Genomic DNA, 72,089 nt, shown 5'->3' with positions numbered 1-72,089 from the left:
ATGCTCTGGTTAGTGATTACTCTCCTGGAAGGAGCCCCTGATGTCTGTCAATTGTTATGGTAGTAGTCGGATATGACCTTTAATAAATTTAAACCATTTTTTAAAGCTTTAAGAACAAGGTTTGACAATGATAAGTTCTACCCATGTGTATCTAATGCTGATATTTATCCATGCTCCTTACTCATTTTAATATTGTGTGATTGAACTTGGTAACTTGGTATGCTTGGCTGACTGTACTGTATGATCAGAAGTAGTAACTAGATGTTCAAGAATCAGATTCAGATAAGTTTTAGTAATGATACTTAGTTCAACAGATAGAGAGGTCCTATAGGGGAGGACCAAGTCAATGTGAGCTTGAAACTCTGAACAAATAAATACCAAGTCAGGCAGAGTAAAAAGTACATTTAGATTAAAAAGTTACTATTAAAATACAAACCACACAGCTCTTCAAGGTAGAGTTTGAGAAGCTGCATAATATACCCTCCTGCTACTTTGCCTAAATGGTGAGCAAATAGAAATTTTTCTACCTAAAATGGCAGAAAACACACCATTTTGGAGATGGAAAGGACGGCTAGAGGGGAAATGGAGGAGGCCGTAGTTTTTTAATTACATTTTTTTCCTTGGTGTTTTGTTTTTTTCCATTTGCTAACGATTTAGTCAAAGTAGCTCAAAAGTAAATGTCTTTATAATACATGATATTGTAAAGTAATGTAATGGGAAATTTTGGTGCATGCCCGTTTTGAGTAAAAATTTTAGCTTTTTGAGACATTATGCTGTTTTCGCGTCTTTTCAGCTAGTAAGTCGGGACCAGCGGGAGAGCAGATCTCCTGCATGACATATTTAATTTACACCTGCGGATATTATAGCTGACATCTATGCTAACTGGTGTAGATGTCAGTTTGTGCAGCACTGACAACCCAAGTTGCGCCATATTTATTCAGAGCTGTGGGCTTCTTGGAGTATGTTCACATTAATTTTTTTCTTTTCGTCAGAGGTATGCGTTGTTAGAAGTCTCTACGTATACCTCCAACGGAAGGCTGTATAGGCATAGAGTGGGATATATCACCTGAACTCCTCGGGCACAGCGTTACTTTAAGCACTAGGCTCGGAAAGCCCCTGACGTTAGCAACGCTCTGACTGGGGATTCTGCTCCTAGGGAAGCCCCTGACAACACTGTCCATAAATGGACACTGACTTTAGGAGCTGTAAGATGCCAAAATCCTAGGCCAGAACACTGGCATTGCACTGGCTGGGGATTCCACTCCTGGAGGGAGCCCCTGACGTCACTGTCCATATATGGATTCTGCTCCTGGAAGATCCCTTGATGTTACTGTCTGTACATAGACAGTGACATTAGGGGCTTTGTAATGTGAGAATTCCACGTCGGAGCGTTGGCAGCGCTGTGGCCGGGAATTACACTTGTAGAGAAAGCCTCTCACTTTACTGTGCATATATGGCTTTAAATATCCATATTTGGCTTTAAACTCTAGAGTCCCCGGCCAGAGCATCGCAAGCACTCACTGGCCGGGAACTCCTGACTTGGGAAAGCCCTTGATGTCACTTTCACTATATGGACAGTGATGTTAGGAGTTTAAAAACCCAGGAATCCATGGCCAGAGCGTCGGCAATGCTCTGGTTAGTGATTACTCTCCTGGAAGGAGCCCCTGATGTCTGTCAATTGTTATGGTAGTAGTCGGATATGATCTTTAATAAATTTAAACAATTTTTTTAAGCTTTAAGAACAAGGTTTGACAATGATAAGTTCTACCCATGTGTATCTAATGCTGATATGTATCCATGCTCCTTACTCATTTTAATATTGTGTGATTGAACTTGGTAACTTGGTATGCTTGGCTGACTGTACTGTATGATCAGAAGTAGTAACTAGATGTTTAAGAATCAGATTCAGATAAGTTTTAGTAATGATACTTAGTTCAACAGATAGAGAGGTCCTATAGGGGAGGACCAAGTCAATGTGAGCTTGAAACTCTGAACAAATAAATACCAAGTCAGGCAGAGTAAAAAGTAAATTTAGATTAAAAAGTTACTATTAAAATACAAACCACACAGCTCTTCAAGGTAGAGTTTGAGAAGCTGCATAATATACCCTATTGCTACTTTGCCTAAATGGTGAGCAAATATAAATTTTTCTACCTAAAATGGCAGAAAACACACCATTTTGGAGATGGAAAGGACGGCTAGAGGGGAAATGGAGGAGGCCGTAGTTTTTTAATTAAATTTTTTTCCTTGGTGGTTTTTTTTTTCCATTTGCTAACGATTTAGTCAAAGTAGCTCAAAAGTAAATGTCTTTATAATACATGATATTGTAAAGTAATGTAATGGGAAATTTTGGCGCATGCCCGTTTTGAGTAAAAATTTTAGCTTTTTGAGACATTATGCTGTTTTTGCATCTTTTCAGCTAGTAAGTCGGGACCAGCGGGAGAGCAGATCTCCTGCATGACATATTTAATTTACACCTGCGGATATTATAGCTGACTTCTATGCTAACTGGTGTAGATGTCAGTTTGTGCAGCACTGACAACCCAAGTTGCGCCATATTTATTCAGAGCTGTGGGCTTCTTGGAGTATGTTCACATTCAATTTTTTCTTTTTGTCAGAGGTATGCATTGGGAGAAGTCTCTACATATACCTCCAACGGAAGGCTGTATAGGCATAGAGTGGGATATATCACCTGAACTCCCCGGGCACAGCGTTACTTTAAGCACTAGGCTCGGAAAGCCCCTGACGTTAGCAACGCTCTGACTGGGGATTCTGCTCCTAGGGAAGCCCCTGACAACACTGTCCATAAATGGACACTGACGTTAGGAGCTTTAAGATGCCGAAATCCTAGGCCAGAACACTGGCATTGCACTGGCTGGGGATTCCACTCCTGGAGCGAGCCCCTGACGTCACTGTCCATATATGGATTCTGCTCCTGGAGGATCCCTTGATGTTACTGTCTGTACATAGACAGTGACATTAGGGGCTTTGTAATGTGAGAATTCCAAGTCGGAGCGTTGGCAGCGCTGTGGCCGGGAATTACGCTTGTAGAGAAAGCCTCTCACTTTACTGTGCATATATGGCTTTAAATATCCATATTTGGCTTTAAACTCTGGAGTCCCCGGCCAGAGCATCGCAAGCACTCACTGGCCGGGAACTCCTGACTTGGGAAAGCCCTTGATGTCACTTTCACTATATGGACAGTGATGTTAGGAGTTTAAAAACCCAGGAATCCATGGCCAGAGCGTCGGCAATGCTCTGGTTAGTGATTACTCTCCTGGAAGGAGACCCTGATGTCTGTCAATTGTTATGGTAGTAGTCGGATATGATCTTTAATAAATTGAAACCATTTTTTTAAGCTTTAAGAACAAGGTTTGACAATGATAAGTTCTACCCATGTGTATCTAATGCTGATATGTATCCATGCTCCTTACTCATTTTAATATTGTGTGATTGAACTTGGTAACTTGGTATGCTTGGCTGACTGTACTGTATGATCAGAAGTAGTAACTAGATGTTTAAGAATCAGATTCAGATAAGTTTTAGTAATGATACTTAGTTCAACAGATAGAGAGGTCCTATAGGGGAGGACCAAGTCAATGTGAGCTTGAAACTCTGAACAAATAAATACCAAGTCAGGCAGAGTAAAAAGTAAATTTAGATTAAAAAGTTACTATTAAAATACAAACCACACAGCTCTTCAAGGTAGAGTTTGAGAAGCTGCATAATATACCCTATTGCTACTTTGCCTAAATGGTGAGCAAATATAAATTTTTCTACCTAAAATGGCAGAAAACACACCATTTTGGAGATGGAAAGGACGGCTAGAGGGGAAATGGAGGAGGCCGTAGTTTTTTAATTACATTTTTTTCCCTGGTGGTTTTTTTTTTCCATTTGCTAACGATTTAGTCAAAGTAGCTCAAAAGTAAATGTCTTTATAATACATGATATTGTAAAGTAATGTAATGGGAAATTTTGGCGCATGCCCGTTTTGAGTAAAAATTTTAGCTTTTTGAGACATTATGCTGTTTTTGCGTCTTTTCAGCTAGTAAGTCGGGACCAGCGGGAGAGCAGATACTCCTGCATGACATATTTAATTTACACCTGCGCATATTATAGCTGACTTCTATGCTAACTGGTGTAGATGACAATTTGTGCAGCACTGACAACCCAAGTTGCGCCATATTTATTCAGAGCTGTGGGCTTCTTGGAGTATGTTCACATTCAATTTTTTCTTTTTGTCAGAGGTATGCGTTGGGAGAAGTCTCTACATATACCTCCAACGGAAGGCTGTATAGGCATAGAGTGGGATATATCACCTGAACTCCCCGGGCACAGCGTTACTTTAAGCACTAGGCTCGGAAAGCCCCTGACGTTAGCAACGCTCTGACTGGGGATTCTGCTCCTAGGGAAGCCCCTGACAACACTGTCCATAAATGGACACTGACGTTAGGAGCGTTAAGATGCCAAAATCCTAGGCCAGAACACTGGCATTGCACTGGCTGGGGATTCCACTCCTGGAGGGAGCCCCTGACGTCACTGTCCATATATGGATTCTGCTCCTGGAGGATCCCTTGATGTTACTGTCTGTACATAGACAGTGACATTAGGGGCTTTGTAATGTGAGAATTCCAAGTCTTAGCGTTGGCAGCGCTGTGGCCGGGAATTACGCTTGTAGAGAAAGCCTCTCACTTTACTGTGCATATATGGCTTTAAATATCCATATTTGGCTTTAAACTCTGGAGTCCCCGGCCAGAGCATCACAAGCACTCACTGGCCGGGAACTCCTGACTTGAGAAATCCCTTGATGTCACTTTCACTATATGGACAGTGATGTTAGGAGTTTAAAAACCCAGGAATCCATGACCAGAGCGTCGGCAATGCTCTGGTTAGTGATTACTCTACTGGAAGGAGCCCCTGATGTCTGTCAATTGTTATGGTAGTAGTCGGATATGATCTTTAATAAATGTAAACCATTTTTTTAAGCTTTAAGAACAAGGTTTGACAATGATAAGTTCTACCCATGTGTATCTAATGCTGATATGTATCCATGCTCCTTACTCATTTTAATATTGTGTGATTGAACTTGGTAACTTGGTATGCTTGGCTGACTGTACTGTATGATCAGAAGTAGTAACTAGATGTTTAAGAATCAGATTCAGATAAGTTTTAGTAATGATACTTAGTTCAACAGATAGAGAGGTCCTATAGGGGAGGACCAAGTCAATGTGAGCTTGAAACTCTGAACAAATAAATACCAAGTCAGGCACAGTAAAAAGTACATTTAGATTAAAAAGTTACTATTAAAATACAAACCACACAGCTCTTCAAGGTAGAGTTTGAGAAGCTGCATAATATACCCTCCTGCTACTTTGCCTAAATGGTGAGCAAATAGAAATTTTTCTACCTAAAATGGCAGAAAACACACCATTTTGGAGATGGAAAGGACGGCTAGAGGGGAAATGGAGGAGGCCGTAGTTTTTTAATTACATCTTTTTCCTTGGTGTTTTTTTTTTCCATTTGCTAACGATTTAGTCAAAGTAGCTCAAAAGTAAATGTCTTTATAATACATGATATTGTAAAGTAATGTAATGGGAAATTTTGGCGCATGCCCGTTTTGAGTAAAAATTTTAGCTTTTTGAGACATTATGCTGTTTTCGCGTCTTTTCAGCTAGTAAGTCGGGACCAGCGGGAGAGCAGATCTCCTGCATGACATATTTAATTTACACCTGCGGATATTATAGCTGACATCTATGCTAACTGGTGTAGATGTCAGTTCGTGCAGCACTGACAACCCAAGTTGCGCCATATTTATTCAGAGCTGTGGGCTTCTTGGAGTATGTTCACATTCAATTTTTTCTTTTCGTCAGAGGTATGCGTTGGGAGAAGTCTCTACGTATACCTCCAACGGAAGGCTGTATAGGCATAGAGTGGGATATATCACCTGAACTCCCCGGGCACAGCGTTACTTTAAGCACTAGGATCGGAAAGCCCCTGACGTTAGCAACGCTCTGACTGGGGATTCTGCTCCTAGGGAAGCCCCTGACAACACTGTCCATAAATGGACACTGACTTTAGGAGCTTTAAGATGCCAAAATCCTAGGCCAGAACACTGGCATTGCACTGGCTGGGGATTCCACTCCTGGAGGGAGCCCCTGACGTCACTGTCCATATATGGATTCTGCTCCTGGAAGATCCCTTGATGTTACTGTCTGTACATAGAAGGTGACATTAGGGGCTTTGTAATATGAGAATTCCAAGTCGGAGTGTTGGCAGCGCTGTGGTCGGGAATTACGCTTGTAGAGAAAGCCTCTCACTTTACTGTGCATATATGGCTTTAAATATCCATATTTGGCTTTAAACTCTGGAGTCCCCGGACAGAGCATCGCAAGCACTCACTGGCCGGGAACTCCTGACTTGGGAAAGCCCTTGATGTCACTTTCACTATATGGACAGTGATGTTAAGAGTTTAAAAACCCAGGAATCCATGGCCAGAGCGTCGGCAATGCTCTGGTTAGTGATTACTCTCCTGGAAGGAGCCCCTGATGTCTGTCAATTGTTATGGTAGTAGTCGGATATGACCTTTAATAAATTTAAACCATTTTTTAAAGCTTTAAGAACAAGGTTTGACAATGATAAGTTCTACCCATGTGTATCTAATGCTGATATTTATCCATGCTCCTTACTCATTTTAATATTGTGTGATTGAACTTGGTAACTTGGTATGCTTGGCTGACTGTACTGTATGATCAGAAGTAGTAACTAGATGTTCAAGAATCAGATTCAGATAAGTTTTAGTAATGATACTTAGTTCAACAGATAGAGAGGTCCTATAGGGGAGGACCAAGTCAATGTGAGCTTGAAACTCTGAACAAATAAATACCAAGTCAGGCAGAGTAAAAAGTACATTTAGATTAAAAAGTTACTATTAAAATACAAACCACACAGCTCTTCAAGGTAGAGTTTGAGAAGCTGCATAATATACCCTCCTGCTACTTTGCCTAAATGGTGAGCAAATAGAAATTTTTCTACCTAAAATGGCAGAAAACACACCATTTTGGAGATGGAAAGGACGGCTAGAGGGGAAATGGAGGAGGCCGTAGTTTTTTAATTACATTTTTTTCCTTGGTGTTTTGTTTTTTTCCATTTGCTAACGATTTAGTCAAAGTAGCTCAAAAGTAAATGTCTTTATAATACATGATATTGTAAAGTAATGTAATGGGAAATTTTGGCGCATGCCCGTTTTGAGTAAAAATTTTAGCTTTTTGAGACATTATGCTGTTTTCGCGTCTTTTCAGCTAGTAAGTCGGGACCAGCGGGAGAGCAGATCTCCTGCATGACATATTTAATTTACACCTGCGGATATTATAGCTGACATCTATGCTAACTGGTGTAGATGTCAGTTTGTGCAGCACTGACAACCCAAGTTGCGTCATATTTATTCAGAGCTGTGGGCTTCTTGGAGTATGTTCACATTCAATTTTTTCTTTTCGTCAGAGGTATGCGTTGGGAGAAGTCTCTACGTATACCTCCAACGGAAGGCTGTATAGGCATAGAGTGGGATATATCACCTGAACTCCCCGGGCACAGCGTTACTTTAAGCACTAGGCTCGGAAAGCCCCTGACGTTAGCAACGCTCTGACTGGGGATTCTGCTCCTAGGGAAGCCCCTGACAACACTGTCCATAAATGGACACTGACTTTAGGAGCTTTAAGATGCCAAAATCCTAGGCCAGAACACTGGCATTGCACTGGCTGGGGATTCCACTCCTGGAGGGAGCCCCTGACGTCACTGTCCATATATGGATTCTGCTCCTGGAGGATCCCTTGATGTTACTGTCTGTACATAGACAGTGACATTAGGGGCTTTGTAATGTGAGAATTCCAAGTCGGAGCGTTGGCAGCGCTGTGGCCGGGAATTACGCTTGTAGAGAAAGCCTCTCACTTTACTGTGCATATATGGCTTTAAATATCCATATTTGGCTTTAAACTCTGGAGTCCCCGGCCAGAGCATCGCAAGCACTCACTGGCCGGGAACTCCTGACTTGGGAAAGCCCTTGATGTCACTTTCACTATATGGACAGTGATGTTAAGAGTTTAAAAACCCAGGAATCCATGGCCAGAGCGTCGGCAATGCTCTGGTTAGTGATTACTCTCCTGGAAGGAGCCCCTGATGTCTGTCAATTGTTATGGTAGTAGTCGGATATGACCTTTAATACATTTAAACCATTTTTTAAAGCTTTAAGAACAAGGTTTGACAATGATAAGTTCTACCCATGTGTATCTAATGCTGATATGTATCCATGCTCCTTACTCATTTTAATATTGTGTGATTGAACTTGGTAACTTGGTATGCTTGGCTGACTGTACTGTATGATCAGAAGTAGTAACTAGATGTTTAAGAATCAGATTCAGATAAGTTTTAGTAATGATACTTAGTTCAACAGATAGAGAGGTCCTATAGGGGAGGACCAAGTCAATGTGAGCTAGAAACTCTGAACAAATAAATACCAAGTCAGGCAGAGTAAAAAGTAAATTTAGATTAAAAAGTTACTATTAAAATACAAACCACACAGCTCTTCAAGGTAGAGTTTGAGAAGCTGCATAATATACCCTATTGCTACTTTGCCTAAATGGTGAGCAAATAGAAATTTTTCTACCTAAAATAGCAGAAAACACACCATTTTGGAGATGGAAAGGACGGCTAGAGGGGAAATGGAGGAGGCCGTAGTTTTTTAATTACATTTTTTTCCTTGGTGTTTTTTTTTCCCCATTTGCTAACGATTTAGTCAAAGTAGCTCAAAAGTAAATGTCTTTATAATACATGATATTGTAAAGTAATATAATGGGAAATTTTGGCGCATGCCCGTTTTGAGTAAAAATGTTAGCTTTTTGAGACATTATGCTGTTTTCGCGTCTTTTCAGCTAGTAAGTTGGGACCAGCGGGAGAGCAGATCTCCTGCATGACATATTTAATTTACACCTGCGGATATTATAGCTGACATCTATGCTAACTGGTGTAGATGTCAGTTTGTGCAGCACTGACAACCCAAGTTGCGCCATATTTATTCAGAGCTGTGGGCTTCTTGGAGTATGTTCACATTCAATTTTTTCTTTTCGTCAGAGGTATGCGTTGCGAGAAGTCTCTACGTATACCTCCAATGGAAGGCTGTATAGGCATAGAGTGGGATATATCACCTGAACTCCCCGGGCACAGCGTTACTTTAAGCACTAGGCTCAGAAAGCCCCTGACGTTAGCAACGCTCTGACTGGGGATTCTGCTCCTAGGGAAGCCCCTGACAACACTGTCCATAAATGGACACTGACATTAGGAGCTTTAAGATGCCAAAATCCTAGGCCAGAACACTGGCATTGCACTGGCTGGGGATTCCACTCCTGGAGGGAGCCCATGACATCACCGTCCATATATGGATACTGCTCCTGGAGTATCCCTTGATGTTACTGTCTGTACATAGAAGGTGACATTAGGGGCTTTGTAATGTGAGAATTCCAAGTCGGAGCGTTGGCAGCGCTGTGGTCGGGAATTACGCTTGTAGAGAAAGCCTCTCACTTTACTGTGCATATATGGCTTTAAATATCCATATTTGGCTTTAAACTCTGGAGTCCCCGGCCAGAGCATCGCAAGCACTCACTGGCCGGGAACTCCTGACTTGGGAAAGCCCTTGATGTCACTTTCACTATATGGACAGTGATGTTAAGAGTTTAAAAACCCAGGAATCCATGGCCAGAGCGTCGGCAATGCTCTGGTTAGTGATTACTCTCCTGGAAGGAGCCCCTGATGTCTGTCAATTGTTATGGTAGTAGTCGGATATGACCTTTAATACATTTAAACCATTTTTTAAAGCTTTAAGAACAAGGTTTGACAATGATAAGTTCTACCCATGTGTATCTAATGCTGATATGTATCCATGCTCCTTACTCATTTTAATATTGTGTGATTGAACTTGGTAACTTGGTATGCTTGGCTGACTGTACTGTGTGATCATAAGTAGTAACTAGATGTTCAAGAATCAGATTCAGATAAGTTTTAGTAATGATACTTAGTTCAACAGATAGAGAGGTCCTATAGGGGAGGACCAAGTCAATGTGAGCTTGAAACTCTGAACAAATAAATACCAAGTCAGGCAGAGTAAAAAGTAAATTTAGATTAAAAAGTTACTATTAAAATACAAACCACACAGCTCTTCAAGGTAGAGTTTGAGAAGCTGCATAATATACCCTCCTGCTACTTTGCCTAAATGGTGAACAAATAAGAAATGTTTCTACCTAAAATGGCAGAAAACACACCATTTTGGAGATGGAAAGGACGGCTAGAGGGGAAATGGAGGAGGCCGTAGTTTTTTAATTACATTTTTTTCCTTGGTGTTTTTTTTTCCCCATTTGCTAACGATTTAGTCAAAGTAGCTCAAAAGTAAATGTCTTTATAATACATGATATTGTAAAGTAATATAATGGGAAATTTTGGCGCATGCCCGTTTTGAGTAAAAATGTTAGCTTTTTGAGACATTATGCTGTTTTCGCGTCTTTTCAGCTAGTAAGTTGGGACCAGCGGGAGAGCAGATCTCCTGCATGACATATTTAATTTACACCTGCGGATATTATAGCTGACATCTATGCTAACTGGTGTAGATGTCAGTTTGTGCAGCACTGACAACCCAAGTTGCGCCATATTTATTCAGAGCTGTGGGCTTCTTGGAGTATGTTCACATTCAATTTTTTCTTTTCGTCAGAGGTATGCGTTGCGAGAAGTCTCTACGTATACCTCCAATGGAAGGCTGTATAGGCATAGAGTGGGATATATCACCTGAACTCCCCGGGCACAGCGTTACTTTAAGCACTAGGCTCAGAAAGCCCCTGACGTTAGCAACGCTCTGACTGGGGATTCTGCTCCTAGGGAAGCCCCTGACAACACTGTCCATAAATGGACACTGACATTAGGAGCTTTAAGATGCCAAAATCCTAGGCCAGAACACTGGCATTGCACTGGCTGGGGATTCCACTCCTGGAGGGAGCCCATGACATCACCGTCCATATATGGATACTGCTCCTGGAGTATCCCTTGATGTTACTGTCTGTACATAGAAGGTGACATTAGGGGCTTTGTAATGTGAGAATTCCAAGTCGGAGCGTTGGCAGCGCTGTGGTCGGGAATTACGCTTGTAGAGAAAGCCTCTCACTTTACTGTGCATATATGGCTTTAAATATCCATATTTGGCTTTAAACTCTGGAGTCCCCGGCCAGAGCATCGCAAGCACTCACTGGCCGGGAACTCCTGACTTGGGAAAGCCCTTGATGTCACTTTCACTATATGGACAGTGATGTTAAGAGTTTAAAAACCCAGGAATCCATGGCCAGAGCGTCGGCAATGCTCTGGTTAGTGATTACTCTCCTGGAAGGAGCCCCTGATGTCTGTCAATTGTTATGGTAGTAGTCGGATATGACCTTTAATACATTTAAACCATTTTTTAAAGCTTTAAGAACAAGGTTTGACAATGATAAGTTCTACCCATGTGTATCTAATGCTGATATGTATCCATGCTCCTTACTCATTTTAATATTGTGTGATTGAACTTGGTAACTTGGTATGCTTGGCTGACTGTACTGTGTGATCATAAGTAGTAACTAGATGTTCAAGAATCAGATTCAGATAAGTTTTAGTAATGATACTTAGTTCAACAGATAGAGAGGTCCTATAGGGGAGGACCAAGTCAATGTGAGCTTGAAACTCTGAACAAATAAATACCAAGTCAGGCAGAGTAAAAAGTAAATTTAGATTAAAAAGTTACTATTAAAATACAAACCACACAGCTCTTCAAGGTAGAGTTTGAGAAGCTGCATAATATACCCTCCTGCTACTTTGCCTAAATGGTGAACAAATAAGAAATGTTTCTACCTAAAATGGCAGAAAACACACCATTTTGGAGATGGAAAGGACGGCTAGAGGGGAAATGGAGGAGGCCGTAGTTTTTTAATTAAATTTTTTTCCTTGGTGTTTTTTTTTTCCCATTTGCTAACGATTTAGTCAAAGTAGCTCAAAAGTAAATGTCTTTATAATACATGATATTGTAAAGTAATGTAATGGGAAATTTTGGCGCATGCCCGTTTTGAGTAAAAATTTTAGCTTTTTGAGACATTATGCTGTTTTCGCGTCTTTTCAGCTAGTAAGTCGGGACCAGCGGGAGAGCAGATCTCCTGCATGACATATTTAATTTACACCTGCGGATATTATAGCTGACATCTATGCTAACTGGTGTAGATGTCAGTTTGTAGAGCACTGACAACCCAAGTTGCGCCATATTTATTCAGAGCTGTGGGCTTCTTGGAGTATGTTCACATTCAATTTTTTCTTTTCATCAGAGGTATGCGTTGGGAGAAGTCTCTACGTATACCTCCAACGGAAGGCTGTATAGGCATAGAGTGGGATATATCACCTGAACTCCCCGGGCACAGCGTTACTTTAAGCACTAGCCTCGGAAAGCCCCTGACGTTAGCAACGCTCTGACTGGGGATTCTGCTCCTAGGGAAGCCCCTGACAACACTGTCCATAAATGGACACTGACGTTAGGAGCTTTAAGATGCCGAAATCCTAGGCCAGAACACTGGCATTGCACTGGCTGTGGATTCCACTCCTGGAGGGAGCCCCTGACGTCACTGTCCATATATGGATTCTGCTCCTGGAGGATCCCTTGATGTTACTGTCTGTACATAGACAGTGACATTAGGGGCTTTGTAATGTGAGAATTCCAAGTCGGAGCGTTGGCAGCGCTGTGGCCGGGAATTACGCTTGTAGAGAAAGCCTCTCACTTTACTGTGCATATATAGCTTTAAATATCCATATTTGGCTTTAAACTCTGGAGTCCCCGGCCAGAGCATCGCAAGCACTCACTGGCCGGGAACTCCTGACTTGGGAAAGCCCTTGATGTCACTTTCACTATATGGACAGTGATGTTAGGAGTTTAAAAACCCAGGAATCCATGGCCAGAGCGTCGGCAATGCTCTGGTTAGTGATTACTCTCCTGGAAGGAGCCCCTGATGTCTGTCAATTGTTATGGTAGTAGTCGGATATGATCTTTAATAAATTGAAACCATTTTTTTAAGCTTTAAGAACAAGGTTTGACAATGATAAGTTCTACCCATGTGTATCTAATGCTGATATGTATCCATGCTCCTTACTCATTTTAATATTGTGTGATTGAACTTGGTAACTTGGTATGCTTGGCTGACTGTACTGTGATCATAAGTAGTAACTAGATGTTCAAGAATCAGATTCAGATAAGTTTTAGTAATGATACTTAGTTCAACAGATAGAGAGGTCCTATAGTGGAGGACCAAGTCAATGTGAGCTTGAAACTCTGAACAAATAAATACCAAGTCAGGCAGAGTAAAAAGTAAATTTAGATTAAAAAGTTACTATTAAAATACATACCACACAGCTCTTCAAGGTAGAGTTTGAGAAGCTGCATAATATACCCTCCTGCTACTTTGCCTAAATGGTGAGCAAATAGAAATTTTTCTACCTAAAATGGCAGAAAACACACCATTTTGGAGATGGAAAGGACGGCTAGAGGGGAAATGGAGGAGGCCGTAGTTTTTTAATTACATTTTTTTCCTTGGTGTTTTTTTTTTTTCCATTTGCTAACGATTTAGTCAAAGTAGCTCAAAAGTAAATGTCTTTATAATACATGATATTGTAAAGTAATGTAATGGGAAATTTTGGCGCATGCCCGTTTTGAGTAAAAATTTTAGCTTTTTGAGACATTATGCTGTTTTTGCGTCTTTTCAGCTAGTAAGTCGGGACCAGCGGGAGAGCAGATACTCCTGCATGACATATTTAATTTACACCTGCGGATATTATAGCTGACTTCTATGCTAACTGGTGTAGATGTCAGTTTGTGCAGCACTGACAACCCAAGTTGCGCCATATTTATTCAGAGCTGTGGGCTTCTTGGAGTATGTTCACATTCAATTTTTTCTTTTCGTCAGAGGTATGCGTTGGGAGAAGTCTCTACGTATACCTCCAACGGAAGGCTGTATAGGCATAGAGTGGGATATATCACCTGAACTCCCCGTGCACAGCGTTACTTTAAGCACTAGGCTCTGAAAGCCCCTGACGTTAGCAACGCTCTGACTGGGGATTCTGCTCCTAGGGAAGCCCCTGACAACACTGTCCATAAATGGACACTGACGTTAGGAGCTTTAAGATGCCGAAATCCTGGCCAGAACACTAGCATTGCACTGGCTGTGGATTCCACTCCTGGAGGGAGCCCCTGACGTCACTGTCCATATATGGATTCTGCTCCTGGAAGATCCCTTGATGTTACTGTCTGTACATAGACAGTGACATTAGGGGCTTTGTAATGTGAGAATTCCAAGTCGGAGCGTTGGCAGCGCTGTGGCCGGGAATTACGCTTGTAGAGAAAGCCTCTCACTTTACTGTGCATATATAGCTTTAAATATCCATATTTGGCTTTAAACTCTGGAGTCCCCGGCCAGAGCATCGCAAGCACTCACTGGCCGGGAACTCCTGACTTGGGAAAGCCCTTGATGTCACTTTCACTATATGGACAGTGATGTTAGGAGTTTAAAAACCCAGGAATCCATGGCCAGAGCGTCGGCAATGCTCTGGTTAGTGATTACTCTCCTGGAAGGAGCCCCTGATGTCTGTCAATTGTTATGGTAGTAGTCGGATATGACCTTTAATACATTTAAACCATTTTTTAAAGCTTTAAGAACAAGGTTTGACAATGATAAGTTCTACCCATGTGTATCTAATGCTGATATGTATCCATGCTCCTTACTCATTTTAATATTGTGTGATTGAACTTGGTAACTTGGTATGCTTGGCTGACTGTACTGTGATCATAAGTAGTAACTAGATGTTCAAGAATCAGATTCAGATAAGTTTTAGTAATGATACTTAGTTCAACAGATAGAGAGGTCCTATAGTGGAGGACCAAGTCAATGTGAGCTTGAAACTCTGAACAAATAAATACCAAGTCAGGCAGAGTAAAAAGTAAATTTAGATTAAAAAGTTACTATTAAAATACAAACCACACAGCTCTTCAAGGTAGAGTTTGAGAAGCTGCATAATATACCCTATTGCTACTTTGCCTAAATGGTGAGCAAATATAAATTTTTCTACCTAAAATGGCAGAAAACACACCATTTTGGAGATGGAAAGGACGGCTAGAGGGGAAATGGAGGAGGCCGTAGTTTTTTAATTACATTTTTTTCCTTGGTGTTTTTTTTTTTTCCATTTGCTAACGATTTAGTCAAAGTAGCTCAAAAGTAAATGTCTTTATAATACATGATATTGTAAAGTAATGTAATGGGAAATTTTGGCGCATGCCCGTTTTGAGTAAAAATTTTAGCTTTTTGAGACATTATGCTGTTTTTGCGTCTTTTCAGCTAGTAAGTCGGGACCAGCGGGAGAGCAGATACTCCTGCATGACATATTTAATTTACACCTGCGGATATTATAGCTGACTTCTATGCTAACTGGTGTAGATGTCAGTTTGTGCAGCACTGACAACCCAAGTTGCGCCATATTTATTCAGAGCTGTGGGCTTCTTGGAGTATGTTCACATTCAATTTTTTCTTTTCGTCAGAGGTATGCGTTGGGAGAAGTCTCTACGTATACCTCCAACGGAAGGCTGTATAGGCATAGAGTGGGATATATCACCTGAACTCCCCGGGCACAGCGTTACTTTAAGCACTAGGCTCTGAAAGCCCCTGACGTTAGCAACGCTCTGACTGGGGATTCTGCTCCTAGGGAAGCCCCTGACAACACTGTCCATAAATGGACACTGACGTTAGGAGCTTTAAGATGCCGAAATCCTAGGCCAGAACACTGGCATTGCACTGGCTGGGGATTCCACTCCTGGAGGGAGCCCCTGACGTCACTGTCCATATATGGATTCTGCTCCTGGAGGATCCCTTGATGTTACTGTCTGTACATAGACAGTGACATTAGGGGCTTTGTAATGTGAGAATTCCAAGTCGGAGCATTGGCAGCGCTGTGGCCGGGAATTACGCTTGTAGAGAAAGCCTCTCACTTTACTGTGCATATATGGCTTTAAATATCCATATTTGGCTTTAAACTCTGGAGTCCCCGGCCAGAGCATCGCAAGCACTCACTGGCCGGGAACTCCTGACTTGGGAAAGCCCTTGATGTCACTTTCACTATATGGACAGTGATGTTAGGAGTTTAAAAACCCAGGAATCCATGGCCAGAGCGTCGGCAATGCTCTGGTTAGTGATTACTCTCCTGGAAGGAGCCCCTGATGTCTGTCAATTGTTATGGTAGTAGTCGGATATGACCTTTAATACATTTAAACCATTTTTTAAAGCTTTAAGAACAAGGTTTGACAGTGATAAGTTCTACCCATGTGTATCTAATGCTGATATGTATCCATGCTCCTTACTCATTTTAATATTGTGTGATTGAACTTGGTAACTTGGTATGCTTGGCTGACTGTACTGTATGATCAGAAGTAGTAACTAGATGTTTAAGAATCAGATTCAGATAAGTTTTAGTAATGATACTTAGTTCAACAGATAGAGAGGTCCTATAGGGGAGGACCAAGTCAATGTGAGCTTGAAACTCTGAACAAATAAATACCAAGTCAGGCAGAGTAAAAAGTACATTTAGATTAAAAAGTTACTATTAAAATACAAACCACACAGCTCTTCAAGGTAGAGTTTGAGAAGCTGCATAATATACCCTCCTGCTACTTTGCCTAAATGGTGAGCAAATAGAAATTTTTCTACCTAAATTGGCAGAAAACACACCATTTTGGAGATGGAAAGGACGGCTAGAGGGGAAATGGAGGAGGCCGTAGTTTTTTTATTACATTTTTTTCCTTGGTGTTTTTTTTTTTCCATTTGCTAACGATTTAGTCAAAGTAGCTCAAAAGTAAATGTCTTTATAATACATGATATTGTAAAGTAATGTAATGGGAAATTTTGGCGCATTCCCGTTTTGAGTAAAAATTTTAGCTTTTTGAGACATTATGCTGTTTTCGCGTCTTTTCAGCTAGTAAGTCGGGACCAGCGGGAGAGCAGATCTCCTGCATGACATATTTAATTTACACCTGCGGATATTATAGCTGACATCTATGCTAACTGGTGTAGATGTCAGTTTGTGCAGCACTGACAACCCAAGTTGCGCCATATTTATTCAGAGCTGTGGGCTTCTTGGAGTATGTTCACATTCAATTTTTTCTTTTCGTCAGAGGTATGCGTTGGGAGAAGTCTCTACGTATACCTCCAACGGAAGGCTGTATAGGCATAGAGTGGCATATATCACCTGAACTCCCCGGGCACAGCGTTACTTTAAGCACTAGGCTCGGAAAGCCCCTGACGTTAGCAACGCTCTGACTGGGGATTCTGCTCCTAGGGAAGCCCCTGACAACACTGTCCATAAATGGACACTGACGTTAGGAGCTTTAAGATGCCAAAATCCTAGGCCAGAACACTGGCATTGCACTGGCTGGGGATTCCACTCCTGGAGGGAGCCCCTGACGTCACTGTCCATATATGGATTCTGCTCCTGGAGGATCCCTTGATGTTACTGTCTGTACATAGACAGTGACATTAGGGGCTTTGTAATGTGAGAATTCCAAGTCGGAGCGTTGGCAGCGCTGTGGCCGGAATTACGCTTGTAGAGAAAGCCTCTCACTTTACTGTGCATATATGGCTTTAAATATCCATATTTGGCTTTAAACTCTGGAGTCCCCGGCCAGAGCATCGCAAGCACTCACTGGCCGGGAACTCCTGACTTGGGAAAGCCCTTGATGTCACTTTCACTATATGGACAGTGATGTTAGGAGTTTAAAAACCCAGGAATCCATGGCCAGAGTGTCGGCAATGCTCTGGTTAGTGATTACTCTCCTGGAAGGAGCCCCTGATGTCTGTCAATTGTTATGGTAGTAGTTGGATATGATCTTTAATGAATTGAAACCATTTTTTTAAGCTTTAAGAACAAGGTTTGACAATGATAAGTTCTACCCATGTGTATCTAATGCTGATATGTATCCATGCTCCTTACTCATTTTAATATTGTGTGATTGAACTTGGTAACTTGGTATGCTTGGCTGACTGTACTGTATGATCAGAAGTAGTAACTAGATGTTTAAGAATCAGATTCAGATAAGTTTTAGTAATGATACTTAGTTCAACAGATAGAGAGGTCCTATAGTGGAGGACCAAGTCAATGTGAGCTCGAAATTTTGAACCAAAAAAAAATATGTAAATTTAGATTAAAAACTTACTATTAAAATACAAACCAGACAGCTCTCCAAGGTAGAGTTTGAGAAGCTGCATACTATATTCTAATGCTACTTTGCCTAAATGGTAAGCAAATAGATTTTTTTTTTCTACCTAAAATGGCAGAAAACACACCATTTTGGAGATGGAAAGGATGGCTAGAGGGGAAATGGAGGAGGCCATAGTTTTTTAATTGCTTTTTTTTCCTGGGTGTTTTTTTTATTCCACTTGCTAACAATTTAGGCAAAGTAGCTCAAAAGTAAACATTTTTAAAATCCGTAATTTTGTGAAGTATTGTAATTGGAAATTTTGAGTTTTGAGTGACAATGTTAGCTTTTTGAGACTTTATGCTGTTTTCGCATCTTTTAAATAGTAAGTTGGTACCAGCGGGAGAGGGGACCTCCAGCATGACAGATTTAATATAATTTACACCAGCGAATATTATAGCCGAAATCTATGCTAGCTGGCGTAGGTATCTGTTTGTGGAGCACTGAACACCCAAGGTGCGCCAAATTTGTTCAGAGCTGTGGGCTTCTTAGAGTATGTTCACATTAAGTTTTTTCTTTTCGACTGAGGTATACGTCTCGAGAAGACTGTACGTATACCTCCAACGGAAGGCCTCGACGTATCCCATTGTATACGCATACAGTGGGATATGTCACCTGAATTTCTCGGGCACAGAGCTACTTTAAGCACTAGGCTCGGGAAAGCCCCTGACGTTACTGTCCATATATGGACAGTGATGTTAGGGGCTTTAAAAGAATCAAGAATCCACACCCAGAGCGTTAGCATTGCTCTGGCCTGGGATTCGGCCCCTGGAAGAGCCCCTGACGTTACTGTCCATATATGGACAGTGACTACAGGGGTTTTAAGATGCCGGAATCCTAGGCTAGAACATCGGCAACACTCTGGACAAGGTTTCTGCTCCTGTAGGAAGCCCCTAACGTCACTGTGTATATATGGACAGTGACGTCAGAGGATTTGAGATGCTGGAATCCCTAGCCAGAGCATCGACAATGCTGTGGCAGGAAAAACCGGTTCTTGAGGGAGCCTGTGATGTCACTTTTTATATCTGGACAGTGATGTCAGGGGCTTTCAACTATGGAGTCCCCAGCCAGAGCATCGAAAGCCCTCTGGCTGGGGGCCCCTGTCTTGGGAAGGCCCTTGACATCACTGTCCATATATGAGCAGTGATGTTAGAAGCTTAAAAACTCAGAATCCACAGGCAGAACGTTGGCAACGCTCTGGCTGGGAATTCCGCTCCTTGAGGAGACCCTGACAACACTATCCATAAATGGACTGTGAGTTCAGGAGCTTTAAGATGCCAAAATCCTAGGCCAAAACCTTGGCATTGCTCTAGCTGGGCATTCCGCTCCTGGAGGGAGATTCTGATATCAGGGTCAAAATACGGACAGTGACGTTAGAGGCTTTGAAATGTTGGAATCCCCAAACAGAGCATTGGCAATGCTCTGGCCAGGGATTCTGCTCCTGGAGGAAACCTTGACGTTACATAGATAGTAATATTAAGGGATTTGTAATGCGAGAATTTCAGGCCAGAGCATTGCCAATGCTCTGGCCAGTGATTCTGCTCCTGGAAGGAGCCCTTGACGTCAATGTCCAGATATGGACAGTGATGTTAGGAGCTTTGAGATGCCGGAATCGCCAGCCAAAGCATCGGCAACGCTCTAGCCGGGGATTCTGCTTCTGTAGGATCCCCTGACTTTACTGTCCATGTATCGACAGTGACGTGAGGGGCTTTCTAATGCAAGTGTCCCAGACCAGACCATTGGCAAAGCTGTGGCTGGGGACTCGACTTCTAGAGGGAACCCTTGACGTCATTGTGCATAAAAAGGCGGTAACATCAGAGGCCCCACTGGTACTGGAATCCCCGGCCAAAGTGCTACCGATGCTCTAGGCCGGGGTCCGAATAGTTCAAAGCTTATTTCAGTAGGCTTCGGTTTAAAATTGGCGTATAAAAATGCCAGTCTTTTTTAATTCCACCCATTGGTTATATGCAATAACGGGAGGTGAGGTCCTCTTGCTCGACAGATTTACTATAAGTTACATCAGGCATTGGTGTAAATTACAGCGGAAATCCATGGCAGATTGTTTCTGGCGTCGATTTCAGTTTGTGGAGCCTTGACAGCCAAAGTTGTATCAAATTTATTAAGAGCCACGTCCAGTGTCTTCTGCTTCATCGCATACTGCCCGCCACGTCTGGCGCCACCTGCCGCACCAGCCTCCATCTGTGCTGTAGCCACAGCCACCGTCCGGACTATTTCAGGTACCCAAGCATTACTGTCTGCCATTGACTTTCGCATAGACTGTGACCTTGTCAGCTGCCTCCCCGCTACGGCGGAGCGACCTGGTGGGTCCACATACCCTGTGTTCGTGAAAGTACGCTCAGGCCATGGAACCCGCTGGCCTGCCCAAGACCGCAATCCAGAAGATACAGACAGAGATGCATGACCTACGCACACGTCAGGATCAACTCCTTGAGGCGGTGAATTCTATCCTTGTCCGCCTGGATCGACTCGCTGTTCCACCTCCGGTTCTTCCTCCTGAAGCTGTTGCTGTGCCACTGCCTGTTGCTCCTCCTGTTTGTCCCAGATCCACAGTTCCTCTGCCTCTTCCTCCTCGCTACGACGGCGACCCCAGAGCATGTAGAGGATTTCTCAAACAATGCACGGTGCATTTTAGGCTACGGCCTCATCTCTTCCCCTCCGAGGAGGGCAAAATGGCGTTTATTATCTCCCTCCTCACTGGCAAGGCCCTCGCGTGGGCGAACCCAATTTTGGAGCAACAAGGACCTGTATCCGCGGACCTAGCCTTGTTCCTGCAGTCGTTTCGTGCCATGTTCGAGGAGCCGGGTCGAACATCCTCTGCCGCAGCCACTCTGTTGACCCTCAAGCAAGAAGGCTCCACTGTAGGGGAGTATGCTATCTCCTTCCATACCCTAGCAGCCGAGCTGGCATGGAACAATGAGGCACTGGTGACGACCTTCTGGCAGGGACTGTCCTCTCACATCAAGGATGAACCGGCAACCTGCGACCTTCCTTCTACCTTGGATGCCCCCATCCTGTTAGCCTCTTCCAGATTATCGATTCCTGTGGCCATCGTCACCGGAGAGACATCACATCCTTCCTCCGCCTATCTTGACTCTGGAGCGGCTGCTAATTTCATCCAGCAGGATCTAGTGGATCGTTTTAGTCTACCCACAGTCCGTCTGGAGAGACCCCTGGCTGTTGCCTCCATGAATGGTCTACCATTGCCTGATCCGATCATGCTCATCACAGAGCCGTTGACACTACGGGTCGGAGCTCTTCACTCAGAACAGATCACCTTCCTGGTACTACGCAAGGCTATCAATCCTATCCTGCTGGGTCTGCCATGGCTCCGTCTACACGCCCCGACACTTGACTGGAGTTCTGGAGAGGTTCTTCAATGGGGTTCCAGATGCCATAGCCATTGCCTGTCACAAGTCCGTCCTGTAATGTTCCTCTACCTCAGTCACTTTCTGGTCTACCATCTCAGTATGCCAGTTTTGCGGATGTCTTTTGCAAACGAGAGGCTGAGACGTTGCCTCCACATCGGAATTATGACTGTCCCATTGAATTGGTTCCCTATGTTCTCTTCCCCGTGGACGAGTATATCCTCTCTCCTTGCCAGAGACTTTATCGATGTCAGCCTATATCAAGGAGAACTTGGAGAGGGGTTTTATACGACAATCTTCCTCCCCGGCCGGGGCTGGCTTCTTCTTCGTTAAAAAGAGAGAAGGATCTCTTCGACCCTGCATTGTCTACCGTAGTCTCAATCAGATCACGGTCATGAACAAATACCCGTTGCCACTTATTTCCGAGCTCTTCGATCGCATACGAGGAGCCAAATTTTTTTCTAACCTAGATCTGCGGGGGGCTTATAATCTAATCCGTATTCGCCGGGGTGACGAATGGAAGACGGCATTTAACACCCGCGATGGGCACTACGAATACCTAGTGATGCCCTTCGGACTGTGTAACGCTCCCACAGTATTTCAGGAGTTCGTTAATGATATCTTCCGAGATCTCCTCTATATGTGTGTTGTAGTTTATCTCGATGATATTTTAATTTTCTCCCCAGATCTGATGACCCATCGGAGGCATGTTCGTCAAGTTCTTTTGCGACTAAGAGAGAATCGCTTGTATGCCAAGTTGGAAAAGTGCACCTTTGAAAAGAGGTATTTGCCCTTCCTGGGCTACGTCATCTCGGATCAAGGTCTTAAGATGGAGGAAAACGAAAGAATAGAGGATCCAGCGCAGTTAGTTAAAATAGAACATTGTTCCAATTTTATTTGGAGTATTTAAAACAAGATCAGTCCCGAGTGTAATACTTAGAGATAGATAGAAGGTGCCTACGCGTTTCAGACGCACACCGCGTCCTTCCTCATGGCTTTTTGTTAAATGACAGACTATCAGGGGGAGGTTTATATCCGGTTACCTACAGGTGGTAATTAAACCTAGTAGCTGCAACTAGTTCAGCAGGGTAATGCTATTGGTTGAGCAAAGCGATGCTATCCAGCATATTGGTTTTTGAACACAAGAGGGCGCACAACTAGCTTGAGCAATTTATGAATGGAAGCTATGTATCGTAATGGAGCTGTCCAGCAGAATGGTGCTGAACTGAAACGCCGGTGAAGTGTTATGTTGTTATTCTATAGTAGTTGTCATGTTTATCATATTATTGACACTGAAAATGTCCAAAATGATGGGGATACCAAATGTTCTAGTTGTAGTTTAATGAAATAATATTTAATTTGTAAGGCTGACGTATATAAACCTCTTTAATGCTCACATCGAGAGATTAAAAATATGAATAATAGGCTAAAAAATACAATATTTCAAACAATTTAAAATAAATTCTGAACTGAGAAGATTACTATAATTAGGTGTTTGGGGCAGACATGAATATTATTTTCTTACCCATAAATGTTATAACAGGTGGAAATAATGTATATCGTACAGAATAGTATGACCCGACAAATGCATAAAACCAAACAGATATAACTATAGTAATAGTATTACTTTATTAGCCAAACTTTTAATATTTTCTAGTTTGCTATTAATTATTCTGTAATATTTTTGTTCATTATTTTTGTTCCTTACTCATAATTAGGAAATGATGCACATTGTATAGAACAATATGCCCCGACGAACACAAATAATCATTTAGATGGCATTGTGGTTGTGATATTACTTTACTAGCCAATGTTTTAGCATTCCTAAATTTGTGTTGCTTATTCTGTATTATTTGTATCCATTAGAAGTGGAACATAAGTTATTGGTTAAGTCCATCGGGGACTCTCGTTTTTAGAGTGAATATCCAGTAGGCCTCCCGTGACAAGATTTTATGTTTTATGTTCCCCCCTCTAATTGGTGATTTTACTTTTTCTATGGCATAACATTGAAGGCTTGTAGTAGATCTATTATGTTGGGTTATAAAATGTCTTGCAACATTGGAAATGTTTGCAATGTTTGGATTTTTAATATAACCAGATGTTCCAGTATTCTCACTTTAAATTTACGGCTGGTACATCCTATGTACATGATATTGCATGTATTGCACTCTATGATGTAAATTAGTGCTTCACTATTACAATTGATGTGATTTTGGATTGTGAAATTATTTACATTATCTGAGTCTCTGAAAGTTTTTGTAGGTTTAGCATATGAGAAAACTTTACAGGGATGTGAGCCGCATCTAAAGAAACCAGCATAGTGAAGCCAAGTAGGTTTTAAAGTATTTAGCGGAAGAACAGAGGAAGAAAGAACATCACCTAAAGAAGGAGCTTTTCTGGGTACTACTTGACAACCGTCCTTCAGAATATCTGACAAGATGTCGTCATCCATAAGGATAACTAAATTTCTTTGAACAATTTTCTTAATAGCATTGAACTGAGTACTATACTGTAACACCAGGGTGGGTATATTTCGGATGATATTTTTGTTACATTTTGGTTCAAGGAGTAGATTTCTAGGTTTATTTTCTACAATGGAGGATGCTCTTTTTAAGGTCCATTCTGGGTACCCTCTTTTTCGTAGTCTCCTTTGTATTTGATGTTGGTCCACTTGGTAATTGCTATCGTCACTACAATTTATTTTCGCCCGGTACATCTCACCCACAGGGATTGATGATATGGTCTGTTTGGGATGACTGCTTGTTGCATGCAGGATGGTGTTTCCTGAGATGGGTTTGCGATAGGTTTTAGTGTTAATTATTTCTCCTGATTGGCCTGTGAGTTCTAGATCTAAGAACTGAATAGTGTTTTTTTGGACCAAATGAGTAAATTTTAAGTTAAATTGGTTGTCATTCAGATAGTATATAAAGTTAGGGATGTCTGATATATTACCCTCCCATATAAATAGCAGGTCATCAATGTATCTTGAATACCAATTGATGGATCTGCCAAAGGGATTAGCACTAGAAAAGATGAACAATTCCTCCCACCAGGCCATCACAAGATTTGCCAGAGAGGGGGAAAACTTAGCTCCCATTGATACTCCAGTCAGTTGTAAATAGAATGTACCATCAAATTTAAAGAAATTGTGTGTCATAAGAAACGTGAGTACCTCAAGTATGAAAGATTGTAATTCATAGCTATAGGCACTGTGTCTGAGTAGATGATGTTCTAGTGCCCTCTGAGCTATATGGTGAGGAATACTTGTATAGAGGGACGTCACAACTCAACCATGTAAATTCATCTTTCCACTTTTTATCTACAAATGAGCATAAAACATCTCTTGTGTCATGTAAATGACCCGGGGTTTTTACTGCTAGAGGTTGTAGCAGGGAATCTAACCATTCCGAGAGTTTGTCTGTCATTGAACCTATCCCTGACACTATGGGACGCATGGGAGGAGGAACTATACCTTTATGTGTTTTGGGTAATGCGTGCATGATTGGGATAGTAGGGCATTGTACAGTAATATATTCTGATTGTTTTTTTTGTCAGTACACCACTATTTAGCCCATCACTTATAAGTTTGTCAAGTTTCTTTTGAAACATGGTGGTTAGATTACATGTTAATTTTTTGTATGTGTCTGTGTCTTCCAACAACTTTAAAATTTGACTTATATACATTTCACTGTCTAGTACGGTAATGCTACCCCCCTTATCCGACATTTTAATCACAATATCGTTGTTATTTTTCAATGATTGTTTTGCCCTATTAAGAGCTTTAGAGATGTTATAGTCCCTTTTGCAGTGTTTGGACTTCTCGGATAGTTGTTGTAAATCTTTCTCTATTGCCCATTGGTACCTATCCATGGAGTCCGTTCTGGATGCCAAAGGGTAGAAACTCTGATTTTTTGTGACAAAGTCCGTTGAGAGACTGATGTTCCGTACAGGAGGTTGGGGGTCCAAACTTTCTAGACATTGGATAGTCCTGTGTTCTTCAAATGACAGTGATCTATGATCATGGGAATTGATATTCTGCTCTTGTTGATTAATTTCTTCATTATCCGTTATTACTGATAGTGGGTTATAGAAATGCCTTTTAACTGTAAGGTTTCTGACAAACCGGTTGATATCCAAAAGTGTGTTAAAGGTATCAAACGTACGATTGGGGGCAAAATTAAGGCCCAAAGAAAGGACTTTGACTTGGTCTGGAGTTAACTCAGTTGAAGAGAGGTTAATCACACTTATGCTGGATAAGGGTTCTTGCGATTTCGTAGGCGGCGGTTTTGTTCCTGATCTCTTTGATTTATGTTTCCTGCCGCCCTCCTTCCTCGTTTTTTGAATTCTTGACCTTGGTAATTGGTTGATATATTTGGGAATAAGAATTCCTGGAGTTATCGCTGTCTGAGGTTCCATTTATCCCCTCAAAAGAGTCTGGTTCAGAGGAGCTGAAACGGACTCTATTCAGACTAGTATTTGATCTCCTCTCTTGTCTGCGGTTTTTAAGAATAGGCTTAATGTTATGTTGTTTGTCTCTTCTGTTCCATTGATATACTTCTTTATTTGAATAGTCTCTAAGATCTCTTTGGAACTTGTTTTTTTTAGTTTCAGCTATAGATTTATTTAGTTTTTCCAAATAAAGAGAGGTACGTTGTTCCAATGAAATGAAAGCAGGTGAGCTGGAAAAGGCATTAATTTGTTCCTTCAGTGAGAAAATATCTGTATCCAATTCTGTCAATTTGGCCTCCTCATGACTGGTTATTAATTCCATTAATTTTATGGAACATTCAGATAGTATAGAATTCCATTGTGTGTTGAACTCTTCAGAATAAACAAACGTAGGGCTTTTTCTTAGGCGTAAGCCTCTTGGGATCATCTGTTTTGTAATATAATTACGTAGGGTAGTCAGGGCCCACCAGATTTTGGCCTCCTGCACTGATAGGTTTCATGCATTTGTCGGGTCATACTATTCTGTACGATGTACATTATTTCCACCTGTTATAACATTTATGGGTAAGAAAATAATATTCATGTCTGCCCCAAACACCTAATTATAGTAATCTCAGTTCAGAATTTATTTTAAATTGTTTGAAATATTGTATTTTTTAGCCTATTATACATATTTTTAATCTCTCGATGTGAGCATTAAAGAGGTTTATATCCGTCAGCCTTACAAATTAAATATTATTTCATTAAGCTACAACTAGAACATTTGGTATTTCCATCATTTTTGGACATGTTCAGTGTCAATAATATGATAAACATGACAACTACTATAGAATAACAACATAACACTTCACCGGCGTTTCAGTTCAGCACCATTCTGCTGGACAGCTCCATTACGATACATAGCTTCCATTCATAAATTGCTCAAGCTAGTTGTGCGCCCTCTTGTGTTCAAAAACCAATATGCTGGATAGCATCGCTTTGCTCAACCAATAGCATTACCCTGCTGAACTAGTTGCAGCTACTAGGTTTAATTACCACCTGTAGGTAACCGGATATAAACCTCCCCCTGATAGTCTGTCATTTAACAAAAAGCCATGAGGAAGGACGCGGTGTGCGTCTGAAACGCGTAGGCACCTTCTATCTATCTCTAAGTATTAGTGTATGTGCACACACACTAATTACGTCCGTAATTGACGGACGTATTTCGGCCGCAAGTCCCGGACCGAACACAGTGCAGGGAGCCGGGCTCCTAGCATCATACTTATGTACGATGCTAGGAGTCCCTGCCTCGCTGCAGGACAACTGTCCCGTACTGAAAACATGATTACACTACGGGACAGTTGTCCTGCAGCGAGGCAGGGACTCCTAGCATCGTACATAAGTATGATGCTAGGAGCCCGGCTCCCTGCACTGTGTTTGGTCCGGGACTTGCAGCCGAAATACGTCCGTCAATTACGGACGTAATTAGTGTGTGTGCACATACCCTTACACTCGGGACTGATCTTGTTTTAATACTCCAAATAAAATTGGAACAATGTTCTATTTTAACTAACTGCGCTGGATCCTCTATTCTTTCGTTTTCCTGCATTACAGCCTAATGTCAGCTATAAGATACTGCTGACATCCGGCGATGATGGCACCGACTCAGCTTCTGAGCCGATGCCATGCATTTGTCGTATGGCTACGGCAAAATGCGGGAAGCACTAGCTTACCATGACATATCCATCCGGCAAATGTCGGGAAGGGGTTATTTGCATTGAGCAGCAATACGTCACCCCTACTGTACCAAAACTACTCCAAAAGACCACATCTTTGAGAAGACCACCCATGGTTTTTCTATGACTTATTATAAATTTTCTTCTATCATATTCAATTTGGCTATTTCATTGAGATAACAACGTTTTAGAAGACGACTTTTCACTAAAGTGTCGGAGGGTCGTTTCACCAACAACATTGGTCATTGATGCAGTAAGTAATACTTTAAACATCCACATTGAGGTTTACACTAAAGACATTTTCTGCGATCACCTGCTAGCAGAAAACGTGTAGATAACTGACAGCAAAGCGACATCTGGTGGCCTTGATGTGTTTTACAGTATGTGATGTACTCTGCCTAGAAGAGCTGGGTTATTGCAGCATTATTAGTAGTAGAATCGTAGTTGGCCGCAAATTACAGTTAAAGAGAAGCATTACCTGCAAACTCAGAGGTGACGTCAATGATACTCAATAGGAGACACCTGCAAGGAACATTGAGAATATCGGGAAAACTAAGAGCATTTGACAAGGTTGCTTGGATCTTTATTTCGATAGAGAACATTACTTACCCATGATTTATGGTAAGACCGCAAATCGCACCCATCTGTGTTGCTGTCAAACCTTGGCCGTAACCTTTTAGCCACATCAAATGCTGTCATATGTGGTCTAGTCTTTCAAGATGATAACTACTTATATCCACTTTAGATAGTCAGATGAATGAACAGGTCACTGACTCCCACAAGATCAGCACACTCCTCTCCTGCTGCTTGGATCTGTCCAATGATCTGATTGGCTACTATCCCCACCCTCTTCCAAATACTGTAAATACTAAAGAAAATAAACAAAAATGTAATTGAAAACTAATGAATGTGTCGCAATCAAAGCACAATAATCTGCTCTTGGCTGGTTTTGACCTCTGCAAGTCCTGGTATTCTTCTGTTTTGGGATTTGGGCTTTTAGTATTTCCTGGTTGTGAACTCCGCTTGCTGTTTACCCTCTATCTGTCTGGTTTCCGTTCTGGCATTGCCTGCATTGCACCTCCTGTCCAACACTGTATTCCATAAAAGCAACCTGCGTTCTATGCAGCCAAATCCAAACTGCCTTGAGGTGGGCTCTGGTGCAGACCATAGAGTAGCCTTAGACTATGCTGACCAGAGTGGTGATGGACTTGAGGTAGCTAATTTACCTGCACACTTCATCCAGACGGTCTCCATCTGCCTTTGGGGAATTTATCGTATAGCAATTCCATAAACTTGCACTCTGGGGAAATTCTCAAGTAGTTATTTCTTGACATTTAGTCTCCCTTGGAAAGGGGAGGCTGTCTCAGTGCCAGGATAAATGGAGAGCAGAAGACAAGACACGACTCAAAAAGGAAGGATCCTTCTGTGTGACACTAAGTTTCATTAGAATTCAAGAGAATTACTATCCCCAGAAATGATCCCAACCTCTCATGGATCATATAGGAAAATATTGTTCAAATCCTAAAGAATAACACGATGCAAACCGCACTCCCACTTACAGTATATATAATATGAAACTCTACATGCAGTGATATATTGTATCTTTTTATTTTATTCGTCACCATACACCATGTAAGAATTTCATATCCGTGTGCATCATAGGAAAGTCGCCATCACAGCGAACAATATTGTGTCCAGTCATATAGAGAGGGATACGGACACTATGGTGAAGAAAACTACAGGGGCGGCTTTGGATATGTTCTATGCATAGGGAAATTTATGTATCAATTTATTTCGGTTACAATATCTTTCCCACAGCGTTACCTTAAAGAGGCTCTGTCACCAGATTAAAAATGCCCTGAAGAACATGATCTCGCGAGACCACGCTGTGACGTCACTTCCGCCCACAGGTCCTTCGCCCCTAGGGAGTTCTATATGCTTACCTGCACTGTGTGATGCTGCCTCCTCCGCTGCTGCTGCTGCAGATCCGACAACTGTAACTTCTCATACGCCTGGAGATAATCTATGTTCAGTCTTAAAACGCAGGGATGAAGGATCTGTGGGCGGAAGTGACGTCACAGCGTGGTCTCGCGAGATCACGCTGTTCAGTGAAACCAGCTTGGGTGTAATGAAGAGAAGTGTATGATGCTGATTGGTCAGCGTCATACACTTCTTTGTAATACGCCCACTTGGGCATTAAGAAACTAATTTGCATAATTGTAATAAAGGTCATAACTTTGCTGAAAAAAGATTGTTTCTCAAAATAAAAACCACTGCTGTTAACTACATTCCAGCGCCCATAAAATGATGTAGGAGATAGGGCATTTTTAATCTGGTGACAGAGCCTCTTTAAGGCCTCCTTCACACACAGAAAATTTCTGTCATTTTAAACTGCACCGAAACGCTTCTAAAAACACCAGCGTTATTAAAATGAAACAAGCGTTTTTTTTAAGGCGTTTTTAGTGGCGTGTTTATGTGGTGTCATTTTGTACGTGCTTTGTTTTATGGCATTTTTGAAGTCCTATATAGAATCTATTGAAAAAACGCCTGAAAAAAACGCTATACCCAGAGTGTGTGGAAAAAAAATGCCACTGATCACAAAATTGCCTCAAAAGCGACACAAACCAGAACGCAGTTGTGTGTAATGCATTTGATATTTTACTACAGACTTTAATGTAACATCTGCCGCACTTAATACAGCAAGAAAAAACACCACAGAAACTGCATTAAAAACACCACAACGAAAAGCACAAAAACGCAGCAAAGCGCTGTGTGTGAATCCAGCCTAAAAAGGGTTGTCTGGGATTTGGGAAAGGAAAACCCCTGCTCCCCAAAACAAATTTAGGGTGAAGCAAGTAGCGATGACTGGGTAAGGTCTGCAGGAAATGTGCATGTGAGGGCAGGTTCACACCGCAGATCTTTAGGCTGAAAATACGAGGCTGAGATTAAAAGAAGACAGACTTTGAATCCGGACGTTTTTTACAGCTGATATTCCAATCATTTATTGAGCGTATTTTGAGGCGTATTTTCAGAGAGTTTTTTAACCCCTTAATGACCGCCGATAAGCCTTTTCACGGCGGTCATTAATGGGCTTTATTCTACAGCGCCGCCATTCCGCGTCGCTGCATTAGAATAAAGTAGACAGAGCAGGGAACTGTCAAAGCTCCCTGCTCTCAGCTGCCAGAGGTAGCTGAGGGCTGGGGGCGTCCCTGCTCGACCGGGTGAGATCGATATTAGTATCGATCTCACCCGTTTAACCCTTCAGATGCGGTGCTCAATAGCGTGCACCGCATCTGAGTGGTTTTGGAGAGAGGGAGGGAGCTCCAACTCATCCCACTGACACCCGGTGATAAAATCGCTGAGTGTCTGTGTCTCCGATGGCAGCCGGGGGCCTAATAAAGGCTGCCAGGTCTGCCTGTAATGAATGCCTGCTAGGTCATGCCAGAGGCATGTCCTAGCATATGCCTGTCCATTTTAAACGGACAGGCAATAATACACTGCAATACAAAAGTATTGCAGTGTATTATAATAGTGATCGGAGGATCACATAGTGAAGTCCCCTAGTGGGACTAGTATAAAAGTAAAAAAAAGTTGAATAAAGTTAATTAAAAAAATGTGAAAAAAAAAATGAAAAACCCACTTTTTCCCCAACTACTTTACTATTAAAAAACCACAATAAAGCAAAAAAGATGCACATATTTGGTATTGCCACGTCCGTAACGACCCCGACTATAAATATATTACATTATTTAACCCGCACAGTGAACGCCGTAAAAAATAAAATAAAACACTATGGAAGAATTGCTGTTTTCTGTTAATACTGACTTAAAAAAAATGTGATAAAAAGTGATCAAAAAGTCGCATCTACTCCAAAATGGTACCAATAAAAACTACAAGTCGCCCCGCAAAAAACAAGACCTTATACAGCTATGTTGACGCAAAAATAAAAAAGTTATAGCTCTTCGAATGTGACAATGTAAAAATGTAAAAAATGGCTTGGCCATTAGGGCCCAGAATGCAAGCAGGGGGAAGGGGTTAAAGTGTCATGGGAAAAAAGAAAAATCAGCTTCTAAAATGCTTCCGAAAGGGACATGTCCCTTCTTTTTTATAAAGCGTAGTTTTACGTGTTTAATAATTCAGCAGCAAAAAAATACACCTCATATGAGCTGCGCGGTGTATTTCCTATTAATGTTAATGGGAAGCGGTTTGCAGGCGCATTTCAAGTGTATTTTGGAGCGTAACACGACCATTTTACGCTCTGACATATGCCTGAAGATGAGCCGTGTGAACACGTCCTTTATATGTAAGCTGGGAATACTCCTTTAAGACCCATTTACACCGATTTTGTATCCCTAATAATTCCCAATATCGGTGGCGGCATCTTCAATTAAAATGACCTCCTGTGACCGCACAATCACCATGACGTTACTGTACATCATGGTGGCCTTATGTAAGACAATCCATGGTGCACAGTTATGTCATGGGGGCTTAAGGGGTTAATGTTATGGCTGAACGGTGTATAATCATCAAGGGCTTAATAATAGGGGTTACAGAGGTAAAAGTCTCTCCGGGGGCTGGTGCCTGAGGGGGCTTAAGAGAAGACATAAATATTATAAATGGTGCACAGTCTATAAAGATAGTCGCCTATTGGTCAGTGTCTGTAGCGTCTCCGGAATAAAGAGAAAACGTTATTTCAAAATGAGCTTGTAATGACGAGACGACCACTTTACAGACAGAAGTGACAGTTTTACACATAATTCCAATTTATATAAGTGACACTAATGATATAATTGTTCTGCAATATGTCCCCTTCTATGTACAGATGTGGAGATCTTTAACTTGACTTTTAATGCATTAAATACACAGCGCCGCGGCAAGAAACTTTAATTTCACTTTTTCAATGGTTTTCAATGACTTAAAGAGGCTGTGTCACCACATTCTACGTGGCCTGTCTTCTACATGTGATCGTCGCTGTCATGTAGATCACAGCAGTGTTTTTTTATTTAGAAAAACGATCAATTTTGACCAAGTTATGACCTATTTAAGAAAGTTATTAGCATAAATCTAAATGCCCAACTGGGCATTTTTTTTTAGCTTTTGACCAAATGGGCATGTATCTTCCATGCTTATAAAACAGCAGTCCCATGTAACGCCTATATCCAGTGTATACACAGACAGTCTATCCAGGCAGGAGGAGATAACCGATGATGTAACCGATACTGCAGCCACTTATGATGTCACTGATGATGTCATAGACAGTACTAGTCGCTAAGTTCTATGTGCAGCTGGATTCCACTCACTTTGCACTTGATATTTGATCAGTGTGTTTCCTACAGATCACGATTGTTGGCCTTTTTCTCACATTTTTGGGAATAACATTTTGACCAGGACTGTGATTGACTGTGATTGACAGGTAAGAGGCAGCATTTTATTATTTATCAGCTATAATATCAGTGTTATTAATTATACATGTTACTGGATACATGAAATATCTACGCTCTAGAATTCTCATATAAGACCAGATTCACACTGGACATTACTGCAGCAATTTATAACCAGCATCTCACCACAACTATATGATTGTAGAAGGATTTTTTTTTTCCTGTAATTGACAGGGTTGTTTTTTGTTTTTTTTTTCAAGTTCCAGTAAAATGTTTCTATGAACAAAAGTAAAAACTGAACATGTGGATTTTACATTCAGATTTTGAGGTTATTTATTTCCCCATTAAAGTTACAATTTATTATTTCCTGAAAATTACAGCAGTCAGTAATGTGTGAATGGAAATGTGAATTCTCAAGTATTTTCTAGGACAGACATGCCAGGTGAGACGTCAGATCCTCTATAATTTTATATGTATGTTCTGTCCTTTGTATAAAATGTCTTATTTACCTTTTAAAGGGATTTTCCATAACTTTATTATTAATAGTAAATATCAGATCGGTGGAGATCTGACTCCTACTACCCCCATGATCAGCTGAGTAAAGGGGCCGCACCACCCTGGTCAGCCACATGTCCTCTTCATTGTTTACCAGGAAAGCTCCATGCATTTGGTAGTGGCTGTGCTCGGTATTGCAGCTCAGAGAGAACCAACTCTGGATTGGGGCCCCCTAAACCCTGTTCTACCTTTTTGTGTTCCGGCTGATTTCCTACTATGAAGGGGGAAAGCCCCATAGAACTGAATAGTAGTTACCCAAACAGCGTAGCTCGCATGATATGCTGCTTCCGTAGCTGCCATTCACTACTATGGGAGTTAGAGCAACAGCGTAGTTCAGCGAGCTACGCTGTTTACGTAACTCCGACCATGTAATCTGTAAGTGGCCGGGAATTCGTGAGCACAAAATGCTAGAACAGGGTTTAGGGGGCCCCATTCTAGAGATTGGTGTACAGATGGGACCCGCATTTATCTGACGTTTATTACATATCCTGTGGTTACGTCAAATATGTCGCTCATGGGAAAACTCTAACATACTGTACACGTTTCTTACAGGATGGCGGTGACGGACACCTCTGATATATGTCATATGTTGGTCATCTGTCACCTATAGACGTCAATGTTAAATAGTGTATACGTGTAATGTATAAGTGTAACCTCTGGTAACATGACAACTATTCTTGTATCTATCCTGTGATCAGAGGTTTTGTATCTTTTTCTTAGATCTTGTCTGAACAGATCCCTTGATTAGTCCCAGAACTGCTGCTGCCGGGACAGAGTCCTGAATACAGCGCTCAGGTATTGATCTCTCTTTCCTGTAATTTACCTTTCCTGCATATTACTCACACACGTCCCAAATTATCTGGTCAGAAAACAGACGGCACCTTTGTGTATGACTGAAGCCATTCCTCCATGTCACATAGGCAGATAGATCCCTGACACGTGGCGGCAGTCATAGTTATCATGAACACTCTTATTCTACTGACACCAAGAAGTTCACCAAACAGTCACATAATCTTACTCCTGGATATAGAGCCGGACATAGAAGACTGGGGTCCTCATAGCAAAGATCAAACTGGGCCCTCCATTATGGGGCCCAATGTAGCTACTGAGGAGAGCCGGGCGTGATGTTTGTTTACCTCTCCATTCCCTTCCCATGACCTTTGGGACAATTCTCCACCGCTTTGCTTGCTGCCAATGTAGTTCCTCTGGAGAGCGGAGTCCTGCACAGGTTGTCACCAGCCAGCCGCAAAGAGGAGAGGACCAACTCCATTACCTGCTATATAGTGATACCAAATCCACTGCTGCCTAAATCTATAACTGTCAAATTGTATTTTCCATGAAGTGTAATCTTATATTATAATATTTTATTGCAATTAACCTCCAATCCCAGGGATGATGGTTTATCTCTTCTATGTATATAATACTGGTCATATGTTCTGGACTTGTCTGTTCTTATGACGAGTAAATAATTGTATTTCCCATAAAATTATAATGCTGGAGCATCTCCTCTTAGCACTCTGAATTTTTCCATTCCTCTATAATTCCGCCTGGGAATGTTTGAATATGGGGGATACAATATATCTTGTCTATAGGATGTGTCCCTAAACATTATGAAACTGTCAGCACTCATTGTATTGTATCAGACCATGGCCATTGAGAAAAGAGAATAACGTCACCCAGTTGTCAATTTATTCTTACATTTCCAGGAGTAATAAAAAAGTAACAGCCCAATGAAGAGCTCTGTGATGGCCTCAGCTCCAGGTGTAGGAAGGGCTGCTCCAAAAATAAGGAGAGCGCCCAACTAATGCCCAGCATATAAAGTAGGAGAGTCCAAGGTAAGTGCCGAATATTTCTTTATCTCTACACACGTTATATCACATATTTACTGGCTGGATGGTTTATAGCAATAATGGATATTTTCTCCAAGAGCCCAATTTCAGTTTTCTCACATTGTCCCTCAGAAAACAAGGTTGCTCTTCCTAATATTCCTCACTTCAATGCTGGGGGTGGTAGATGGAAGAATAGAAAAAAATGTCCTACACAAAATGTAGTGACCGCTTATTACTGACAAGCTACAAACCCGTAATATATTAGGAACAGAGACCAAGAGCCTGGAAACCCGGTGTGGTCAACTATGGCATCCAGACTAAGCTGCCACCCAAACTTATATGTTGTCAGGTAACCCGGTGCATGGCCAGAATATTCATTACATGTATCCACATTATATGTGTCCAGAGACACCACAAAAGAGAGAAGAATCAGAAACTCCACAGTTCTCTATAGTTTCCCTTAAGTTTAGGCTTATATAGAGACATAACTATAAGCTCCGGGGCCTTGGTGCCAAATCTATACCAGGTCCTGCCAACTATCATATACCATATATAATCTGCACTCCCACAGACACAATAGGCTTTATGTAAGATGGGGTCCTGGGCAACAAGTAAAGTAGGCTCACCCACCCACCCCATCCCACAGGGTCATGTTTCTATACAGTTTTTTATATTTATCTGGTGGTCTAGGGCTGTGAAAGGGTTCAGTGTAAATTCACTGGTGGTTTAAGACAGTAAAGGGGAATTGTTTTTTCATTGTATGGTGGTCTAGGGCAGTCAAGGGGGCGACAAGTAAAATCAGGATTCCTCCAGGTGATGGCGGCATTGGGGATTTGTTCAGATTGTGACCCCCTTATGCCAGTCATGGACACCAGGGCCTGTACAACCTCTTCACCCCTATAGTTATGTTCCCTGGGTCTACGTTACATTACAAAATGTGTTCAATGTCTGACTCGCCCTGTGATAGATAATGACATGTGTGACAGTAAATATATTATTATACATTATAGATATGGGGTTATTTTATGTGTATGCAGTAAACCCATTATGTATATTACAGACATATAAAACATGTGAATATGTGGCACCAGTGACAGCCGACATGCTAGAAGATCCACCGTATATATGTAAGTATTATAGAAAATAACAACCTATAGAAATGCTATAATGTGATGTCATCCAGAATGTTCCTATAGAGACACATGAGAGGCTGCGGGAACAAATCCCCAATGTTGTCAATTGGCTGAACATATATTTGTTGATATGATGACCCATACTAAGCTCACATCATAATTTTAACTTTTCATTCCAGAAAACCTTGGGATCGGCTGCCTGCTGCCAGGGGGACTCTCTGAAGTAATATTTCATCTATATGAGGTATATCCATCTTTAGTTACTATATATAGGGATAGGGATCATGTAGGTAATGGGTTTCTTTGTATAGTATGAAGATGGCCATATGACTGGCGGTGCCATGTAGTCTAGGGGGGACACGTAAGGGAACAATAGGGAACGGTTTTGGCCTGAAGATAGATTTAAGGTAATTGGTTGAGGGGACTAGGGGTACAGTAAAGTTAATTGGGGATTAGGGGTGGAGCAGTGTTGGGGGATATAAGGCACGGTCACCCTGCCAAGAGCACTTGCCACACATTATTGCCTACAAGAAATTCATTAGCCCAAACCCTTACATGCAATCTAATAGACAGTAGGACGCTACTAGTTACTTTCGGGGTGGCAGAGGGCCCCCTGACCTGCTGGGCCCCAATGTAACTGCACAGTTCTCACATATAGTACGTCCGCCCTCGATTTATGTTAGAAAGTCATATGGGAGAAGCCCCCTGACCGGTTAAATACCTAGGCCAAATGGGCAAACATCTTGTAATAGCCACTGATTCCATGTCATGTAACTGCTGAGGACTTGTACTATATAATATTGTATATTGTAATGTCATGGTGAAGGAAAGGTACAGGGTTCAGGAGTCATCTCTACTACTTGGTGTCTCAGCGCTGGGCACTTGTGCCATGTATCCCAGACATGTACCCCAAACTTTGCTAGCAGTCAGGGGAGACACTGCTTACCTTACTGTTATCATTACTACAAGTAATAAAAGCGGGCGGCCGGGAGCGGACCTATCCATGCCGCCTGTCACTCTGACGTCCGCAATGTTTATCTGCAGCATTGTAGGGGGAGGGGTGGCAGGACTCCTAATAAAGTGTCTCTGTGTGAATAATTGTATGAACCCCCTCAGAAACCCCATAATAGTTACTGTTGTGATATAATAAGAATAAAGCTCATTATAATAACTCACTGATAAGAGACACATTGTAGAAGCATAAAAATGAGATAATATATAATACACCTAAAGCTATAAAATACACTGTTGGGGACTGGCCTCTGTTCTACATGAAAATGTTTCCATTGATTGGGATTTGTCCTAATACTTTGTCTTTCTTACTCCTAGTATTGATTCTGAATGGCCTCATTGAATTGCATAGGTCCGTGTGATGTCCGTTGTTTTAACACACGTAAGGCCTTATTCACACGAACGCGTTTAACGTCCATGATACGTCGCACGGACCTGTGTTAGTCAATGGGGCCGTTCAGACAGTCCGTGATTTTCACGCAGCGTGTGTCCGCTGCGTAAAACTCACGACATGTCCTATGCTTGGCCGTTTTTCGCGCATCACGCACCCATTGAAGTCAGTGGGTGCGTGAAAATCACGCGCAGCACATGGAAGCACTTCCGTGTGTCGCGCGTGACTCGCGCAACAGTAGATAAATAAGTGAAGGAAAAAATAAAAGCACGTCCTTCATTTCTTTTTCTAAACATCAAAACCGCGTGTCATAAGGATGGCATATGCATGAAAATCACGCAGCCACGCACCATTCACTGATGACACACGGAACTGCAAGATGCACACGTTCGTGTGAATAAGGCCTAACACGGATGTGGAATACGCTGGTGTGAATAAGGCCTAAGTTGTATTTTTATACACGTATTATGCTATGTGCTATGTGTGATTTTGGTTGCATACAGTAGAAGTTGCTTGTTGTGTGCAGTATTTTTTTTTTCAAATACATCTGTGTATGATGGCCAAATATTGTAGGGCTTCTGTTTCAGTGTTTTGAGAGCGCACACTTTTGTGGCTGTAGATGTATGTGGTATATATATATATATATATATATATATATATATATATATATATATATAAGCTTTTATCACCTTGATCTATTCATTGTAAATGATATTTTCTCTAAATCGCTTATTGTATGTGAGTTTTAGGCACAAATGTGAATTTTAATGCATTTGTTTTTACAAATAAATTCCTCTATCCTATATCTAAGGTGTTTATAGTGAAGGTGAGCACGGCCGCCAGGACCACGTCAAGACAACTCCAATCGTCAGGTTGTCTGCTCCCAGGAAAATAGGAGCTTTGTGGACGCCTCATTTTTCTAGGTGTGTAATCCCTGCATTTTATAGATTGTTACTTTTTTTTTGTACATTTCCTGCTTAAAACCACATTTTTGGTATTTTCAATTTGTAATTTTATGGAGATAATATATGTACATGTAGACACAGGCACAAGTGGTATGTACGTACGTACGTACGTATGATATATATATATATGTATATGTATGTATGTATGATATATATGTATGAGGGGCATGAGGGGGCCCGTGTCGCCCGCCGGCACGGGCCCCCACCACGGCCGGAGGCTCCGCTAGCAGCCGCTATGGCTGCTACAGCGGGACCCCACTGAAGACTACGGCAGAGCAGGGAGGTATCTCCCCGCTCTGCCGTTACACAAAAGACATGTATCCCCTATCCACAGGACAGGGGATACATGTGTGATCGCTGGCATTGATAGGGAGAACGGGGGACTGAAAGTCCCCTGAAGTTCTCCATCACAAACTTCCGGGGTCTATGTCGGACTTCCGGGGTCTATGTCGGCAGCTCCGTAGAAATGAATGGAGCGCCGGTCGCGCTTGTGCGCATCCGTGACCAGAGCTCCTTTCATTTTTATTGAGCTGCTGCGCAGACGCCGGAAGTCAGAGGTTAGTCATGGAGAACTTCGGGGGACTTTCGGTCCCCCGTTCTCCTTATCGCTGCCAGCGATCACACATGTATCCCCTGTCCTGTGGATAGGGGATGCATGTTATTTGTAGGACACACTGTAGGATGCATTTTTTGGGGGGGCTGGGGACGCTGTATGGCGTTCCCTACAGGGGGGCTGTATGGCGTTCCCTACAGGGGGGGACTGTATGGCGTCCCCTGCAGGGGGGGGACTGTATAGCGTCCCCTGCAGGGGGGGGACTGTATGGCGGCCCCTGCAGGGGGGGCTGTATGGCGTTCCCTACAGGGGGGGCTTATGGCGTTCCCTACGGGGGGGCTGTATGGCGTTCCCTACAGGGGGGGCTGTATGGCGTTCCCTACAGGGGGGGCTGTATGGCGTTCCCTACAGGGGGGGCTGTATGGAGTTCCCTACAAGGGGGGGCTGTATGGCGTTATCTACAGTGGGGGCTGTATGGTGTTATCTACAGTGGGGGCTGTATTGCGTTCGCGCCATACAGCCCCCTCTGTAGATAACGCCATACAGTCCCCCCTGTAGATAACGCCATACAGTCCCCCCTGTAGATAACGCCATACAGTCCCCCCTGTAGATAACGCCATACAGTCCCCCCTGTAGATAACGCCATACAGCCCCCTCTGTAGATAACGCCATACAGCCCCCTCTGTAGATATCTACAAAGGGGGCTCTATGGCGCTACCTACAGGGGTGTTGTATGGCGTTATCTACAGGGGGGCTGTATGGCATTATCTACAGGGGGGCTGTATGGCGTTATCTACAGAGGGGGCTGTAAAAAAGGCACTATCTACAAGGGGGGGTTGTGTGACACCCAGGGGAGGGGGGGCCACAGTCAAAAGTTTGCTATGGGGCCCAGTTTTTCCTAGTTACGCCCCTGTATGTATGTATGTATGTATGTATCTATGTATGATATATATATCTGTGTATGATATATATGTGTGTATGTATGTATGAATGTGTGTGTGTGTGTGTGTGTGTGTGTGTGTATGTATTTATGATATATATACTGTATGTATGTATGTATGATATATATACATATATATGTGTGTATGTATGTATGTATGTATGTATGTATGTATGTATGTATGTGTGTATGTATGATATATATGTATGTATGATATATATGTATGTATGTATGTACAGGGTGGGCCATTTATATGGATACACCTAAATAAAATGGGAATGGTTGGTGATATTAACTTCCTGCTTGTGGCACATTAGTATATGGGAGGGAGGAAACTTTTCAAGCTGGGTGTTGACCATGGCGGCCATTTTGAAGTCGGCCATTTTGTATCCAATTTTAGTTTTTCAATGGGAAGAGGGTCATGTGACACATCAAACTTATCGAGAATTTCACAAGAAAAACAATGGTGTGCTTGATTTTAACGTTACTTTATTCTTTCATGAGTTATTTACAAGTTTCTGACCACTTATAAAATGTGTTCAAAGTGCTGCCCATTGTGTTGGATTGTCAATGCAACCCTCTTCTCCCAATCTTCACACACTGATAGCAACACCGCAGAAGAAATATTATATATAATAAATAAATACGTACATACATTCATACATACATACACACATATATATCATACATACACAGATATATATATCATACATACATCCCATTTTATTTAGGTGTATCCATATAAATGGCCCACCCTGTATATATATATATATATATATATATATATATATATATATATGTGTGTATGTATGTATGAATGTGTGTGTGTGTGTGTGTGTGTGTATGTATTTATGATATATATACTGTATGTATGTATGTATGTATGCATGATATATATATATGTATGTATGATATATATATGTGTGTATATATGATATATGTATGTATGTATGTATGTATGTATGATATATGTATGTATGTATGTATGAATGCTGCACATATTGAACTTTTTTTTTTAGGATGCCTGGAGCATAACATTTTCTGCTTTAGGTTACACTGTTGACATAAAGTATAAATTTGTATGCATATTTTTTAATGAAAAATGACACTTTTTACACACAAGGACCGTCATGCAATTTTATGCAAATGGACAATGTACCAGGAATCTACTTTCAGAAAATATATAAGTATGGGGGGTTTAGTATGATTTTTTTGTACTTAGTAATATAGGTTTTATTTGTACATGACAAAAGTAAGAGGCAAAATGCCTAAAAAACCCTGGTAGTGAAAGGGTTAAAAAGGTCCAACAGGAAAAACTGGCACAACCAATCGGAGCTCAGCTTTCATTTCAAAACTGCTCTGAAAAAAAGCTGCACTGTGATTGGTTGCTATGGGCAACAAGGACAGTTGATGTGTTTGACAGTCTGTCCGCCATCCATGCAGCGTGATGTATAATCTGTACACAAGACAGGTAACAGAAAGAAGTATTTATATGTAATGTATAGACATGCTTAGGAGATGACGGACATTACAATATTTACACTAAAGATGCAAATGTGACGATGACATTCTACTTTCTTACAAGCCGATTCTGCCTTCCTTGTAGCCGGATCCCTCTGGGTGGGGGGAAATATTGCGCATGCCATTAGGCTGTGTTCATATGACAGATTTTTCTTGTGGAAAAATCCGACGTGGAATTGGTCGAGAAACCGCGGTAGAAAACCACGGCCGACCCTCAGATTTCGGTCGTTGTTTTGTAGTAAAAACGGAGGCGTTTCTGGACACAGATTAGAACCATTTAATGGGGCTAATCTGCCTGCGATTACCTGATGTGGAACATGCGACGGAAAACGCGTGACATGTCACTTTTTTTCAGCGAGGCGGTGTACAATTTCACCCGCTTAATATTCTGTCCTGTATAAACGGGTGGTTTCTCTTTATAGACAATGGTGCACTTTTTTCCGCGTGAAAATTCTGCCGTGTGAACAGGGCCTTAGTCCTGGCAAGGAGAAAAATCACATCAAGGCTTGGAGAAAATCAAGACTGAAATACGACAATGAAATCTGAATATATAAAGTTAAATAATGTCCTTCTAGGGTGACACAGGATAATGATTGTGACAGCGGTGTCTTATATTGTACACGTCCACCTCACATAACCGCCGGCCTCTGCTTTAATGATTCCAGTAAGAGTAGGAGGTTCCCCCGAGGCAAGAATTACCACAGCGGAAAGATGTACAAGACTTGTGAATGTTGTTATTCCCATATCCCATTACACCTGGGTTCTCATGTCTAGGTGTTGTGGCTTTTTTTGTCATAAACTTCCAAATCGGGCAACACACAGACACACACACACACACACACAGACACACAGACACACGCACATACATACACACACACACGCACATACATACACATACACACACACACACACACACGTACGTACGTACGTACGTACGTACGTACGTACGTACGTACGTACGTACGTACGTACGTACATACATACACACACACACATACACACACGCACGCAACACATACACACACACACACACAGACACATACACACACACGCACATACATACACTTACACACACACACACTCACATACACACATGCACGCACAGACACACACACAAACAGACACACACGGATCTGTATTGCATTATGGGCCTACACTGTTCCTCTAATTTTACACATTCCGTAAGAAGAAAAGAAAATGTGTCATGCTCCACCACACGCCATAGGGAGGATATGGTGTCTCATTAAAGCACCGCACGGCGACAGAGGGTGAAATACAGAATTGTAACTTGTCAGATATACAATACATGTTAGACGCTTTAGTACTTGCTGTAAGAGGTGTAAATGGAAGTCTTCCCCATAAACAGTGCCAGTAGAGTGCCCCATAAACAGTGCCAGTAGAGTGCCCCATAAACAGTGCCAGTAGAGTGCCCCATAAACAGTGCCAGTAGAGTGCCCCATAAACAGTGCCAGTAGAGTGCTTCCCTGCGTGCAGCCACAAGCAGGAGCTCAATGATACATGTTTACACAGCTACCATGCGGCCATAGAAATAAATATGCAGCAAGAGCCCCTGCTCTCAGCCGTCAGGAGACTTTCAGGAGACCTCCTTCTCTGCCGGGAGATTTCTTGTAGACTACTGGACAACCCTGGAGAGTAGGCAAGAATGACGTCTATGTGTTTAGTCAGACACAAACCCAAAGCACATTATTAACCCCTTCCCATCGCCGACATTATTTTTATTCAAATTTTTTCCTCCCCACCTTCCAAAAGCCATTTTTTTTTAAATTCTCTGTGCGGGGGGGTTCGGTGTGGAAAGTGAAGATATAACATAGCAGCGATAGCTTTGTTTTCTTGGTTTCACTTTTATGGAATTCACCGTTTGTAAAAATGACTAGTTAACTTTATTCTGCGGGTCAGTACGATTACGGCAATACCAAATTTATATGTTTTTTTTATGGTTTACTACTCTAAGGGCTTGTCCACATGTAACGGAATTGCTGCAGGAATTTCCGCTTGGACTAGCAGACAATCTGCTATGGAAAAACATTTCCTGCATTTTTTTACTGTAGAAAATATTCCGGATTTTGCTGCAGTTTTTTTCCAAGTCTGTGAGATGGTGACATTTCCTCTGAAAAACGCAGGAATTCAGTCCACTTTCCGCAGCAGGAATTTACATACAGCCGGTGAATTTCAGGACTGACATTTTATGCAGCGTGTGGATAACATTCGCTCATTCACACCCACTTTGCTGCTACTGTATTCCGCTGCATATTATCCGTTCGCAACTCCGAATGGAAAATACGCAGCCATTTTCGTTACATGTGGACAAGCCCTTACAAGGAGAAAATTCATTATTAAAAATAAAATTTGTTTTGTGTTGCCATATTCTGAGACATAACTTTTTCATTTTTCCGTCTATATGAGGGCTTATTTTCTGCAGGCCGAGCTGTAGTTTTAATTGGTACCATTTTGGGGTACATAAGACTTTTTGACCACTTTTTATTAAATTCTTTTCTGGGATACGAGGTGACTAAAAGACACAGCGATTTTGGGGTTTTCATTTTATATTGTAACAGTTTGGACTTTTACAGGTGTCGCGATTCCAGATATGTTAAAAAAAAAAATCCACTGCTTTTGAACGATAATGTTTTTTTTTTAATATTCTTTTGGTCTATGTAAAAAAAAAATGAACAGGGAGATGTGCTGCCAACAACGGTAATATTTTCGGCTACATAAACGTTACAATCAGCCGATGAACGGGCGTTATACCCAGAAAAGGAGTATACAGTTACTCACAAAAGATAAAGAATAAAATCAAAATATACAACCCATCAAACCAAACCAAACAACAATCCCCAGTAGAAGAGTCGAAGCCCTAACATTTAATATAAAAATGGAAGAATCCCCAAAATACTGCAAAGGGGGATATCACTGGCAATATTGTTCACAACCTGTGCAAAGCCATACTATAAGAAAGGCACAAATGATACCTTCTCATTCAGGCCCAAAGGAGCTTGGGTGCGTAACTTTATGATCCAACGACATTCAATTTGCTCATGACGTTTGGCTAGATTCCCTCCTCGGGAGCCCAAAGAAAGTTTAGCAATTTCAGGAACTTTTAAATCCTGACATCTGCCCTTGTGTTTCTCCCTAAAGTGCTTAGGTATTGGTTTAAATTTGATGAGTTTCTGAGGGTTTCTGAGAGTTTCTGAGGGTCCAATTTCACTGCTGCCTGATATCCTTGGCATGTTCCTGGGTGCGTACCCTCAGATCTCGTGTGGTCATACCCACGTATATCAAACCACAAGTGCATGTAGCGCGATATATGACCCCCGTGGTACTGCAATTAATGACGTGCACAATTTTGTGTTCATCACATCCTGATGAATCACAAAATGTGTCTGTCTTAACAATCATGCTACAGATAGAGCAGTGGCCACATGGGAATGAGCCCCACTTAGGGCCCGATGACACACAGGGAGGTACATAATGGCTTCTTACTAACATGTCCTTTAGTGTTCTGCTTCTTTTAGCCACCATCAATGGTCGGTGTGGAAGAACACCCCTAAGATCGGCATCATTCTGCCATTGTGTGTTAGAGTTGGTTACAAATCTGACCAGATTTCCTTTGATCTACGTACCTTTTGTCTCAACAGAATGTCCCGATTAGTACTCCTTGCTCTTTGGCATCCTTTTTCAGCATCTATATTTCTGTAGCCACGTTGTCTTAATCTCTTTTTCAGATTTGAGGCCTGTTCTTTAAAATTCCGATGAGAATTAAATCACTCATTTAGCCCTCAAGAATTGGCCTGTCGGGATGGAACGCACAATATGAGGAGTATAAAACGATGATGCGTGCAATAAAGAATTCACCGCTGTTGCTTTCCGAAAGATGGTCGTGCTTAAATGACCGTTATACAAAACCAAGAAATTTATGTCAAGAAATTCCTACAATTTCTTAGGACTGGAAAACCCCTTTAAGCTAAAGGGTTTTCCCACTAAGAACATTTAGCACCTATCCACTGGATAGGTGATAAATATATGATCGCTAAGGGCCCCACTACTGGGACCCCCACCGACCATGTACTAACTCCTTATGAAATTTTGTTCGAAAATTACCCAGGTTGCCCATAACACCTACAGACTCAGAACTATATTTGTCACATGACACCCTTGTCCAATATGTGATAAGGCTTCAGAAGAAGTTTTAGGCTTGGTTTACAATGTGCGTTTTTGTTGCGTTTTTAGCATTCTTTTTTTGTTTGGTTTGATGAACTTCCACGTTAGTTTATCTACCAAAACAAAAAAAATTCATGGCAAAAACGCACAGTGTAAACCCAGCCTGAGAGAGTTAAGACTCAGGTGCAGGAGGCTCAACATAAATGTACTGAAGAGACTTATTCCGTTAATCTGTGAAACTTTATAATGATCAATTAGTTTTACATTCTGGTTTATTTACAGTGCTTTGGAGAAGTCTCTTCAAGGTACTGCTGCTGACCATCCTTACTGCCGTGAGGTGTGAAAGAAGAGATACCTGGATCGATTCTTCCTATGTGAAGAAATCTGCACATATTATTTAGACCGACTCATCACCCGTGAGAGAAACCAATTATTACTGGAGACCTGCGAGCAGTTGTAACTTGATCCTCTGTTAGACGGAAAATTCCTTGACCTGGAGGAAAAGATAAGTGGGTCTGAGGATAATATACCGCACAGAAGACCCCCAGGTGAGAAGAAGGAGGTTGCTTCATGTAAGCCCACCTCACATGAAACAGCTGCAACAGGTACTGTTCTTTGCTCCCCTACAAGAGGTCAAGAATAATAGCATTAGATTCTACAGTATTTGATGACAGACAGTCTCCTGAAACTCTGCAATGGCCGACTTCTTCAATCCACTTGGACCTAAACCAGACAAAGGACTATGGAGTTTCATTGCTTGTAGCTCTATACATCATAGTCTATGTATTTCAGATTTCTGACATCATTCTTTTCTTAAAGCAATCTGACAACAACACTCTTACCAAACAACATAGAATACTCCAACGTGACTTCAGTGAAATACAGGAGTGAATTGTATATTACTGCAAACTAAATCGGAAGTACTGATACCTACGATTATCGACTTTCTGCCATCATTCTTCCTTAACCCCTTCCCTCTTTGGCCGCTTTTGACCTTCCTGACAGAGTGTAAAGGATCTGCCAGGTACTACGTCTGTGTATACTCCCGAGATTAATCAGTCGACACCTGAGGCCAGACCTCTTAGACTGACACCGGCTCCCACCAACCAGGGTGGCAGGCTCAGGAGTGGGAGAGCCTATCGCGGCCTTGTCAGTCGGAGTTAGCTCCGCCCCCTGTTCATTTATACCTGCCGTGTTCTCTTCCTCAGTGCTTGTTATTCTTCTTGGATTCCAGGCCCCACTGCTGCCTTGCTCCAGCCTGCTTCTGCCGTGCTTCTGCCTTGCTTCAGTTCCGCTTATCCTGCTTCGCTTTGCCCCTGGCTTGCTTCCTGCTCCGTGCTCTGCGTTTGTATACTCCACTACATCCTGATCCTGACTGGCTCATTCACCGCTCCGTTTCCTCGCGGCGTTCCGTGGCCTACTGCCCCTTCCCTTGCGTGTTCCCTGTTTGTACTCCCTTGCACTTAGACAGAGTAGGGACCGCCGCCAAGTTGTACCCCGTCGCCTAGGGCGGGTCGTTGCAAGTAGGCAGGGACAGGGCGGTGGGTAGATTAGGGCTCACTTGTTCCCTTCACCTCCTTCTTGCCATTACATAATAACAAGCCCATACCTAGTCTACCATTTCTCCTACGCTGACGCTATCATGGACCCCCTTGAGACCCTGACCCAGCAGATGCAGGGCCTCTCCCTACAGGTCCAGGCCCTGGCTCAGAGGGTCAACCAGGCTGACGCTGCCTTAGTAGTACCCCTCACCTCACCTCTAGAACCCGACCTCAAGTTACCTGACCGGTTCTTAGGGGACCGTAAGACTTTTCTCTCCTTTGCAGACTTTATTTCCGCCTAAAACCTCACTCCTCAGGTTCCGAGAACCAGCGGGTGGGTATCATTATATCCCGACTCCAGGAAGGGCCCCAAGAGTGGGCCTTCTCCTTGGCTCCTGACGCCCCTGAACTTTCCTCCGTTGATCGTTTTTTCTCTGCCCTCGGACTCATTTACGACGAGACTGACAGGACTGCCTTAGCCGAGAGTCGGTGACCTTACGTCAGGGTAGGAGACCTGTTGAGGAATACTGTTCCGATTTTAGAAAGTGGTGCGTAGCTTCTCGGTGGAACGACCCGGCCCTAAGGTGCCAGTTTAGGTTAGGATTATCTGACGCCCTGAAGGATCTGCTGGTTAGCTACCCCTCTTCTGACTCCCTAGACCAGGTTATGGCCCTAGCAGTACGACTTGACCGACGTCTCAGGGAACGTCAGCTTGAATGTTTCAATGTGTTCCCCTCTGACTTCCCTGCGATTCCCCCCGAGGTCCCGTCTCCTCGCTCTTCCACGGAGGACTCGGAGGTACCTATGCAACTCGGGGCCTCCATGTCCCCTCGACAACGTAGAGAGTTTCGCAGGAAGAATGGTCTCTGCTTCTATTGTGGGGACGACAAGCATCTACTGAACACCTGTCCCAGGCGCAAGAATAAACAGCCGGAAAACTTCCGCGCCTAAGTGATCATCGGGGAGGTCACTTGGGCGCACAGGTATTTCCCGTTAATATGAAACACAATAAAATTTTGCTTCCCTTTCAGGTCTCGTTTGCTGGCCGGTCTGCCACTGGCAGTGCCTTCGTGGATTCTGGCTCATCTGCTATAATCATGTCTGTGGAATTTGCTATGTCTCTAAAAATGCCTTTTATTGATTTGCCTTATCCTATCCCGGTAGTGGGTATCGACTCCACTCCTCTTGCTAATGGTTATTTTACTCAGCATACTCCTGTTTTTGAACTCCTTGTTTGCTCCATGCATTTGGAGCAGTGCTCTGTACTGGTGATGCAGGGATTATCGTCCGATCTGGTATTAGGTCTTCCCTGGTTGCAGCTGCATAATCCCACGTTTGATTGGAATACTGGGGATCTCACCAAATGGGGTAGTGAATGCCTGATGTTATGTCTTTCGGTTAACTCTATTTCTCCCCGGGAGGAGGTAAACACGCTTCCTGAGTTTGTTCAGGACTTCGCTGATGTGTTTTCTAAGGAGGCCTCCGAGGTGTTGCCCCCTCATAGAGATTACGATTGCGCCATCGATTTGGTGCCTGGTGCCAAGCTTCCTAAGGGTAGGATATTTAATCTTTCATGTCCTGAACGTGAAGCTATGAGGGAGTATATCCAAGAATGCCTGGCCAAGGGTTTCATTCGCCCCTCGACTTCTCCTGTAGGTGCTGGCTTCTTCTTCGTGAGGAAGAAGGATGGTGGTCTTAGGCCGTGCATTGATTATCAGAACCTGAATAAGGTCACCGTAAGGAACCAGTATCCCCTTCCTTTGATTCCGGATCTTTTTAATCAGGTTCAGGGGGCCCAATCGTTTTCTAAGTTCGATCTACGGGGGGCATATAACCTTATCCGCATCAAAGAGGGGGATGAGTGGAAAACTGCGTTCAACACACCCGAAGGTCATTTCGAATACCTGGTCATGCCCTTTGGGTTGTGTAATGCCCCTGCCGTCTTCCAGAATTTTATTAATGAAATTCTGAGAGATTACCTGGGTAATTTTCTTGTAGTGTACCTTGATGACATACTGGTGTTTTCCAAGGACTGGTCCTCCCACGTGGAGCATGTCAGGAAGGTCCTCCGGGAAAATAATCTGTTTGCGAAGACCGAAAAATGTGTGTTTGGGGTACAGGAGATACCATTTTTAGGTCAAATCCTCACTCCTCATGAATTCCGCATGGACCCTGCCAAGGTTTAGGCTGTGGCGGAATGGGTCCAACCTGCCTCCCTGAAGGCGCTACAGTGTTTTTTGGGGTTCGCTAACTATTACAGGAGATTTATTGCCAACTTCTCGGTCGTCGCTAAGCCTCTTACGGACCTTACTCGCAAGGGTGCTGATGTCCTCCATTGGCCCCCTGAGGCCGTCCAGGCTTTTGAGACCCTCAAGAAGTGCTTTATCTCGGCCCCCGTGCTGGTTCAGCCCAACCAAAGGGAGCCATTTATTGTGGAGGTTGACGCATCCGAGGTGGGAGTGGGGGCCGTCTTGTCCCAGGGTACCAGCTCCCTCACCCATCTCCGCCCCTGTGCTTACTTCTCTAGGAAGTTTTCGCCCACGGAGAGTAACTATGATATTGGCAACCGCAAACTTTTAGCCATTAAATGGGCTTTTGAAGAGTGGCGTCACTTCCTGGAGGGGGCCAGACACCAGGTAACGGTCCTTACTGACCACAAGAATCTGGTTTTCCTAGAATCTGCCCGGAGGCTTAATCCTAGACAAGCTCGTTGGGCACTATTCTTTACCAGATTTAATTTCTTGGTTACCTATAGGGCTGGGTCCAAAAATATTAAGGCTGATGCACTGTCACGTAGTTTCATGGCCAATCCTCCTCCCGAGAAGGATCCTGCTTGTATTTTACCCCCTGGTATAATCGTTTCTGCCGCTGATTCTGATTTAGCTTCTGACATCGCGGCTGATCAAGGTTCAGCTCCCGGGAACCTCCCTGGGGACAAACTGTTTGTCCCCCTGTAATACCGGCTAAGGGTACTCAGGGAAAACCATGACTCCGCACTATCTGGTCATCCTGGCATCTTGGGTACCAAACACCTCATTACCAGAAACTATTGGTGGCCTGGGTTGCCTAAAGACGTTAGGGCTTACGTCACCGCTTGTGAGGTTTGTGCTAGGTCCAAGACCCCCTAGGTCCCGACCTGCGGGCTTACTACGTTCCTTGCCCATTCCCCAGAGACCTTGGACCCATATCTCCATGGATTTTATCACCGATTTGCCTCCATCTCAGGGCAAGTCGGTGGTGTGGGTGGTAGTAGACCGCTTCAGCAAGATGTGCCACTTTGTGCCCCTTAAGAAACTACCTAACGCCAAGACGTTAGCTTCTTTGTTTGTTAAACACATTCTGCGTCTCCATGGGGCCCCAGTCAATATCGTTTCTGACAGAGGGGTAAAATTTGTTTCCTTATTTTGGAGAGCATTTTGTAAAAAGTTGGAGATTGATCTGTCCTTCTCCTCCGCCTTCCATCCCGAAACTAATGGCCAAACGGAAAGGACTAACCAATCCCTGGAACAATATTTAAGGTGTTTCATCTCTGACTGTCAATTTGATTGGGTCTCATTCCTTCCCCTCGCCGAATTTTCCCTGAATAACCGGGTCAGTAACTCGTCAGGGGTCTCCCCGTTTTTCTGTAATTTCGGGTTTAACCCAAGGTTCTCCTCCGTTTCTCCTGGTTGTTCCAATAATCCCGAAGTAGAGGACGTTCATCGGGAACTGTGCACAGTCTGGGCCCAGGTTCAGAAGAACCTAGAGGCGTCCCAGAGCGTACAAAAGATTCAGGCTGATAGTAGACGTTCTGCTAACCCCCGGTTTGTCGTCGGGGATCTGGTCTGGTTGTCGTCCAGGAACTTGCGCCTTAAGGTCCCGTCCAGGAAGTTTGCTCCCCGATTTATTGGACCTTATAAGGTCATTGAAGTCCTCAAGCCTGTATCCTTCCGTCTGGAGCTGCCCCCATCCTTTCGCATACATGACGTCTTCCATGCCTCCCTCCTTAAACGCTGCTCCCCGTCCTGGTCCCCCTCGAGGAAACCTCCTGTTCCCGTTCTCACCCCTGAGGGGGTGGAATTCGAGGTGGCCAAGATTATGGACAGTAGGATGATCCAGGGCTCCCTCCAGTACCTGGTCCATTGGAGAGGATACGGGCCGGAGGAGAGGACTTGGGTACCTGCTCGAGATGTTCACGCTGGGGTATTGATCAGGAGGTTCCACCTTCTCTTCCCCACTAAACCGGGTCCTCTTAGTAAGGGTCCGGTGGCCCCTCATAAAAGGGGGAGTACTGTAAAGGATCTGCCAGGTACTACGTCTGTGTATACTCCCGAGATTAATCAGTCGACACCTGAGGCCAGACCTCTTAGACTGACACCGGCTCCCACCAACCAGGGTGGCAGGCTCAGGAGTGGGAGAGCCTATCGCGGCCTGGTCAGTCGGAGTTAGCTCCGCCCCCTGTTCATTTATACCTGCTGTGTTCTCTTCCTCAGTGCTTGTTATTCTTCTTGGATTCCTGGCCCCACTGCTGCCTTGCTCCAGCCTGCTTCTGCCGTGCTTCTGCCTTGCTTCAGTTCCGCTTATCCTGCTTCGCTTTGCCCCTGGCTTGCTTCCTGCTCCGTGCTCTGCGTTTGTATACTCCACTACATCCTGATCCTGACTGGCTCATTCACCGCTCCGTTTCCTCGCGGCGTTCCGTGGCCTACTGCCCCTTCCCTTGCGTGTTCCCTGTTTGTACTCCCTTGCACTTAGACAGAGTAGGGACCGCCGCCAAGTTGTACCCCGTCGCCTAGGGCGGGTCGTTGCAAGTAGGCAGGGACAGGGCAGGGCGGTGGGTAGATTAGGGCTCACTTGTTCCCTTCACCTCCTTCCTGCCATTACACAGAGCCTCATTTTTCAAATCTGACATGTTTCACTTTATGTGGTAATAACTCCGGAATGCTTTTACCTATCCAAGTGATTCTGAGATTGTTTTCTCGTGACACATTGGACTTTATGTTACTGGCAAAATTTTCCCGATACATTCAGTATTTAATTGTGAAAAACACCAAAATTTAGCGAAAAATTGCAAAAATTTGCATTTTTCTCAATTTAAATGTATCTGCTTGTAAGACAGGCAGTTATACCACACAAAAATGTTGCTAACTAACATCCCCCATATGTCTACTTTAGATTGGCATCGTTTTTTGAACATCATTTTATTTTTCTAGGACGTTACAAGTCTTAGAACTTTAGCAGCAATTTCTCACATTTTCAAGAAAATTTCAAAATGCTATTTTTACAGGGGCCAGTTCAGATGTGAAGTGGCTTTGAGGTCCTTAGATAATAGAAACCCCCAATAAGTCACCCCATTTTAAAAACTGCACCCCTCAAAGTATTCAAAACAGCATTTAGAAAGTTTCTTAACCCTTTAGACATTGCGCAGGAATTAAGGCAAAGTAGAGGTGAAATTTACAAAGTTCATTATTTTTTTCCAGAAATTCATTTTGAATCCATTTTTTTTGTACTACAGAATGTTTTACCCAAGAAATGCAACTCAATATTTATTTTCCAGGTTCTGCAGTTTTAGGAAATATCCCACATGTGGCTCTAGTGTGCTACTGGACTGAAGCACCGGCCTCAGAAGCAAAGGAGCACCTGGTGGATTTTGGGTCTCCTTTTTATTAGAATATATTTTAGGCACCATGTCAGCTTTGAACAGGTCTTGTGGAACTAAAACAGTGGAAATCCCCCAAAAGTGACCCCATTTGGGAAACTACACCCCACAAGGAATTTATCTAGGGTTGTAGCAAGCATTTTGACTGGCCAGTTTTTTTGCAAAAATTTTTGGAACTAGGCCATGAAAATGAAAATCTACATTTTTTCAAATAAAATGTATGTTTAGCTAATTTTTTTTCATTTCCAAAAGAACTAAAGTAGAAAAAGCACCACAACATTTGTAGAGCAATTTCTCCTGAGTAAAACATTACCCCACATGTGGTAATAAACGGTTGTTTGGACACACGGCAGGGCTTAGAAGGGAAAGAGCACCATTTGGCTCTTGGAGCTCAAATTTAGTAGGAATGGTTTGCGGAGGCCATGTCGCATTTGCAAAGCAACTGAGGGGACAAAACAGTGGAAACCCCCAACAAGTGACCCCATTTTGGAAACTACACCCCTAAAGGCATTTATCAAGGGGTTTAGTGAGAATTTAGACTCCACAGGTGTTTTTCTGAAATGAATACGCAGTGGATGGTGCAAAGTGAAAATTGCAATTTTTCCACTGATCTGCCCATTCACCGCACAAGATGTTGTGCCCCTAGAGAATCTTACCCCATAAATTGTTAAGCGGGTTTTCCCGGGTATGGTAATGCCTTACTTGTGGCCATAAATTGCTGTTTGGGCACACTGTAGGGCTAAGAAGGAATAGACCGCCATTTTGAGCATGGATTTTGCTTGGTAGTTTTGTTTGAGTTTTGCTGGTATTTCAGTTTATAATGTGGTGGCATATGTAATCTGTGCGGAGTATATCAGTGCTATATGTAAGCTGTGCGGAGTACATCAGGGTATATGTAATCTGTGCGGAGTACATCAGTGTATATGTAAGCTGTGCGGGGTACATCAGGGCATAATAAGAGGGTAAAATAATGGGGTAAATAATACAATTATCCATAGGTGTGTGTTACGATGTGAAGCGATCCGTTATGTGCAGGCCGGTGTCACACTGGTAAACGGTTTTCTTTCTTATCCCCCTTTTGTAACGCTCTGCACCTTTTGGGGACTTTTTCTCCTTCGTAGTTTGGGAAATATTAGTGGGAAAGTTTTGCGCTGGTATAATACGGGCGCCCTCGCTTCCAGCGGATGTGTGATGTCCCTTCCCTTCCTAGTTCCTAAATACTAGGGTCCTGAAACTGAAGGAATGTTCCCCTCCGGCCTGCGCATTGAGATTTTTTTTTTTTCATCACCGCATTACTAGTGCCGTAACTTTTTTGTTTTTCAGTTGATTGAGCGGTGTGCGGGCTTGTTTTTTGCGAGACGGGCTGTAGATTTTATTGGTATCATTTTAGAACACATACGACTTTTTGATCACTTTTTATTTCATTTTTTGGTAAAGGAAATTACCAAAAACAAGCAATTCTGGAATCGTTTTTTATTGTTTTTTTTATCGGCATCCACAGTGCGTCCTAAATTACATGTTAGCTTTATTCTGCGGGTCGATACGATTACGGTGATACCAAATTTATATAGTTTTTTTTATGTATTGCGGCTTTTGCACAATAAAATCACTTTTTTTATAAAATCATTTGTTTTCTGTGTCGCCATATTCTAAGACCCATAACTTTTTTATTTTTGCGTGCACAAAGCGGTGTCGGGATTATTTTTTGCGGGACGAATTGTCGTTTTTATTAGTACTATTTTGGAGTAAATGTGACTTTTTGATCACTTTTTATAGCATTTTTTGGAAGGAGATGTGACCTAAAAACAAAGATTCTGGCGTTGTTTTTCATGTTTTTTTTTACGGCGTTCACCGTGCGGAATAAACTACATAATAGTTTTGTAGTTTGGGTCGTTACGGACGCGGCGATACCAATTATGTATAGTTTTTTTTATTTTTACGGTATTCCCATAATAAAAGACTTACTATGGGAAAAAAAGTCAGTTTAGCTTTATTTTTATTTTAAATGTGTGTGTTTTTATTGTTTTACCACATTTTTATTAACTTTTTTTTACTTTTCTGACTTGTCCCACTAGGGGACATGAGGGCCTGATGCCCCGATCGCTACTCTAATACACTGTACTACATACGAAGTGCAGTGTATTAGCGCTGTCAGTTATTCACTGACGGCAAGCCTATGAGGACACGCCGCAGGCGGGTCCTCATCGGCTCCCGTACAAGGCAGACTCGGACGCCATTTTCTGGTGTCCGATTGCCACAGCAACCCAGCGATTGCGTCACTGGGTTGCCGGTAGGGTGAAAACCTATCAGATGCTGCGCTCTATTGAGCGCAGCATCTGAGGGGTTAATCTGCCGGATCGGAGAATAGCTCCGGTCCTGGCAGTTACAGGAGGGTGCCAGCTGTATAATACAGCTGTCACCCCGCGGTGATGGTGCCGGCTCTGCTTCTGAGCCCGCACAATCACTGCGCCGTACATGTACGGCGCTTTGCGGGAAGCACCTCCCGACAGCGCCGTACATGTACGGCGCATGTCGGGAAGGGGTTAAAGCAATCTGACGACACTCTTACCAACCAACATCGCATACTCCAACGTGACCTCTGCCAAATACAAGATTGCATTGAATATTACTGCAAACAGAAATGGTACTGATACCTACGATTATCGAATAATAGGCCTCTGATGCATAAGAGGGAGTTGCAAGACCAATTAAAAGAGCCGTGGAACAATGGGTTACTGAAGATACATGAATCTAAAGAAAAGATAGTTAACAAACTGTTGAACTTGTTCTCATTCTCCATTTTCCTCAAGAGTAAGCCCTATTAAGCCTTATTTGGCTACTACTTTGATTCAGGGAGAATTATTACAAGGTACATGTGCACCTAATTTATTTAACAAAACCCTCAATAAGTGGAGAGCGACTAAATTATTGTTGGATAGGTCGCCATGGGTTAAAAAGCCATGGTTGTGTGGGCCTTTCTCAAAGGTGTATTTATTTGCATTGATGCTACCGCCGGGAGTATAGGCAATACTGTGGTCATGTTTGTATGCCAACATAATAGGGATTAATCTTTTTTTAGAGTATAACTCAATGGTACATTAATGATATGGAACAATGTTTGACATGTGTAGTCACACGTGCAAATGACACAGAGCAAAGACTTTGTAAAGCTGGTAAAGTTAATTGTCCTAACACAGGTCAGAAAAAGACAATTTTATAAATGTTTACATAACAAATGCTACCACACTAGAATCTTATGATGGGCAAGATTTAGGATTTAGGCCAGAGTTGCACCTAGACATTTAGTACTACTACTGATTGACTTTTACTCTTGTTAAACCCTCAATGTTTTGGAAACGGGTGGAGGACTTTGTCTTCAATAGAATGGGCTTTCTGCGATGCTGAGGCAGTTTGGATTCCACTCAAGGCTGTGTTCACACAGAGTTTTTTGCAGGAGGAAAATTCCTCCTACAAAAACTGCTCCAGTAGGTTTTTGCACAGTGGTTTGACAAAAACTCGTCAAAACACTCGTCGAGGGTTTTTTTTCCTCTTTCTGACTCATTGAAATCGGGTTTTGGAGGAGGAAACCGCCTCAAGATGGGTCATGTTGCTTCTTTTTACCACGACGAGTTTTTTTTACTCGTGGAAAAAAAACTCGTCTGCCTCCCATTGAAATCAATGGGAGGCATTTTCGGGCGGTTTTTGAGGAGTTTTTTGGTGTGGTTTCTGCCCCAAAAAACTCGTCAAAAAACTCTGTGTGAACAGGGCCTTAGAAGGACTAGAGTGATGGTGATTTCACTGATCCTAGACCTGGAGTGGATTCTGTGCATTAGCCTCCCATGGGCGAACTGTTGCTATGTCAAAAAGATTTAGGTTAGCCAATCCAACAAAAAAAATGGATTAATCTGTCACGTAAATCTTACCGCAGTATCAGTAGAATGCTGTTCCTAGGTTAAATATGCTTTTTAAAGTTAGGAAAGAAACAAAAGTTAGGATGAGGATTAAATAAAAATTGAGTGGCCCCTCAATGTTTTGGAAACAGGTGGAAGACTTTATCTTCATTAGAATGGGCCCCCCTGCGATGCTGAGGCAGTTTAGACTCCACTCTTAGAAGGCCTAGAGTGATAGTGATTTCACTGATCCTAGACCCGTAGTGGACTCTGTGCATTAGCATCCCATGGGCGAACTGTTGTTAAGTCAAAAAGATTTAGGTTAGCCAATCCAACCAAAAAATGTATTAATCTGTCACCTAAATGTTACATCAGTGTTAGTAGATCTCTGTCCTAGGGTAGATATGCTTTTTTAAACTTAGGAAACAAACAAAAGTTAGGATGAGGATTAAATAAAAAATCAGAATTATTACAAACGTCTGCAGCTTCGGTTCGACTGCCCCTTACATGTGAGTGGCCCCTCAATGTTTTGGAAACGGGTGGAGGACTTTGTCTTCATTAGAATGGGCCCCCCTGCGATGCTGAGGCAGTTTGGACTCCACTCTTAGAAGGCCTAGAGTGATGATGATTTCACTGATCCTAGACACGGGGTAAACTCTGTGCATTAGCATCCCATGGGCGAACTGTTGTTATGTTAAAAAGATTTAGGGAGGCCAATCCAAATAAAAAATTTATTAATCTGTCACCTAAATGTTACATCAGTATTAGTAGAACTCTGTACTAGGGTAAATATGCTTTTTTAAACTTAGGAAAGAAACAAAAGTTAGGATGAGGATTAAATAAAAATTCAGGATGAAGACAACCGTCTGCAGCTTCGGCTCGACTGCCCCTTTCTTTCGATTGGCCCCTCACTGTTTTGGAAACGGGTGGAGGACTTTGTCTTCATTAGAATGGGCCCCCCTGTGATGCTGAGGCAGTTTGGACTCCACTCTTAGAAGGCCTAGAGTGATAGTGATTTCACTGATCCTAGACCCGTAGTGGACTCTGTGCATTAGCATCCCATGGGCGAACTGTTGTTATGTCAAAAAGATTTAGGTTAGCCAATCCAACCAAAAATTGTATTAATCTGTCACCTAAATGTTACATCAGTGTTAGTAGATCTCTGTCATAGGGTAAATATGCTTTTTTAAATTTAGGAAACAAACAAAAGTTAGGATGAGGATTAAATAAAAAATCGGAATTATTACAAATGCCTGCAGCTTCGGTTCGACTGTCCCTTACATTTGAGTGGCCCCTCAATGTTTTCGAAACGGGTGGAGGACTTTGTCTTCATTAGAATGGGCCCCCTGCGATGCTGAGGCAGTTTGGACTCCACTCTTAGAAGGCCTAGAGTGATGATGATTTCACTGATCCTGGACCCGGGGTAAACTCTGTGCATTAGCATCCCATGGGCGAACTGTTGTTATGTCAAAAAGATTTAGGGAGGCCAATCCAAATAAAAAATTGATTAATCTGTCAACTAAATGTTACATCAGTATTAGTAGAACTCTGTACTAGGGTAAATATGCTTTTTTAAACTTAGGAAAGAAACAAAAGTTAGGATGAGGATTGAATACAAATTCAGGATGAAGACAACCGTCTGCAGCTTCGGCTCGACTGCCCCTTTCTTTTGAGTGGCCCCTCAATGTTTTGGAAACGGGTGGAGGACATTGTCTTCATTAGAATGGGCCCCCCTGCGATGCTGAGGCAGTTTGGACTCCACTCTTAGAAGGCCTAGAGTGATAGTGATTTCACTGATCCTAGACCCGTAGTGGACTCTGTGCATTAGCATCCCATGGGCGAACTGTTGTTATGTCAAAAAGATTTAGGTTAGCCAATCCAACCAAAAATTGTATTAATCTGTCACCTAAATGTTACATCAGTGTTAGTAGATCTCTGTCATAGGGTAAATATGCTTTTTTAAATTTAGGAAACAAACAAAAGTTAGGATGAGGATTAAATAAAAAATCTGAATTATTACAAACGCCTGCAGCTTCGGTTCGACTGTCCCTTACATTTGAGTGGCCCCTCAATGTTTTGGAAACGGGTGGAGGACTTTGTCTTCATTAGAATGGGCCCCCTGCGATGCTGAGGCAGTTTGGACTCCACTCTTAGAAGGCCTAGAGTGATGATGATTTCACTGATCCTGGACCCGGGGTAAACTCTGTGCATTAGCATCCCATGGGCGAACTGTTGTTATGTCAAAAAGATTTAGGGAGGCCAATCCAAATAAAAAATTGATTAATCTGTCAACTAAATGTTACATCAGTATTAGTAGAACTCTGTACTAGGGTAAATATGCTTTTTTAAACTTAGGAAAGAAACAAAAGTTAGGATGAGGATTGAATACAAATTCAGGATGAAGACAACCGTCTGCAGCTTCGGCTCGACTGCCCCTTTCTTTTGAGTGGCCCCTCAATGTTTTGGAAACGGGTGGAGGACATTGTCTTCATTAGAATGGGCCCCCCTGCGATGCTGAGGCAGTTTGGACTCCACTCTTAGAAGGCCTAGAGTGATAGTGATTTCACTGATCCTAGACCCGTAGTGGACTCTGTGCATTAGCATCCCATGGGCGAACTGTTGTTATGTCAAAAAGATTTAGGTTAGCCAATCCAACCAAAAATTGTATTAATCTGTCACCTAAATGTTACATCAGTGTTAGTAGATCTCTGTCATAGGGTAAATATGCTTTTTTAAATTTAGGAAACAAACAAAAGTTAGGATGAGGATTAAATAAAAAATCTGAATTATTACAAACGCCTGCAGCTTCGGTTCGACTGCCCCTTACATTTGAGTGGCCCCTCAATGTTTTGGAAACGGGTGGAGGACTTTGTCTTCATTAGAATGGGCCCCCTGCGATGCTGAGGCAGTTTGGACTCCACTCTTAGAAGGCCTAGAGTGATGATGATTTCACTGATCCTAGACTCGGGGTAAACTCTGTGCATTAGCATCCCATGGGCGAACTGTTGTTATGTCAAAAAGATTTAGGGAGGCCAATCCAAACAAAAAATGTATTAATCTGTCACCTAAATGTTACATCAGTATTAGTAGAACTCTGTACTAGGGTAAATATGCTTTTTTAAACTTAGGAAAGAAACAAAAGTTAGGATGAGGATTAAATAAAAATTCAGGATGAAGACAACCGTCTGCACCTTCGGCTCGACTGCCCCTTTCTTTTGAGTGGCCCCTCAATGTTTTGGAAACGGGTGGAGGACTTTGTCTTCATTAGAATGGGCCCCCCTGCGATGCTGAGGCAGTTTGGACTCCACTCTTAGAAGGCCTAGAGTGATAGTGATTTCACTGATCCTAGACCCGTAGTGGACTCTGTGCATTAGCATCCCATGGGCGAACTGTTTGTGATGTCAAAAAGATTTAGGTTAGCCAATCCAACCAAAAAATGTATTAATCTGTCACCTAAATGTTACATCAGTGTTAGTAGATCTCTGTCCTAGGGTAGATATGCTTTTTTAAACTTAGGAAACAAACAAAAGTTAGGATGAGGATTAAATAAAAAATCTGAATTATTACAAACGTCTGCAGCTTCGGTTCGACTGCCCCTTACATTTGAGTGGCCCCTCAATGTTTTGGAAACGGGTGGAGGACTTTGTCTTCATTAGAATGGGCCCCCTGCGATGCTGAGGCAGTTTGGACTCCACTCTTAGAAGGCCTAGAGTGATGATGATTTCACTGATCCTAGACACGGGGTAAACTCTGTGCATTAGCATCCCATGGGCGAACTGTTGTTATGTCAAAAAGATTTAGGGAGGCCAATCCAAATAAAAAATTGATTAATCTGTCACCTAAATGTTACATCAGTATTAGTAGAACTCTGTACTAGGGTAAATATGCTTTTTTAAACTTAGGAAAGAAACAAAAGTTAGGATGAGGATTAAATACAAATTCAGGATGAAGACAACCGTCTGCAGCTTCGGCTCGACTGCCTCTTTCTTTTGAGTGGCCCCTCAATGTTTTGGAAACGGGTGGAGGACTTTGTCTTCATTACAATGGGCCCCCCTGTGATGCTGAGGCAGTTTGGACTCCACTCTTAAAAGGCCTAGAGTGATAGTGATTTCACTGATCCTAGACCCGTAGTGGACTCTGTGCATTAGCATCCCATGGGCGAACTGTTGTTATGTCAAAAAGATTTAGGTTAGCCAATCCAACCAAAAAATGTATTAATCTGTCACCTAAATGTTACATCAGTGTTAGTAGATCTCTGTCCTAGGGTAAATATGCTTTTTTAAACTTAGGAAACAAACAAAAGTTAGGATGAGGATTAAATAAAAAATCAGAATTATTACAAAAGTCTGCAGCTTCGGTTCGACTGCCCCTTACATGTGAGTGGCCCCTCAATGTTTTGGAAACGGGTGGAGGACTTTGTCTTCATTAGAATGGGCCCCCCTGTGATGCTGAGGCAGTTTGGACTCCACTCTTAGAAGGCCTAGAGTGATAGTGATTTCACTGATCCTAGACCCGTAGTGGACTCTGTGCATTAGCATCCCATGGGCGAACTGTTGTTATGTCAAAAAGATTTAGGTTAGCCAATCCAACCAAAAATTGTATTAATCTGTCACCTAAATGTTACATCAGTGTTAGTAGATCTCTGTCATAGGGTAAATATGCTTTTTTAAATTTAGGAAACAAACAAAAGTTAGGATGAGGATTAAATAAAAAATCTGAATTATTACAAACGCCTGCAGCTTCGGTTCGACTGTCCCTCACATTTGAGTGGCCCCTCAATGTTTTGGAAACGGGTGGAGGACTTTGTCTTCATTAGAATGGGCCCCCTGCGATGCTGAGGCAGTTTGGACTCCACTCTTAGAAGGCCTAGAGTGATGATGATTTCACTGATCCTGGACCGGGGGTAAACTCTGTGCATTAGCATCCCATGGGCGAACTGTTGTTATGTCAAAAAGATTTAGGGAGGCCAATCCAAATAAAAAATTGATTAATCTGTCAACTAAATGTTACATCAGTATTAGTAGAACTCTGTACTAGGGTAAATATGCTTTTTTAAACTTAGGAAAGAAACAAAAGTTAGGATGAGGATTGAATACAAATTCAGGATGAAGACAACCGTCTGCAGCTTCGGCTCGACTGCCCCTTTCTTTTGAGTGGCCCCTCAATGTTTTGGAAACGGGTGGAGGACTTTGTCTTCATTAGAATGGGCCCCCCTGCGATGCTGAGGCAGTTTGGACTCCACTCTTAGAAGGCCTAGAGTGATAGTGATTTCACTGATCCTAGACCCGTAGTGGACTCTGTGCATTAGCATCCCATGGGCGAACTGTTGTGATGTCAAAAAGATTTAGGTTAGCCAATCCAACCAAAAAATGTATTAATCTGTCACCTAAATGTTACATCAGTGTTAGTAGATCTCTGTCCTAGGGTAGATATGCTTTTTTAAACTTAGGAAACAAACAAAAGTTAGGATGAGGATTAAATAAAAAATCTGAATTATTACAAACGTCTGCAGCTTCGGTTCGACTGCCCCTTACATTTGAGTGGCCCCTCAATGTTTTGGAAACGGGTGGAGGACTTTGTCTTCATTAGAATGGGCCCCCTGCGATGCTGAGGCAGTTTGGACTCCACTCTTAGAAGGCCTAGAGTGATGATGATTTCACTGATCCTAGACACGGGGTAAACTCTGTGCATTAGCATCCCATGGGCGAACTGTTATGTCAAAAAGATTTAGGGAGGCCAATCCAAATAAAAAATTGATTAATCTGTCACCTAAATGTTACATCAGTATTAGTAGAACTCTGTACTAGGGTAAATATGCTTTTTTAAACTTAGGAAAGAAACAAAAGTTAGGATGAGGATTAAATACAAATTCAGGATGAAGACAACCGTCTGCAGCTTCGGCTCGACTGCCCCTTTCTTTTGAGTGGCCCCTCAATGTTTTGGAAACGGGTGGAGGACATTGTCTTCATTAGAATGGGCCCCCCTGCGATGCTGAGGCAGTTTGGACTCCACTCTTAGAAGGCCTAGAGTGATAGTGATTTCACTGATCCTAGACCCGTAGTGGACTCTGTGCATTAGCATCCCATGGGCGAACTGTTGTTATGTCAAAAAGATTTAGGTTAGCCAATCCAACCAAAAAATGTATTAATCTGTCACCTAAATGTTACATCAGTGTTAGTAGATCTCTGTCCTAGGGTAAATATGCTTTTTTAAATTTAGGAAACAAACAAAAGTTAGGATGAGGATTAAATAAAAAATCTGAATTATTACAAACGCCTGCAGCTTCGGTTCGACTGCCCCTTACATTTGAGTGGCCCCTCAATGTTTTGGAAACGGGTGGAGGACTTTGTCTTCATTAGAATGGGCCCCCTGCGATGCTGAGGCAGTTTGGACTCCACTCTTAGAAGGCCTAGAGTGATGATGATTTCACTGATCCTAGACTCGGGGTAAACTCTGTGCATTAGCATCCCATGGGCGAACTGTTGTTATGTCAAAAAGATTTAGGGAGGCCAATCCAAACAAAAAATTTATTAATCTGTCACCTAAATGTTACATCAGTATTAGTAGAACTCTGTACTAGGGTAAATATGCTTTTTTAAACTTAGGAAAGAAATAAAAGTTAGGATGAGGATTAAATAAAAATTCAGGATGAAGACAACCGTCTGCAGCTTCGGCTCGACTGCCCCTTTCTTTTGAGTGGCCCCTCAATGTTTTGGAAACGGGTGGAGGACTTTGTCTTCATTAGAATGGGCCCCCCTGCGATGCTGAGGCAGTTTGGACTCCACTCTTAGAAGGCCTAGAGTGATAGTGATTTCACTGATCCTAGACCCGTAGTGGACTCTGTGCATTAGCATCCCATGGGCGAACTGTTGTGATGTCAAAAAGATTTAGGTTAGCCAATCCAACCAAAAAATGTATTAATCTGTCACCTAAATGTTACATCAGTGTTAGTAGATCTCTGTCCTAGGGTAGATATACTTTTTTAAACTTAGGAAACAAACAAAAGTTAGGATGAGGATTAAATAAAAAATCTGAATTATTACAAACGTCTGCAGCTTCGGTTCGACTGCCCCTTACATTTGAGTGGCCCCTCAATGTTTTGGAAACGGGTGGAGGACTTTGTCTTCATTAGAATGGGCCCCCTGCGATGCTGAGGCAGTTTGGACTCCACTCTTAGAAGGCCTAGAGTGATGATGATTTCACTGATCCTAGACTCGGGGTAAACTCTGTGCATTAGCATCCCATGGGCGAACTGTTGTTATGTCAAAAAGATTTAGGGAGGCCAATCCAAACAAAAAATTTATTAATCTGTCACCTAAATGTTACATCAGTATTAGTAGAACTCTGTACTAGGGTAAATATGTTTTTTTAAACTTAGGAAAGAAACAAAAGTTAGGATGAGGATTAAATAAAAATTCAGGATGAAGACAACCGTCTGCAGCTTCGGCTCGACTGCCCCTTTCTTTTGAGTGGCCCCTCAATGTTTTGGAAACGGGTGGAGGACATTGTCTTCATTAGAATGGGCCCCCTGCGATGCTGAGGCAGTTTGGACTCCACTCTTAGAAGGCCTAGAGTGATAGTGATTTCACTGATCCTAGACCCGTAGTGGACTCTGTGCATTAGCATCCCATGGGCGAACTGTTGTTATGTCAAAAAGATTTAGGTTAGCCAATCCAACCAAAAAATGTATTAATCTGTCACCTAAATGTTACATCAGTGTTAGTAGATCTCTGTCCTAGGGTAAATATGCTTTTTTAAATTTAGGAAACAAACAAAAGTTAGGATGAGGATTAAATAAAAAATCTGAATTATTACAAACGCCTGCAGCTTCGGTTCGACTGCCCCTTACATTTGAGTGGCCCCTCAATGTTTTGGAAACGGGTGGAGGACTTTGTCTTCATTAGAATGGGCCCCCTGCGATGCTGAGGCAGTTTGGACTCCACTCTTAGAAGGCCTAGAGTGATGATGATTTCACTGATCCTAGACTCGGGGTAAACTCTGTGCATTAGCATCCCATGGGCGAACTGTTGTTATGTCAAAAAGATTTAGGGAGGCCAATCCAAATAAAAAATTGATTAATCTGTCACCTAAATGTTACATCAGTATTAGTAGAACTCTGTACTAGGGTAAATATGCTTTTTTAAACTTAGGAAAGAAACAAAAGTTAGGATGAGGATTAAATACAAATTCAGGATGAAGACAACCGTCTGCAGCTTCGGCTCGACTGCCTCTTTCTTTTGAGTGGCCCCTCAATGTTTTGGAAACGGGTGGAGGACTTTGTCTTCATTACAATGGGCCCCCCTGTGATGCTGAGGCAGTTTGGACTCCACTCTTAAAAGGCCTAGAGTGATAGTGATTTCACTGATCCTAGACCCGTAGTGGACTCTGTGCATTAGCATCCCATGGGCGAACTGTTGTTATGTCAAAAAGATTTAGGTTAGCCAATCCAACCAAAAAATGTATTAATCTGTCACCTAAATGTTACATCAGTGTTAGTAGATCTCTGTCCTAGGGTAAATATGCTTTTTTAAACATAGGAAACAAACAAAAGTTAGGATGAGGATTAAATAAAAAATCAGAATTATTACAAAAGTCTGCAGCTTCGGTTCGACTGCCCCTTACATGTGAGTGGCCCCTCAATGTTTTGGAAACGGGTGGAGGACTTTGTCTTCATTAGAATGGGCCCCCCTGTGATGCTGAGGCAGTTTGGACTCCACTCTTAGAAGGCCTAGAGTGATAGTGATTTCACTGATCCTAGACCCGTAGTGGACTCTGTGCATTAGCATCCCATGGGCGAACTGTTGTTATGTCAAAAAGATTTAGGTTAGCCAATCCAACCAAAAATTGTATTAATCTGTCACCTAAATGTTACATCAGTGTTAGTAGATCTCTGTCATAGGGTAAATATGCTTTTTTAAATTTAGGAAACAAACAAAAGTTAGGATGAGGATTAAATAAAAAATCTGAATTATTACAAACGCCTGCAGCTTCGGTTCGACTGTCCCTTACATTTGAGTGGCCCCTCAATGTTTTGGAAACGGGTGGAGGACTTTGTCTTCATTAGAATGGGCCCCCTGCGATGCTGAGGCAGTTTGGACTCCACTCTTAGAAGGCCTAGAGTGATGATGATTTCACTGATCCTGGACCCGGGGTAAACTCTGTGCATTAGCATCCCATGGGCGAACTGTTGTTATGTCAAAAAGATTTAGGGAGGCCAATCCAAATAAAAAATTGATTAATCTGTCAACTAAATGTTACATCAGTATTAGTAGAACTCTGTACTAGGGTAAATATGCTTTTTTAAACTTAGGAAAGAAACAAAAGTTAGGATGAGGATTGAATACAAATTCAGGATGAAGACAACCGTCTGCAGCTTCGGCTCGACTGCCCCTTTCTTTTGAGTGGCCCCTCAATGTTTTGGAAACGGGTGGAGGACATTGTCTTCATTAGAATGGGCCCCCCTGCGATGCTGAGGCAGTTTGGACTCCACTCTTAGAAGGCCTAGAGTGATAGTGATTTCACTGATCCTAGACCCGTAGTGGACTCTGTGCATTAGCATCCCATGGGCGAACTGTTGTTATGTCAAAAAGATTTAGGTTAGCCAATCCAACCAAAAATTGTATTAATCTGTCAACTAAATGTTACATCAGTGTTAGTAGATCTCTGTCATAGGGTAAATATGCTTTTTTAAATTTAGGAAACAAACAAAAGTTAGGATGAGGATTAAATAAAAAATCAGAATTATTACAAACGCCTGCAGCTTCGGTTCGACTGTCCCTCACATTTGAGTGGCCCCTCAATGTTTTGGAAACGGGTGGAGGACTTTGTCTTCATTAGAATGGGCCCCCTGCGATGCTGAGGCAGTTTGGACTCCACTCTTAGAAGGCCTAGAGTGATGATGATTTCACTGATCCTGGACCGGGGGTAAACTCTGTGCATTAGCATCCCATGGGCGAACTGTTGTTATGTCAAAAAGATTTAGGGAGGCCAATCCAAATAAAAAATTGATTAATCTGTCAACTAAATGTTACATCAGTATTAGTAGAACTCTGTACTAGGGTAAATATGCTTTTTTAAACTTAGGAAAGAAACAAAAGTTAGGATGAGGATTGAATACAAATTCAGGATGAAGACAACCGTCTGCAGCTTCGGCTCGACTGCCCCTTTCTTTTGAGTGGCCCCTCAATGTTTTGGAAACGGGTGGAGGACTTTGTCTTCATTAGAATGGGCCCCCCTGCGATGCTGAGGCAGTTTGGACTCCACTCTTAGAAGGCCTAGAGTGATAGTGATTTCACTGATCCTAGACCCGTAGTGGACTCTGTGCATTAGCATCCCATGGGCGAACTGTTGTGATGTCAAAAAGATTTAGGTTAGCCAATCCAACCAAAAAATGTATTAATCTGTCACCTAAATGTTACATCAGTGTTAGTAGATCTCTGTCCTAGGGTAGATATGCTTTTTTAAACTTAGGAAACAAACAAAAGTTAGGATGAGGATTAAATAAAAAATCTGAATTATTACAAACGTCTGCAGCTTCGGTTCGACTGCCCCTTACATTTGAGTGGCCCCTCAATGTTTTGGAAACGGGTGGAGGACTTTGTCTTCATTAGAATGGGCCCCCTGCGATGCTGAGGCAGTTTGGACTCCACTCTTAGAAGGCCTAGAGTGATGATGATTTCACTGATCCTAGACACGGGGTAAACTCTGTGCATTAGCATCCCATGGGCGAACTGTTATGTCAAAAAGATTTAGGGAGGCCAATCCAAATAAAAAATTGATTAATCTGTCACCTAAATGTTACATCAGTATTAGTAGAACTCTGTACTAGGGTAAATATGCTTTTTTAAACTTAGGAAAGAAACAAAAGTTAGGATGAGGATTAAATACAAATTCAGGATGAAGACAACCGTCTGCAGCTTCGGCTCGACTGCCCCTTTCTTTTGAGTGGCCCCTCAATGTTTTGGAAACGGGTGGAGGACATTGTCTTCATTAGAATGGGCCCCCCTGCGATGCTGAGGCAGTTTGGACTCCACTCTTAGAAGGCCTAGAGTGATAGTGATTTCACTGATCCTAGACCCGTAGTGGACTCTGTGCATTAGCATCCCATGGGCGAACTGTTGTTATGTCAAAAAGATTTAGGTTAGCCAATCCAACCAAAAAATGTATTAATCTGTCACCTAAATGTTACATCAGTGTTAGTAGATCTCTGTCCTAGGGTAAATATGCTTTTTTAAATTTAGGAAACAAACAAAAGTTAGGATGAGGATTAAATAAAAAATCTGAATTATTACAAACGCCTGCAGCTTCGGTTCGACTGCCCCTTACATTTGAGTGGCCCCTCAATGTTTTGGAAACGGGTGGAGGACTTTGTCTTCATTAGAATGGGCCCCCTGCGATGCTGAGGCAGTTTGGACTCCACTCTTAGAAGGCCTAGAGTGATGATGATTTCACTGATCCTAGACTCGGGGTAAACTCTGTGCATTAGCATCCCATGGGCGAACTGTTGTTATGTCAAAAAGATTTAGGGAGGCCAATCCAAACAAAAAATTTATTAATCTGTCACCTAAATGTTACATCAGTATTAGTAGAACTCTGTACTAGGGTAAATATGCTTTTTTAAACTTAGGAAAGAAATAAAAGTTAGGATGAGGATTAAATAAAAATTCAGGATGAAGACAACCGTCTGCAGCTTCGGCTCGACTGCCCCTTTCTTTTGAGTGGCCCCTCAATGTTTTGGAAACGGGTGGAGGACTTTGTCTTCATTAGAATGGGCCCCCCTGCGATGCTGAGGCAGTTTGGACTCCACTCTTAGAAGGCCTAGAGTGATAGTGATTTCACTGATCCTAGACCCGTAGTGGACTCTGTGCATTAGCATCCCATGGGCGAACTGTTGTGATGTCAAAAAGATTTAGGTTAGCCAATCCAACCAAAAAATGTATTAATCTGTCACCTAAATGTTACATCAGTGTTAGTAGATCTCTGTCCTAGGGTAGATATGCTTTTTTAAACTTAGGAAACAAACAAAAGTTAGGATGAGGATTAAATAAAAAATCTGAATTATTACAAACGTCTGCAGCTTCGGTTCGACTGCCCCTTACATTTGAGTGGCCCCTCAATGTTTTGGAAACGGGTGGAGGACTTTGTCTTCATTAGAATGGGCCCCCTGCGATGCTGAGGCAGTTTGGACTCCACTCTTAGAAGGCCTAGAGTGATGATGATTTCACTGATCCTAGACTCGGGGTAAACTCTGTGCATTAGCATCCCATGGGCGAACTGTTGTTATGTCAAAAAGATTTAGGGAGGCCAATCCAAACAAAAAATTTATTAATCTGTCACCTAAATGTTACATCAGTATTAGTAGAACTCTGTACTAGGGTAAATATGTTTTTTTAAACTTAGGAAAGAAACAAAAGTTAGGATGAGGATTAAATAAAAATTCAGGATGAAAACAACCGTCTGCAGCTTCGGCTCGACTGCCCCTTTCTTTTGAGTGGCCCCTCAATGTTTTGGAAACGGGTGGAGGACATTGTCTTCATTAGAATGGGCCCCCCTGCGATGCTGAGGCAGTTTGGACTCCACTCTTAGAAGGCCTAGAGTGATAGTGATTTCACTGATCCTAGACCCGTAGTGGACTCTGTGCATTAGCATCCCATGGGCGAACTGTTGTTATGTCAAAAAGATTTAGGTTAGCCAATCCAACCAAAAAATGTATTAATCTGTCACCTAAATGTTACATCAGTGTTAGTAGATCTGTGTCCTAGGGTAAATATGCTTTTTTAAATTTAGGAAACAAACAAAAGTTAGGATGAGGATTAAATAAAAAATCTGAATTATTACAAACGCCTGCAGCTTCGGTTCGACTGCCCCTTACATTTGAGTGGCCCCTCAATGTTTTGGAAACGGGTGGAGGACTTTGTCTTCATTAGAATGGGCCCCCTGCGATGCTGAGGCAGTTTGGACTCCACTCTTAGAAGGCCTAGAGTGATGATGATTTCACTGATCCTAGACTCGGGGTAAACTCTGTGCATTAGCATCCCATGGGCGAACTGTTGTTATGTCAAAAAGATTTAGGGAGGCCAATCCAAACAAAAAATGTATTAATCTGTCACCTAAATGTTACATCAGTATTAGTAGAACTCTGTACTAGGGTAAATATGCTTTTTTAAACTTAGGAAAGAAACAAAAGTTAGGATGAGGATTAAATAAAAATTCAGGATGAAGACAACCGTCTGCAGCTTCGGCTCGACTGCCCCTTTCTTTTGAGTGGCCCCTCAATGTTTTGGAAACGGGTGGAGGACTTTGTCTTCATTAGAATGGGCCCCCCTGCGATGCTGAGGCAGTTTGGACTCCACTCTTAGAAGGCCTAGAGTGATAGTGATTTCACTGATCCTAGACCCGTAGTGGACTCTGTGCATTAGCATCCCATGGGCGAACTGTTGTGATGTCAAAAAGATTTAGGTTAGCCAATCCAACCAAAAAATGTATTAATCTGTCACCTAAATGTTACATCAGTGTTAGTAGATCTCTGTCCTAGGGTAGATATGCTTTTTTAAATTTAGGAAACAAACAAAAGTTAGGATGAGGATTAAATAAAAAATCTGAATTATTACAAACGTCTGCAGCTTCGGTTCGACTGCCCCTTACATTTGAGTGGCCCCTCAATGTTTTGGAAACGGGTGGAGGACTTTGTCTTCATTAGAATGGGCCCCCTGCGATGCTGAGGCAGTTTGGACTCCACTCTTAGAAGGCCTAGAGTGATGATGATTTCACTGATCCTAGACTCGGGGTAAACTCTGTGCATTAGCATCCCATGGGCGAACTGTTGTTATGTCAAAAAGATTTAGGGAGGCCAATCCAAACAAAAAATTGATTAATCTGTCAACTAAATGTTACATCAGTATTAGTAGAACTCTGTACTAGGGTAAATATGCTTTTTTAAACTTAGGAAAGAAACAAAAGTTAGGATGAGGATTAAATACAAATTCAGGATGAAGACAACCGTCTGCAGCTTCGGCTCGACTGCCCCTTTCTTTTGAGTGGCCCCTCAATGTTTTGGAAACGGGTGGAGGACATTGTCTTCATTAGAATGGGCCCCCCTGCGATGCTGAGGCAGTTTGGACTCCACTCTTAGAAGGCCTAGAGTGATAGTGATTTCACTGATCCTAGACCCGTAGTGGACTCTGTGCATTAGCATCCCATGGGCAAACTGTTGTTATGTCAAAAAGATTTAGGTTAGCCAATCCAACCAAAAAATGTATTAATCTGTCACCTAAATGTTACATCAGTGTTAGTAGATCTCTGTCCTAGGGTAAATATGCTTTTTTAAATTTAGGAAACAAACAAAAGTTAGGATGAGGATTAAATAAAAAATCTGAATTATTACAAACGCCTGCAGCTTCGGTTCGACTGCCCCTTACATTTGAGTGGCCCCTCAATGTTTTGGAAACGGGTGGAGGACTTTGTCTTCATTAGAATGGGCCCCCTGCGATGCTGAGGCAGTTTGGACTCCACTCTTAGAAGGCCTAGAGTGATGATGATTTCACTGATCCTAGACTCGGGGTAAACTCTGTGCATTAGCATCCCATGGGCGAACTGTTGTTATGTCAAAAAGATTTAGGGAGGCCAATCCAAACAAAAAATGTATTAATCTGTCACCTAAATGTTACATCAGTATTAGTAGA

The 72,089-nt window shown here is 42.4% G+C and overlaps 1 long non-coding RNA gene across 2 annotated transcripts; it reads left to right on the top strand.

Annotated features, from left to right (window-relative positions):
• The first annotated feature begins 33,202 nt into the window (after positions 1-33,202).
• LOC142699177 (uncharacterized) lies at positions 33,203-47,085 on the top strand. 2 transcript variants are annotated; one of them, XR_012866064.1, is made up of 7 exons: positions 33,203-33,297; positions 34,541-34,615; positions 35,527-35,655; positions 36,710-36,776; positions 36,962-37,026; positions 38,996-39,107; positions 46,625-47,085. It is a non-coding gene; the product is annotated as an uncharacterized LOC142699177 (long non-coding RNA). The 2 variants fall into 2 exon arrangements; XR_012866065.1 differs by lacking the exon at positions 38,996-39,107.
• Positions 47,086-72,089: the final 25,004 nt, after the last annotated feature.

Source organism: Rhinoderma darwinii, unplaced genomic scaffold (assembly GCF_050947455.1).
Source record: "Rhinoderma darwinii isolate aRhiDar2 unplaced genomic scaffold, aRhiDar2.hap1 Scaffold_140, whole genome shotgun sequence".
Classification (NCBI taxonomy): Eukaryota; Metazoa; Chordata; class Amphibia; order Anura; family Rhinodermatidae; genus Rhinoderma; species Rhinoderma darwinii.
This window is presented reverse-complemented; position numbering and strand designations above follow the sequence as displayed.